This window comes from Bufo gargarizans, chromosome 2 (genome assembly GCF_014858855.1).
Source record: "Bufo gargarizans isolate SCDJY-AF-19 chromosome 2, ASM1485885v1, whole genome shotgun sequence".
In the NCBI taxonomy this organism is placed as follows: Eukaryota; Metazoa; Chordata; class Amphibia; order Anura; family Bufonidae; genus Bufo; species Bufo gargarizans.
In genome coordinates, this window is record NC_058081.1 from 633,796,915 (window position 1) to 633,869,003 (window position 72,089).

Below are 72,089 nucleotides of genomic sequence, written 5' to 3' on the forward strand. Positions count from 1 at the left end.
GGGTTCGGTGTTCGTCGCTTTCTTGGCGCTTTTGTGACGCTTTCTTGGCGCTTTTTGAAAGGCTGCAAAGCAGCCAATCAACAAGCGTCATACTACTTGCCCCAAGAGGCCATCACAGCCATGCCTACTATTGGCATGGCTGTGATTGGCCAGAGCACCATGTGACCCAGCCTCTATTTAAGCTGGAGTCACATAGCGCCGCCCGTCACTCTGCTCTGATTAGCGTAGGGAGAGGTTGCGGCTGCGACAGTAGGGCGAGATTAGGCAGATTAACTCCTCCAAAGGACTTGATTAACTGATCGATCTGCAGCTGTGGATCATTGAGCTGCTGATCCTCAATTGCTCACTGTTTTTAGGCTGCACAGACCGTTTGTCAGTCTCATTTTTCTGGGGTGATCGGCGGCCATTTTGTGTCTTGTGGTGCGCCAGCACAAGCTGCGACCAAGTGCATTTAACCCTCAATGGTGTGGTTGTTTTTTGGCTAAAGCCTACATCAGGGTGAAGCTGTCACACCAAGTGCATTTAACCAGCAATAGTCTGTTCATTTTTTGGCCATATACAAAATCAGGGGCAAGCTGCGCCTGTCACCAAGTGCATTTAACCCTCAATGGTGTGGTTGTTTTTTGGCTAAAGCCTACATCAGGGTGAAGCTGTGACACCAAGTGCATTTAACCAGCAATAGTCTGTTCATTTTTTGGCCATATACAAAATCAGGGGCAAGCTGCGCCTGTCACCAAGTGCATTTAACCCTCAATGGTGTAGTTGTTTTTTGGCTAAAGCCTACATCAGGGTGAAGCTGTCACACCAAGTGCATTTAACCAGCAATAGTCTGTTCATTTTTTGGCCATATACAAAATCAGGGGCAAGCTGCGCCTGTCACCAAGTGCATTTAACCCTCAATGGTGTGGTTGTTTTTTGGCTAAAGCCTACATCAGGGTGAAGCTGTCACACCAAGTGCATTTAACCAGCAATAGTCTGTTTATTTTTTGGCCATATCCCAGTCTAATTCTGTCACTAAATCCATACCGGTCACCCAGCGCCTAAATACTAGGCCTCAAATTTATATCCAGCTAAATCTGTCCCTAGTGCTGTAGCTGGGCGAGTTATTTAGTGTCCGTTCAAGCACATTTCTTGTTCTGGGTTGAAATACAATTCCCAATTTAGCAATTTCATAATTTAGTGGTTCCTGCTATATCAGAGCTATTTGAAATCTATCCCAAAAAGGGTATATAATATTGAAGGTGCACATTGGGTCATTCAGAATAACTTCACACACACCCGCTACTGTGTATTTCCAAGTCTAATTCTGTCACTAAACCCATACCTGTCACCCAGCGCCTAAATACTAGGCCTCAAATTTAAATCCCTCTAAATCTCTCGTTACCGCTGTACTGTTGTTGCTGGGCAAGATATTTAGTGTCCGTCAAAGCACATTTTTTGTTCTGGGTTGAAGTACAATTCCCAATTTAGCAATTTCATAATTTAGTGGTTTCTGCTATATCAGAGCTATTTGAAATCTATCCCTAAAAGGGTATATAATATTGAAGGTGCACATAGGGTCATTCAGAATAACTTCACACACACGCTTCTGTGCATTTCCAAGTCTAATTCTGTCACTAAATTCATACCGGTGACCCAGCGCCTAAATACTAGGCCTCAAATTTAAATCCCTCTAAATCTCTCGTTACCCACCGCTGTACTGTTGTTGCTGGGCAAGATATTTAGTGTCCGTCAAAGCACATTTTTTGTTCTGGGTTGAAGTACAATTCCCAATTTAGCAATTTCATAATTTAGTGGTTTCTGCTATATCAGAGCTATTTGAAATCTATCCCTAAAAGGGTATATAATATTGAAGGTGCACATAGGGTCATTCAGAATAACTTCACACACACGCTTCTGTGCATTTCCAAGTCTAATTCTGTCACTAAATCCATACCGGTCACCCAGCGCCTAAATACTAGGCCTCAAATTTAAATCCCTCTAAATCTCTCGTTACCCACCGCTGTACTGTTGTTGCTGGGCAAGATATTTAGTGTCCGTCAAAGCACATTTTTTGTTCTGGGTTGAAGTACAATTCCCAATTTAGCAATTTCATAATTTAGTGGTTTCTGCTATATCAGAGCTATTTGAAATCTATCCCTAAAAGGGTATATAATATTGAAGGTGCACATAGGGTCATTCAGAATAACTTCACACACACGCTTCTGTGCATTTCCAAGTCTAATTCTGTCACTAAATCCATACCGGTCACCCAGCGCCTAAATACTAGGCCTCAAATTTAAATCCCTCTAAATCTCTCGTTACCCACCGCTGTACTGTTGTTGCTGGGCAAGATATTTAGTGTCCGTCAAAGCACATTTTTTGTTCTGGGTTGAAGTACAATTCCCAATTTAGCAATTTCATAATTTAGTGGTTTCTGCTATATCAGAGCTATTTGAAATCTATCCCTAAAAGGGTATATAATATTGAAGGTGCACATAGGGTCATTCAGAATAACTTCACACACACGCTTCTGTGCATTTCCAAGTCTAATTCTGTCACTAAATCCATACCGGTCACCCAGCGCCTAAATACTAGGCCTCAAATTTAAATCCCTCTAAATCTCTCGTTACCCACCGCTGTACTGTTGTTGCTGGGCAAGATATTTAGTGTCCGTCAAAGCACATTTTTTGTTCTGGGTTGAAGTACAATTCCCAATTTAGCAATTTCATAATTTAGTGGTTTCTGCTATATCAGAGCTATTTGAAATCTATCCCTAAAAGGGTATATAATATTGAAGGTGCACATAGGGTCATTCAGAATAACTTCACACACACGCTTCTGTGCATTTCCAAGTCTAATTCTGTCACTAAATCCATACCGGTGACCCAGCGCCTAAATACTAGGCCTCAAATTTAAATCCCTCTAAATCTCTCGTTACCCACCGCTGTACTGTTGTTGCTGGGCAAGATATTTAGTGTCCGTCAAAGCACATTTTTTGTTCTGGGTTGAAGTACAATTCCCAATTTAGCAATTTCATAATTTAGTGGTTTCTGCTATATCAGAGCTATTTGAAATCTATCCCTAAAAGGGTATATAATATTGAAGGTGCACATAGGGTCATTCAGAATAACTTCACACACACGCTTCTGTGCATTTCCAAGTCTAATTCTGTCACTAAATCCATACCGGTCACCCAGCGCCTAAATACTAGGCCTCAAATTTAAATCCCTCTAAATCTCTCGTTACCCACCGCTGTACTGTTGTTGCTGGGCAAGATATTTAGTGTCCGTCAAAGCACATTTTTTGTTCTGGGTTGAAGTACAATTCCCAATTTAGCAATTTCATAATTTAGTGGTTTCTGCTATATCAGAGCTATTTGAAATCTATCCCTAAAAGGGTATATAATATTGAAGGTGCACATAGGGTCATTCAGAATAACTTCACACACACGCTTCTGTGCATTTCCAAGTCTAATTCTGTCACTAAATCCATACCGGTCACCCAGCGCCTAAATACTAGGCCTCAAATTTAAATCCCTCTAAATCTCTCGTTACCCACCGCTGTACTGTTGTTGCTGGGCAAGATATTTAGTGTCCGTCAAAGCACATTTTTTGTTCTGGGTTGAAGTACAATTCCCAATTTAGCAATTTCATAATTTAGTGGTTTCTGCTATATCAGAGCTATTTGAAATCTATCCCTAAAAGGGTATATAATATTGAAGGTGCACATAGGGTCATTCAGAATAACTTCACACACACGCTTCTGTGCATTTCCAAGTCTAATTCTGTCACTAAATCCATACCGGTGACCCAGCGCCTAAATACTAGGCCTCAAATTTAAATCCCTCTAAATCTCTCGTTACCCACCGCTGTACTGTTGTTGCTGGGCAAGATATTTAGTGTCCGTCAAAGCACATTTTTTGTTCTGGGTTGAAGTACAATTCCCAATTTAGCAATTTCATAATTTAGTGGTTTCTGCTATATCAGAGCTATTTGAAATCTATCCCTAAAAGGGTATATAATATTGAAGGTGCACATAGGGTCATTCAGAATAACTTCACACACACGCTTCTGTGCATTTCCAAGTCTAATTCTGTCACTAAATCCATACCGGTGACCCAGCGCCTAAATACTAGGCCTCAAATTTAAATCCCTCTAAATCTCTCGTTACCCACCGCTGTACTGTTGTTGCTGGGCAAGATATTTAGTGTCCGTCAAAGCACATTTTTTGTTCTGGGTTGAAGTACAATTCCCAATTTAGCAATTTCATAATTTAGTGGTTTCTGCTATATCAGAGCTATTTGAAATCTATCCCTAAAAGGGTATATAATATTGAAGGTGCACATAGGGTCATTCAGAATAACTTCACACACACGCTTCTGTGCATTTCCAAGTCTAATTCTGTCACTAAATCCATACCGGTGACCCAGCGCCTAAATACTAGGCCTCAAATTTATATCCCGCTGAATTTGAATACAATACATTGGGCCAAATAATATATTTGTTGTTGTGGTGAACCATAACAATGAGAAAAACATCTAGTAAGGGACGCGGACGTGGACATGGTCGTGGTGGTGTTAGTGGACCCTCTGGTGCTGGGAGAGGACGTGGCCGTTCTGCCACATCCACACGTCCTAGTGTACCAACTACCTCAGGTCCCAGTAGCCGCCAGAATTTACAGCGATATATGGTGGGGCCCAATGCCGTTCTAAGGATGGTAAGGCCTGAGCAGGTACAGGCATTAGTCAATTGGGTGGCCGACAGTGGATCCAGCACGTTCACATTATCTCCCACCCAGTCTTCTGCAGAAAGCGCACAGATGGCGCCTGAAAACCAACCCCATCAGTCTGTCACATCACCCCCATGCATACCAGGGAAACTGTCTCAGCCTCAAGTTATGCAGCAGTCTCTTATGCTGTTTGAAGACTCCGCTGGCAGGGTTTCCCAAGGGCATCCACCTAGCCCTTCCCCAGCGGTGAAAGACATAGAATGCACTGACGCACAACCACTTATGTTTCCTGATGATGAGGACATGGGAATACCACCTCAGCATGTCTCTGATGATGACGAAACACAGGTGCCAACTGCTGCGTCTTTCTGCAGTGTGCAGACTGAACAGGAGGTCAGGGATCAAGACTGGGTGGAAGACGATGCAGGGGACGATGAGGTCCTAGACCCCACATGGAATGAAGGTCGTGCCACTGACTTTCACAGTTCGGAGGAAGAGGCAGTGGTGAGACCGAGCCAACAGCGTAGCAAAAGAGGGAGCAGTGGGCAAAAGCAGAACACCCGCCGCCAAGAGACTCCGCCTGCTACTGACCGCCGCCATCTGGGACCGAGCACCCCAAAGGCAGCTTCAAGGAGTTCCCTGGCATGGCACTTCTTCAAACAATGTGCTGACGACAAGACCCGAGTGGTTTGCACGCTGTGCCATCAGAGCCTGAAGCGAGGCATTAACGTTCTGAACCTGAGCACAACCTGCATGACCAGGCACCTGCATGCAAAGCATGAACTGCAGTGGAGTAAACACCTTAAAACCAAGGAAGTCACTCAGGCTCCCCCTGCTACCTCTTCTGCTGCTGCCGCCTCGGCCTATTCTGCTGCTGCCGCCTCGGCCTCTTCCTCCGCCTCTGGAGGAACGTTGGCACCTGCCGCCCAGCAAACAGGGGATGTACCACCAACACCACCACCACCACCTCCGTCACCAAGCGTCTCAACCATGTCACACGCCAGCGTTCAGCTCTCCATCTCACAAACATTTGATAGAAAGCGTAAATTCCCACCTAGCCACCCTCGATCCCTGGCCCTGAATGCCAGCATTTCTAAACTACTGGCCTATGAAATGCTGTCATTTAGGCTGGTGGACACAGACAGCTTCAAACAGCTCATGTCGCTTGCTGTCCCACAGTATGTTGTTCCCAGCCGGCACTACTTCTCCAAGAGAGCCGTGCCTTCCCTGCACAACCAAGTATCCCATAAAATCAAGTGTGCACTGCGCAACGCCATCTGTAGCAAGGTCCACCTAACCACAGATACGTGGACCAGTAAGCACGGCCAGGGACGCTATATCTCCCTAACTGCACACTGGGTAAATGTAGTGGCAGCTGGGCCCCAGGCGGAGAGCTGTTTGGCGCACGTCCTGCCGCCGCCAAGGATCGCAGGGCAACATTCTTTGCCTCCTGTTGCCACCTCCTCCTTCTCGGCTTCCTCCTCCTCTTCTTCCACCTGCTCATCCAGTCAGCCACACACCTTCACCACCAACTTCAGCACAGCCCGGGGTAAACGTCAGCAGGCCATTCTGAAACTCATATGTTTGGGGGACAGGCCCCACACCGCACAGGAGTTGTGGCGGGGTATTGAACAACAGACCGACGAGTGGTTGCTGCCGGTGAGCCTCAAGCCCGGCCTGGTGGTGTGTGATAATGGGCGAAATCTCGTTGCAGCTCTGGGACTAGCCAATTTGACGCACATCCCTTGCTTGGCGCATGTGCTGAATTTGGTGGTGCAGAAGTTCATTCACAACTACCCCGACATGTCAGAGCTGCTGCATAAAGTGCGGGCCGTCTGTTCACGCTTCCGGCGTTCACATCCTGCCGCTGCTCGCCTGTCTGCGCTACAGCGTAACTTCGGCCTTCCCGCTCACCGCCTCATATGCGACGTGCCCACCAGGTGGAACTCCACCTTGCACATGCTGGACAGACTGTGCGAGCAGCAGCAGGCCATAGTGGAGTTTCAGCTGCAGCACGCACGGGTCAGTCGCACTACAGAACAGCACCACTTCACCACCAATGACTGGGCCTCCATGCGAGACCTGTGTGCCCTGTTGCGCTGTTTCGAGTACTCCACCAACATGGCCAGTGGCGATGACACCGTTATCAGCGTTACAATACCACTTCTATGTCTCCTTGAGAAAACACTTAGGGCGATGATGGAACAGGAGGTGGCCCAGGAGGAGGAGGAGGAGGATGAGGAAGAGGGGTCATTTTTAGCACTTTCAGGCCAGTCTCTTCGAAGTGACTCAGAGGGAGGTTTTTGGCAACAGCAGAGGCCAGGTACAAATGTGGCCAGCCAGGGCCCACTACTGGAGGACGAGGAGGACGAGGATGAGGAGGAGGTGGAGGAGGATGAGGATGAAGCATGGTCACAGCGGGGTGGCACCCAACGCAGCTCGGGTCCATCACTGGTGCGTGGCTGGGGGGAAAGGCAGGACGATGACGATACGCCTCCCACAGAGGACAGCTTGTCCTTACCCCTGGGCAGCCTGGCACACATGAGCGACTACATGCTGCAGTGCCTGCGCAACGACAGCAGAGTTGCCCACATTTTAACCTGTGCGGACTACTGGGTTGCCACCCTGCTGGATCCACGCTACAAAGACAATGTGCCCACCTTACTTCCTGCACTGGAGCGTGATAGGAAGATGCGCGAGTACAAGCGCACGTTGGTAGACGCGCTACTGAGAGCATTCCCAAATGTCACAGGGGAACAAGTGGAAGCCCAAGGCCAAGGCAGAGGAGGAGCAAGAGGTCGCCAAGGCAGCTGTGTCACGGCCAGCTCCTCTGAGGGCAGGGTTAGCATGGCAGAGATGTGGAAAACTTTTGTCAACACGCCACAGCTAACTGCACCACCACCTGATACGCAACGTGTTAGCAGGAGGCAACATTTCACTAACATGGTGGAACAGTACGTGTGCACACCCCTCCACGTACTGACTGATGGTTCGGCCCCATTCAACTTCTGGGTCTCTAAATTGTCCACGTGGCCAGAGCTAGCCTTTTATGCCTTGGAGGTGCTGGCCTGCCCGGCAGCCAGCGTTTTGTCTGAACGTGTATTCAGCACGGCAGGGGGCGTCATTACAGACAAACGCAGCCGCCTGTCTACAGCCAATGTGGACAAGCTGACGTTCATAAAAATGAACCAGGCATGGATCCCACAGGACCTGTCCGTCCCTTGTCCAGATTAGACATTAACTACCTCCCCATAACCATATATTATTGGACTCCAGGGCACTTCCTCATTCAATCCTATTTTTATTTTCATTTTACCATTATATTGCGATGCTACCCAAAGTTGAATGAACCTCTCCTCTGCCTGTGTGCTAGGCCTAAATATATGCCAATGGACTGTTGCAGTGGTGGCTGACATGAAGCCTGATTCTCTGCTATGACATGCAGACTAATTCTCTGCTGACATGAAGCCAGATTGTCTGTTACGGGACCTCTCTCCTCTGCCTGGGTGCTGGGCCTAAATTTATGACAATGGACTGTTGCAGTGGTGGCTGACGTGAAGCCTGATTCTCTGCTATGACATGCAGACTGATTCTCTGCTGACATGAAGCCAGATCCTCTGTTACGGGACCTCTCTCCTCTGCCTGGGTGCTGGGCCTAAATTTATGACAATGGACTGTTGCAGTGGTGGCTGACGTGAAGCCTGATTCTCTGCTATGACATGCAGACTGATTCTCTGCTGACATGAAGCCAGATCCTCTTTTACGGGACCTCTCTCCTCTGCCTGGGTGCTGGGCCTAAATTTATGACAATGGACTGTTGCAGTGGTGGCTGACGTGAAGCCTGATTCTCTGCTATGACATGCAGACTGATTCTCTGCTGACATGAAGCCAGATCCTCTTTTACGGGACCTCTCTCCTCTGCCTGGGTGCTGGGCCTAAATTTATGACAATGGACTGTTGCAGTGGTGGCTGACGTGAAGCCTCATTCTCTGCTATGACATGCAGACTGATTCTCTGCTGACATGAAGCCAGATCCTCTGTTACGGGACCTCCCTCCTCTGCCTGGGTGCTGGGCCTGAATATATGCCAATGGACTGTTGCAGTGGTGGGTGACGTGAAGCCTCATTCTCTGCTATGACATGCAGACTAATTCTCTGCTGACATGAAGCCAGATTGTCTGTTACGGGACCTCTCTCCTCTGCCTGTGTGTGTGCTGGGCCTAAATATATGCCAATGGACTGTTGCAGTGGTGGCTGACGTGAAGCCTCATTCTCTGCTATTACATGCAGACTGATTCTCTGCTGACATGAAGCCAGATCCTCTGTTACGGGACCTCTCTCCTCTGCCTGGGTGCTGGGCCTAAATTTATGACAATGGACTGTTGCAGTGGTGGCTGACGTGAAGCCTGATTCTCTGCTATGACATGCAGACTGATTCTCTGCTGTCATGAAGCCAGATTGTCTGTTACGGGACCTTTCTCCTCTACCTGGGTTCTGGGCCTAAATTTATGAAAATTGACTCTTACAGTGGTGGGTGACGTGAAGCCTGATTCTCTGCTATGATATGAAGACTGATTCTCTGCTGACATGAAGCCAGATTGTCTGTTACGGGACCTTTCTCCTCTGCCTGGGTTCTGGGCCTAAATTTATGAAAATTGACTCTTACAGTGGTGGGTGACGTGAAGCCTGATTCTCTGCTATGATATGAAGACTGATTCTCTGCTGACATGAAGCCAGATTGTCTGTTACGGGACCTTTCTCCTCTGCCTGGGTTCTGGGCCTAAATTTATGAAAATTGACTCTTACAGTGGTGGGTGACGTGAAGCCTGATTCTCTGCTATGATATGAAGACTGATTCTCTGCTGACATGAAGCCAGATTGTCTGTTACGGGACCTTTCTCCTCTGCCTGGGTTCTGGGCCTAAATTTATGAAAATTGACTCTTACAGTGGTGGGTGACGTGAAGCCTGATTCTCTGCTATGATATGAAGACTGATTCTCTGCTGACATGAAGCCAGATTGTCTGTTACGGGACCTTTCTCCTCTGCCTGGGTTCTGGGCCTAAATTTATGAAAATTGACTCTTACAGTGGTGGGTGACGTGAAGCCTGATTCTCTGCTATGATATGAAGACTGATTCTCTGCTGACATGAAGCCAGATTGTCTGTTACGGGACCTTTCTCCTCTGCCTGGGTTCTGGGCCTAAATTTATGAAAATTGACTCTTACAGTGGTGGGTGACGTGAAGCCTGATTCTCTGCTATGATATGAAGACTGATTCTCTGCTGACATGAAGCCAGATTGTCTGTTACGGGACCTTTCTCCTCTGCCTGGGTTCTGGGCCTAAATTTATGAAAATTGACTCTTACAGTGGTGGGTGACGTGAAGCCTGATTCTCTGCTATGATATGAAGACTGATTCTCTGCTGACATGAAGCCAGATTCTCTGTTACGGGACCTCTCTCCTCTGCCTGGGTGCTGGGCCTAAATTTATGACAATGGACTGTTGCAGTGGTGGCTGACGTGAAGCCTGATTCTCTGCTATGACATGCAGACTGATTCTCTGCTGACATGAAGCCAGATTCTCTGTTACGGGACCTCTCTCCTCTGCCTGTGTGTGTGCTGGGCCTAAATATATGCCAATGGACTGTTGCAGTGGTGGCTGACGTGAAGCCTCATTCTCTGCTATGACATGCAGACTAATTCTCTGCTGACATGAAGACAGATTCTCTGTTACGGGACCTCTCTCCTCTGCCTGGGTGCCGGGGCCTAAATATCTGAGAATGGACTGTTCCAGTGGTGGGTGACGGGAAGCCAGATTCTCTGCTATGGAACCTCTCTCCAATTGATTTTGGTTAATTTTTATTTATTTAATTTTTATTTTAATTCATTTCCCTATCCACATTTGTTTGCAGGGGATTTACCTACATGTTGCTGCCTTTTGCAGCCCTCTAGCTCTTTCCTGGGCTGTTTTACAGCCTTTTTAGTGCCGAAAAGTTCGGGTCCCCATTGACTTCAATGGGGTTCGGGTTCGGGACGAAGTTCGGATCGGGTTCGGATCCCGAACCCGAACATTTCCGGGATGTTCGGCCGAACTTCTCGAACCCGAACATCCAGGTGTTCGCTCAACTCTACTTATAAGTAACACTAGGCGGTGGAACATAACGTCTGTCCACTACCCACACAACTAAGGGAGAAGAGGAAGCCCTAGATGACAAAGCAGGCCCCCCCCCCCCACCATCTCCCTGCGATAGAACAAACTGACAATCAAGAAAATGCTATTCGAAAAAAGAAAAAGGAAAAACCCAGAATATAAAAATACATCCTGCTTCAAGTATGCATTATTTTAACCCTTGTTGCCCTACTGACCTCCTGTCGAGTACTCAATATGCCGCAGCGTACCCCACATAAACATAACACTGGTTCCCTCCAACATCCTGAACATTAGGAACACATTATGAGCGAACATAACAGGACAGCCTGCCAGCTGTAACCACATTTATATGGGACATAACTGAAACCCACTACAGCAGCCCTCTAATCGGCCTCTGTGAAAATTAAGTGACCCCCAAACTAAAGAGTCCAGAGTCATGGCGATTTCCTCTGTTTGGAGGCCCTTGGGGAGACCTCAGACCACCGAAACAATCGGCCACTCTGGCAATGAGACACGCGGGAGCGCCAAAGTCTCCAGAAACTTGGTAAGGTCCTCCGGATCTTTGAACACTGCCGACCTGCCATCCTTCCTGGCGTGCAGCTGAAACGGAAAACCCCATCTATATGGGATCTCCTTCTTTTTTAGCAAGGTGAGTAAGGGCCGCACCGCCCTTCTGAGTTGAAGAGTGCGCCTGGAAAGGTCCGGTAGAATCTGGACTGAAGACCCTCCAAGTTCAAGAGTGTCCGCCTGTCTGGCCGCTCTCAGAATATCTTCCTTTACTGTAAAGAAGTGCACCCTACACACAATGTCCCTCGGTCTGGAGGCATCATTAGATTTAGGACCCAAGGCCCGGTGCAGACGATCCAATTCCACCGGTAACTGTGCAGAGTCCCCTAGTAGAGAACGGAAGAAGGTCTGGATCGTCGCTTCCAACTCAGACGTGGGGACTGCTACCCCCCGGATCCGCAGGTTATTCCTGCGATGGCGGTTCTCAAGGTCGTCCACTTGGGATAACAGGTGGTTAATCGTTAATCTGCTGCGAATGCGCCGACAGTACCTCATGCTGGTCCTCCAACTGGTCGTGAAAGGCTTCCTGCACCTTCTCTGAGGCCTCCACTCTGGTGCCCAGGTGCTTAATTTCCCCCTTGAGGGTCTCCATCTCGGATCGGTAAGTCTGCTCCAGCCTCTGCACCGATTGCGCCAGGTCATCTTTAGTAGGCAGCGCTTGCAAATAGGTGCGAATATCCCACTCTCCATCTGCAACACTGGATGCCGGACTCCTGGGCTCTCTATCTGCAGACGGCGGTCTCGTGCTTCCGACAGCCGCGGGTATATTTCTCCCGGTCGCCATCTTGTGCGTCTCTGTAGGCCCTGCACCGCTCGTCTGTGATCCAAAAAACTTCTGTATTCCGGAACCCTCCGGCTGCTGTGCAGGCTCCTGAGGCCCCTTGGCAGTTTTGCGACCCATCAGGGATCTCGAAAAAGCAGGTATTCTTGTAGAAATAGCAAATAATGCGGAGATGGCGGGAGAGCTTTACTTCCCTGCGTCCTACTCCGCCATGAGCAAGCCACGCCCCCCAATGACCCGTTTTTGTACTCTGAATGGGGGGTTTTCAGTTAGGCATATAGAGTTGGAGTAGGTGCTGGCCAATTTTTGGAGATTGGACAATGTTTACTTAAATGTCTGGTGTTGTGGGTAGATCTTCCTAGGTGCATTGGGCTGCGGACCATGGTTTGATTGTGCGGAGCTGGTGTTCATTGGCTAGAGGTACCATAATTTTTATACCGGGGTTGGGCAGACCTCCTTCGGAATTTTGGGGCTCCAGTGACCTGCCCCTATTCTTAATGGTTCTCAGGGAATGTTATTTAATTAACATGGCTTCTGGGTGGGCCTCACGGAGTAGAGGCCTGAATATTACTCATATTATTTATGTTTGTTTCTTTAATAAATGGATGCTGTGGCCAATTAAATCCACTAACGGCGTTGTGTCATTATTGGGTCCTGGGAAGGGAATTATTCAGGTGAAGGGAGGTGGCTAGAATGGTGCTGGAGAACGATCCGACAATAATCTTAGTCAAGGATCATTAAAAGAGAAAATACAAGGCTGCCCACAGGGCCAGAACGATGGGTAGGCGAAGGTAGGTGCCTGCCTAGGATGCTACCTTGCTACCTGGAGGGGTGGGGGGGCGCATTCTGGTCACTGAAAAAAAAACTTTATGATCATTACTAATGAATGCTTCCATTGTGGAAGCGCGCATTAGTACAATGCAGCTGCGAGCCAGGGAGCCGTAAGTGTATCTGTTATCACTCACCTCTCCCTGCTCTTCTTCCAGCAGCCACGCTGTATTCTAACTTCCTACAGAGTCAAGTCAGATGTAGACGTGCCCTCTGACCTGAAGCTATGCAGATTTCAGGTCCCAGTGCAGAGCGGTAGAGAAGAGACAAGCTGCAGAGTGGAAGAGTCTGAAGCTGGAGAGGTATTTTATTTATTTTTTTTGTCTGATCTGAGCTCTGCAGAGATCTAAGGGAGGTGGAGGGAGGGAGCCTAGGGTCTGGGGACACATGAATATTGAGGTCTGCAAAGATCTGAGGTCTTTAGAAATCTGAGGGAGGGGGGTGCACATGAATATTGGTGTCTGATCTGAGGTCTGCAGAGATCTGAGTGAGGGAGGGGGAACGTGAATATTGGGGTCTGATCTGAGGTCTGCAAGCATCTGAGAGAAGGAGGGGGGACATAAATATTTGGGTTTGATCTGAGATCTGTAGAGATCTGAGGGAGGGGGAACATGGAAATTGGGGTCTAATCTGAGGTCTGCAGAGATCTGAGGGGGGCACATCTGATCTGAAGTTTGCAACCATCTGAGGAAGAGAGGGGGGCACGTGAATTTTGGGGTCTGATCTGAGCTCTGCAAGCATCAAAGGGAGGGGCAACATACATACATATTAGGGTCTGATCTGGGGTCTTCAGAGATCGAAGGGCAGGAGGGGGAGACATGAATTTAGGGTGTGATCTGAGATCAATTTTAAGGGATGGTTTGGTGAGAATTATAGGGAGCCACATTAATTTGGGGTCTGATCTGACATCTGCATTTAAAGAAGAGAGGTTATAGGCGGACATATGATCCTAGGGTCTGTATGAATTTGTGGTCTGTATAAATTTGGGGTCTTATCTGGGGTTTGTATGAATTTGTGGCTAATCTGGGGTCTGTATTATTTTTCAGGTGTGTCAGGAGGTCTGTATTAATTTTAAGGACTGGTCTGGGGTTTGATGCCTAAAGTTTGCTTTCTCATCATTTTCTAGTTCTGTAGTCAAGACAGGAAAGCGAACAAACTGAAATCTGTGGAGACATCACCTGTAAGTCACTGGAAGTACTTTTGGTATCACTGTAACTGGAGGATCCGTGTGAAACAAATAGCACGTACAGATAGCAGCAGGTAAATACAGGTGTGGCCTGGTAGTTAGTGGTGGTCCATATGTTTGATAGGGTCTGGTCAGGATTGGTGGTTCAGTGACAGAAGCAGGGACTGTCATTTCATAATGGGAAATGGTCATTACATCATTGGTGGCTAAGTGTTGGCAGCAGCTGCCAGTGTTTGATAATATGAGGTAGTTATTAGAGATGAGCGAATCATTTCATCTCATCAAGCACAGTTCTACACCTGCAAGGGGGTATCCCTGAAGCCGAGGACGCTCTCCCTGCCACTTGATGCCAATTTCATGCCAGTGCCGCACTCCTGTTTACACAGGGTGACGTGCTGCCGACAAATGAAAACGTTACATGCCACATAAACAGTGGATCACCTGACAAACAATGTTTTGCTCATTTGTCTGGTCATCAGCAACACATTTACACAGGGCAATTATCGGGAATGAGTCTTCGTATGTCTGTTCCCGATATTTTCCTCAATAATCTGCCTGTGTAACTGGTCCCTAGGTGTGCTTTCAGCATGAGGATGAAAACCACAATGATACTACATGGAAGGTTTATATCATTACTATTATATTGGTAATGGCTGGCAGTTATGGGAACGCAGATCAGCTATAGAATGATGCAACCATCACATATTTCCTTTACATGGGCCATGTTATTAGTCCAGACATGTTTGAAGCCACAATAACAAGTCAATAATAAGGCAGTTTGCAGAATGTAACCTTGCTGAAATGACTGCCTTTGTTCTGATGACTCCAGGCTATACAGAATGCAGTCCAAGGGAAAATGAAAACTTTTTATTGCTCCCAATGAAACCTACAATTGCTCAATTTATCAGTATCCACTGGATAAGAACCTATGGCACGTGGATTGTTTCTTTGTAATCACCTACACTGGCTTTTAGTGCCGGCTCAATTTCATGGTTGGAAAGAATCTCTACATCAAAGGGACTCGGCTACTTCCTTTGCTCTTAAAATGTAGCTCTGCTGTTCTAAGCAGCCAAGGAAAATAGGTTAATCTGAGAAATCGTTGCTGTCCTCTAATGTTTGCCATCCTCAGCTGTGAGGCCAGTTAAATACCATCACAATGATGAAAGCTCTGCAGGCTTATTATTGGACTGCATTGTCTGGGAGATGAACAGAAAATGGAGGATTGCAAATTAGGCTACTTTCACACCAGCGTTTTTTCTGGATCCATCATGGATCAGCACAAATGCTTCCGTTCTGATAATACAACCGCCTGCATCCGTTACGAACAGATCTGGTTCTATTATCTTTAACCACCTCAGCTCCCCTAGCTTAAACCCCCTTAATGACCAGACCACTTTTTACAATTCTGCACTACACTACTTTCACGGTTTATTGCTCGGTCATACAACTTACCACCCAAATGAATTTTACCTCCTTTTCTTCTCACTAATAGAGCTTTCATTTGGTGGTATTTCATTGTTGCTGACATTTTAACTTTTTTTGATATTAATCGAAATTGACATTTTTCACTTTCTGTTGTAAAATTTTTCAAATAAAACTACATTTCTATATAAATTTTTCTCTAAATTTATTGTTCTACATGTCTTTGATAAAAAAAAAATGCAATAAGTGTATATTTATTGGTTTGGGTAAAAGTTATGGCGTTTACAAACTATGTACAAACTATGGTGCAAAAAAATCAATTTACGCACTTTGACTTTCTGGGCACCTGTCATGTTTCCTGAGGTTCTACAATGCCCAGACCGTAGAAACACCCCACAAATGACCCCATTTCGGAAATTAGACACCCTAAGGTATTCGCTGATAAGCATAGTGAGTTCATGGAAGTTTTTATTTTTTGTCACAAGTTAGCGGAAAATAATTTTTTCTTTTTTTTCCTTACAAAGTCTCATATTCCACTAACTTGTGACAAAAAATTAAATTTTACATGAACTCACCATACCCCTCATGGAATACCTTGGGGTGTCTTCTTTCCAAAATGAGGTCACATGTGGGGTATTTATACTGTCCTTGTATTTTAGGGGCCCTAAAGCGTGAGAAGTAGTTTGGAATCCAAATGCGTAAAAATGTCCAGTGCAAGTACTCATTGGAATTTGGGCCCCTTTGCGCACCTAGGCTGCAAAAAAGTATCACACATGTGGTATCGCCGTAGAAGTAGGGCAATGTGTTTTGGGGTGTATTATTATATATATTTTTTTATTGTTATACAAAATACATATAAAATATGCAATATCGGACCATCCAAAGGGTCATTACAATAATCATTCATATATTAACATTTTACCCCAACTACCCTCCCCCCCACCCGGTTGAAGAGAGAGAGGCAGAGAATTTCTCTCCCCCTCCCTTAAAGAGAAAGAGCAAAGAGAAGGAAAAAAAAAAAACTCAAACACCGTGGCCCTGGTTCAACCATTTCCTCCATATTTTGTAAATTTTTTCATCTCTATCCCTATATCTCTCAGCCCCCTGTTCCAATTTAATCAGATTGAGCACTGCTTCCTGCCACTGTCCCACTGTAGGAGGGTCTTTATTTACCCATTTTCGCAGTATAAGCAATCTAGCCTGAAATAATACTTTACATAATACCGATTGTATCTCTCTTTTTAATTTAAGATGTACCATAGCCCCCAGGATACAAACAACGGGGTCTTCCGGAACTTGAATACCCAAATATACTGATGTTATCTCTACAATATCTTTCCAATACCTTAATAATTTAGGACATCTCCAAAAACAATGCATAAGATCGGCCTTCTCACCCCTACATTTTGGACACTTATCTGAGGCTCTAACCCCCATTTTCTTTAACGCCCAAGGAGATCGATGTAACCTGTGGACGATAAAAAACTGGGAGATTTTATGTGAGGCCCTTTCTGACACCTTAATATAACTACTAAGGGCATCAATCCATTTTTCTTCCGTGAAAGATAAAAACTCTTTTTCCCACTTTCCTCTAGCTGGTATTATAATCCGTTCTTTCTTTAGATCCATCAGAATTCTATATCTTTTTGCCGTAGTTCCGGCTTTTTCCACTCCATTAGTAAATTTATATATTCTATCTGAATGTTCTTTTCTGTATATGTTTGGATTAACTGATGATCTAACGGCATTTTTAAGCTGTAGATATTTGTAACTATCCTTTTGATGGATCCCAAACTCCCTTACTAAGGTAACTAAGTCCTTCAATTTATCTTCCTCAAATATTTCAGCTAGACATTTTGCCCCCTTTTTTTCCCAATCTATATAAGGCCTAATCCTTTGAATTTCCTTTAAGTTGATATTCTTCCAAATAGGTGTATACTGCAAGTACCCTTTGATATCCATTATTATTTTAAGTTCCACCCATATATATTCCATTAAATTAATTATCCTATTTCCTGTGTTATTTTTGCCCAGTGTTCCTGACTCCAGCACCTCTAAGTGATTCGTGTCCCCAGTCCACCCCATTTTTAATAATTCCTCCCTCCCCACTACTCCCTTTAAGCTTCCTTTTATCTGACTATATTGTGTTATTAAATAATAGAAAAACCAATTGGGCACTGCTAATCCACCTCCTTTTACTGGGAGCTGAAGAACTTCTCTCCTTAGCCTTGGAGTATCGCCTTTCCAAACAAATTCCCCCATTAAACTGTCCAGCAACCTAAAAGTTTTCTTAGGCAACCACATTGGGGCATTTTGTACCACATACAATATTTTTGGGAGAAAAATAATTTTTATTAAATTCACCCGGCCCTAAATTGACATTGGTAATTTTTTCCAGATATGTATTTTGGTTCTAAGTTCTTTTATTAAAGGGAGTACATGAAATTTTTCATAATCTTGTATATTTCTAGAAATCTGTATGCCTAGATATTTAAAACTCTCGTGTTGCCCAAGCACATGCACCCTTGAAGTGTTCTGTGATACCCCTTTCCCTAGTAACATCATATGGGATTTCCCCCAATTTATCTTTAAGCCCGAAAAAAAAAAAAAAAGCTATTATATCTATTACTCTATTAAACTCATCCCCAGTATTGTGCAAAAACAGTAAGATGTCATCGGCATACATTATTAATTTCAAATTTCCGTCCCTATATTGGAACCCCTTACACTCCCTACTATTTCTTATCATACATGCCAAGGGTTCTATTGCATCAGCAAATAATAATGGGGAGAGAGGGCATCCCTGCCTAGTGCCCCTATAAAGGGCAAAAGGCAGGGACAAACTCCCATCCGCCATCACCCGGGACGTTGGTTTGGAATATATAAGTCGGATCCATCTTATAAATCCCTCCCCTATACCAACCCTTTTTAGAACTGCCCATAAATACTCCTACTCGATACAATCAAACGCCTTTTGCGCATCCAATGAGAGTATAGCTTTTTCACCAACTTCTGTTTTATTAGCTTCAATGTTAAGGTACAGTCTTCTGATATTTGAGTATATTGTTCTTCCGGGTATAAAACCTGTCTGATCTTCTTGAATTATACCTTTAATCACTTTAGAGAGCCTGCCTGCCAAAACCTTTGCCAGAATCTTTACATCCGTATTCAAGGATATTGGTCTATATGAGGCAGGATCTAGTTGATCTTTACCCTTTTTTGGAATCAAAGTAATAATTGCCTCTTTCATTGACTCTGGTAGATCGCCTATTTTTTGAGCCTCATCACAATGGCGCTCTTAATTCTGGTATTAAAACCTGCGAAAAGCTCTTATATATTTCAAAGGGGAGTCCATCGCTGATTTTGCTGGTTTCACCTGACCCAAAACCTCTAATATTTCTGAGCTGGATATTTCTTTATCCAAATAATCCTTTTGTGCTTTAGTTATCTCTGAAAACACAATATGATCTAAAAAATAATCAAGGTCTTTTTTTGTGTATTGCACCCTGGACTTGTAGAGTTCCTCAAAATAGTCCCCGAAGACCTTTTTAATTTCATCAGGTGAACTAATTATTTTGCCTCTATTATCCCTAATTGCCCCTATCCATGATTTCCCTCTCTGATTTTTCACTATACCTGCTAGAATTTTTCCAACCTTTTCTCCCTCTGAAACCCTTGGAAAAATAGTTCCTTCCTTGTTTTATCCATATAGTGTGTTTTTAACTTTTCGTGTTCCTCCTCCCATTTCTTCTTATTAATCCCAGTGGGATTCATTATACATTTTAATCTTGCTTCTTCTAACTTCTTTTCCAATAGTTCCCCTTTTCCTTTAGTAATTTTTTTTACAGTAGTTCACCTTTTTAAACAAGCATCCTCTTAAATATGCCTTAGCAGTGTCCCACACTATACGTCTATTGGCAGAGCCATTATTCTCCTCAAAAAAGTTTTTTTACTTCAACACTATGCTCTCTTTATCAGGAATAAGCGATAACCAATAGGGATTAAATTTGAACAATGGCGGATGTTGCTTCTTATTCAGGTCCAGATCTATTACGACGGCACTGTGATCGGATAGGGCCATGGGCATATACTTTATCTTAATCCTACTCTGGATCATTAAGTTTTTATTTCCAAAAAACATATCTATTCTGTCTATTCGCTCCGCTGCTCTGGTCTCTGCTCAGTCGCTTGCCTGACTGGCTGCGTACAGCGCGCACTTTGACCTGACGCGCTGTATGCAGTCAGGTCACACGTGCGCCCTCTGGAGACCAGGAGCAGCACAGGAAGCAGCAGGCAGCAGCACAGCACTGTGTCACGACCCAGCCCAGGCCCCAGCAGGCGTGAGAGTCTGCCCTGAAGTGAAGTAAGATAGTTTTTAAATAAAGATAGTATTATTTTCCGTCTGATCTGAGGTCTGATGGGGTTCTGGATGGGGTAAAATTGCAAGGAACGCCCCGGGAAAGGGGGGGGGGGGGATTTTGGGTGGGTTGGGGTGGATGATGATTAATAACAAACATACATATCTAAATGGTGGGGGGGGGATTGACTTGAGTCATCTACTGATCAGTGATCATCAGAGCATTAGAGCTGCAGGAATAAATAACATCTAAATGTCTGGTGGGGTAGATGGGGGGGGGAGTCGAGGGCTGATGGGGGAGGGGGGTTAGATGATATAACCCAGCCCCCCTTTCCCCATCAGCTCTTGTCCTACCACCCCATCTACCTGTACCCGCTGCAAAACTTGCTAGTTTTTATGCTGTCTTGTTGACAGGATTATGTTTATTTATATTAAGATTATGTGGTTATTGTCTTATATGACTTGTTTTTTCTATCTTTATATGGATCTAAAGAGGTTGTGCATTTGTTTACAGCTATAGTTAATTGGTACATTAAACTGTGCATATTTATGTGTGATTACAACAGTAAGTATTTAGTAAAGACTCCACAAGTTGGGGGGGGGGGGGGGATGCGCACTTGGGCAGCTCAGCCTCTGTTGGTGGTGGACCTTGTCCCAGCCCTGGCTTTATGCATTGGATAATGGCTGTGTTTGGTATTGCCACTCAGACCCATTCACTTGAATGGGACTGAGCTGCGCCTAGACCATGTGACCAATGAATGTAACGTCACCGGTCTAGGAAGGGGTTGCGGCACTCACAGGGTGTCACAGTTGCTTCAAACAGCGGATTGGCGGAGGCTGTTGGGAGATGAACTGATCAGACACTGATGACCAATACTGTGAATAGGGCATCAGTATTAAACACCTGGGCAACGACCTAAACAGAGTAAACGTTTCTGGCTGCCATTGTCACCACTAGGGGGTGTTCACTTTATTTGAATTTATATTTTCACCATTATACTCAGTGCTCTACGCACTTGGCTTTCCCTATTGAGAGCTCAGCAGACATTTCAATGAGTTATCTCAGGGAATAATGAGGTTTTGCATAATTTTGAAACGGCCAGTTGTGACAGGGACATTTTTGGCTAAACACAAGCGCCTAAGGACATGCTGGTATTTTATTGGCCCCAAACCTAGTGACAGAATTTTATCATATACATTTTTTAGAAGGAATTTATCAAGACCTGAAGTCCAGAACTCTGGCTTGAAAAAAAATTATGTATTAGGGTATGTGCACATGGTGCATATGACAAACTGATTTTCGTACTGAAAATCAGCAGCAAAATAGAGTACCAGCTAACTAGATAAAATTTTCAAAATGTTGGCGGTGGTGAATTTTTTTGAATGGAAATTGACCTGAGGTATGGATTTTGAAATCTGCAGCATATCAATTGTTAGTACAGAGTTTCAGCACAGTTTTCAAAGGGTGATATCTGGGGTAGAGTTTAGAAAAATTTGATTCGGCGACTTAGCCAGACTTCGTCAAGAAATTAAATTCATTATGAATTACTTTGTCATCAATCGCCTTCCATTGTATGGTGCAGGCACAATGATTGGGAACAGCGATTGCGCCGCTGCCGTCATTTAACCTCTCAGATGTCGCGTTCAGCGCTGATCACGGCATATGAGATTCATATTCAGGTGCTCAGGTTAATCCGAGGTTAAAATAAAATAAAAAAATTATAATCACCTCATCCACTTGATCGCGGAGAGACAGTCTGCTCCTTTCTTGGTTGAAGAAAACCCTTGCGGAAAGCGTGATGACGGCACCACGTGATCACGCTCGCCATACGTGATGACGCATTTTAGGAAAAATAGATACGTTACCATGAAGCGCAAGGAGATTCTGCGTCAAGGCAAATCAAATTTTTCCTGAAATTTGGATCGAAGTTCACTTTGGATGTTTTGGTTTGCTGAACGCTAATCTGGGGAAAATATGTGTCAGAATCCGTGACAAAATCTGCAGGTAACACATACGGATTAGGGTGCGGAAACCACACAAACACTTGTGTGAAAAGCCAGCATAAACTACACTGCTGTCACTGTGTACATATACCCTTGAATTTGTTTTAAGGGAAAATGATCACCAAAAATTGAATTAAACTGACTTTCAAATGTATGAAAATCCAGAAAACTTTATTATAAATACATATGAATAGAGTTGAGCGAACACCTGGATGTTCGGGTTCGAGAAGTTCGGCCGAACATCCCGGAAATGTTCGGGTTCGGGATCCGAACCCGATCCGAACTTCGTCCCGAACCCGAACCCCATTGAAGTCAATGGGGACCCGAACTTTTCGGCACTAAAAAGGCTGTAAAACAGCCCAGGAAAGAGCTAGAGGGCTACAAAAGGCAGCAACATGTAGGTAAATCCCCTGCAAACAAATGTGGATAGGGAAATGAATTAAAATAAAAATTAAATAAATAAAAATTAACCAAAATCAATTGGAGAGAGGTTCCATAGCAGAGAATCTGGCTTCCCGTCACCCACCACTGGAACAGTCCATTCTCAGATATTTAGGCCCCGGCACCCAGGCAGAGGAGAGAGGTCCCGTAACAGAGAATCTGTCTTCATGTCAGCAGAGAATTAGTCTGCATGTCATAGCAGAGAATGAGGCTTCACGTCAGCCACCACTGCAACAGTCCATTGGCATATATTTAGGCCCAGCACCCAGGCAGAGGAGGGAGGTCCCGTAACAGAGAATCTGTCTTCATGTCAGCAGAGAATTAGTCTGCATGTCATAGCAGAGAATGAGGCTTCACGTCAGCCACCACTGCAACAGTCCATTGGCATATATTTAGGCCCAGCACACACACAGGCAGAGGAGAGAGGTCCCGTAACAGAGAATCTGGCTTCATGTCAGCAGAGAATCAGTCTGCATGTCATAGCAGAGAATGAGGCTTCACGTCAGCCACCACTGCAACAGTCCATTGGCATATATTTAGGCCCAGCACCCAGGCAGAGGAGGGAGGTCCCGTAACAGAGAATCTGTCTTCATGTCAGCAGAGAATTAGTCTGCATGTCATAGCAGAGAATGAGGCTTCACGTCAGCCACCACTGCAACAGTCCATTGGCATATATTTAGGCCCAGCACCCAGGCAGAGGAGGGAGGTCCCGTAACAGAGAATCTGTCTTCATGTCAGCAGAGAATCAGTCTGCATGTCATAGCAGAGAATGAGGCTTCACGTCAGCCACCACTGCAACAGTCCATTGGCATATATTTAGGCCTAGCACACAGGCAGAGGAGAGAGGTCCCGTAACAGACAATCTGGCTTCATGTCAGCAGAGAATCAGTCTGCATGTCATAGCAGAGAATCAGGCTTCACGTCACCCACCACTGCAACAGTCCATTGGCATATATTTAGGCCTAGCACACAGGCAGAGCAGAGAGGTCCCGTAACAGACGATCTGGCTTCATGTCAGCAGAGAATCAGTCTGCATGTCATAGCAGAGAATCAGGCTTCACGTCAGCCACCACTGCAACAGTCCATTGTCATAAATTTAGGCCCAGCACCCAGGCAGAGGAGAGAGGTCCCGTAACAGACAATCTGGCTTCATGTCAGCAGAGAATTAGTCTGCATGTCATAGCAGAGAATCAGGCTTCATGTCAGCCACCACTGCAACAGTCCATTGGCATATATTTAGGCCTAGCACACAGGCAGAGGAGAGGTTCATTCAACTTTGGGTAGCCTCGCAATATAATGGTAAAATGAAAATAAAAATAGGATTGAATGAGGAAGTGCCCTGGAGTCCAATAATATATGGTTATGGGGAGGTAGTTAATGTCTAATCTGGACAAGGGACGGACAGGTCCTGTGGGATCCATGCCTGGTTCATTTTTATGAACGTCAGCTTGTCCACATTGGCTGTAGACAGGCGGCTGCGTTTGTCTGTAATGACGCCCCCTGCCGTGCTGAATACACGTTCAGACAAAACGCTGGCTGCCGGGCAGGCCAGCACCTCCAAGGCATAAAAGGCTAGCTCTGGCCACGTGGACAATTTAGAGACCCAGAAGTTGAATGGGGCCGAACCATCAGTCAGTACGTGGAGGGGTGTGCACACGTACTGTTCCACCATGTTAGTGAAATGTTGCCTCCTGCTAACACGTTGCGTATCAGGTGGTGGTGCAGTTAGCTGTGGCGTGTTGACAAAAGTTTTCCACATCTCTGCCATGCTAACCCTGCCCTCAGAGGAGCTGGCCGTGACACAGCTGCCTTGGCGACCTCTTGCTCCTCCTCTGCCTTGGCCTTGGGCTTCCACTTGTTCCCCTGTGACATTTGGGAATGCTCTCAGTAGCGCGTCTACCAACGTGCGCTTGTACTCGCGCATCTTCCTATCACGCTCCAGTGCAGGAAGTAAGGTGGGCACATTGTCTTTGTAGCGTGGATCCAGCAGGGTGGCAACCCAGTAGTCCGCACAGGTTAAAATGTGGGCAACTCTGCTGTCGTTGCGCAGGCACTGCAGCATGTAGTCGCTCATGTGTGCCAGGCTGCCCAGGGGTAAGGACAAGCTGTCCTCTGTGGGAGGCGTATCGTCATCGTCCTGCCTTTCCCCCCAGCCACGCACCAGTGATGGACCCGAGCTGCGTTGGGTGCCACCCCGCTGTGACCATGCTTCATCCTCATCCTCCTCCACCTCCTCCTCATCCTCGTCCTCCTCGTCCTCCAGTAGTGGGCCCTGGCTGGCCACATTTGTACCTGGCCTCTGCTGTTGCCAAAAACCTCCCTCTGAGTCACTTCGAAGAGACTGGCCTGAAAGTGCTAAAAATGACCCCTCTTCCTCCTCCTCCTCCTCCTCCTGGGCCACCTCCTCTTCCATCATCGCCCTAAGTGTTTTCTCAAGGAGACATAGAAGTGGTATTGTAACGCTGATAACGGTGTCATCGCCACTGGCCATGTTGGTGGAGTACTCGAAACAGCGCAACAGGGCACACAGGTCTCGCATGGAGGCCCAGTCATTGGTGGTGAAGTGGTGCTGTTCTGTAGTGCGACTGACCCGTGCGTGCTGCAGCTGAAACTCCACTATGGCCTGCTGCTGCTCGCACAGTCTGTCCAGCATGTGCAAGGTGGAGTTCCACCTGGTGGGCACGTCGCATATGAGGCGGTGAGCGGGAAGGCCGAAGTTACGCTGTAGCGCAGACAGGCGAGCAGCAGCAGGATGTGAACGCCGGAAGCGCGAACAGACGGCCCGCACTTTATGCAGCAGCTCTGACATGTCGGGGTAGTTGTGAATGAACTTCTGCACCACCAAATTCAGCACATGCGCCAAGCAAGGGATGTGCGTCAAATTGGCTAGTCCCAGAGCTGCAACGAGATTTCGCCCATTATCACACACCACCAGGCCGGGCTTGAGGCTCACCGGCAGCAACCACTCGTCGGTCTGTTGTTCAATACCCCGCCACAACTCCTGTGCGGTGTGGGGCCTGTCCCCCAAACATATGAGTTTCAGAATGGCCTGCTGACGTTTACCCCGGGCTGTGCTGAAGTTGGTGGTGAAGGTGTGTGGCTGACTGGATGAGCAGGTGGAAGAAGAGGAGGAGGAAGCCGAGAAGGAGGAGGTGGCAACAGGAGGCAAAGAATGTTGCCCTGCGATCCTTGGCGGCGGAAGGACGTGCGCCAAACAGCTCTCCGCCTGGGGCCCAGCTGCCACTACATTTACCCAGTGTGCAGTTAGGGAGATATAGCGTCCCTGGCCGTGCTTACTGGTCCACGTATCTGTGGTTAGGTGGACCTTGCTACAGATGGCGTTGCGCAGTGCACACTTGATTTTATCGGATACTTGGTTGTGCAGGGAAGGCACGGCTCTCTTGGAGAAGTAGTGCCGGCTGGGAACAACATACTGTGGGACAGCAAGCGACATGAGCTGTTTGAAGCTGTCTGTGTCCACCAGCCTAAATGACAGCATTTCATAGGCCAGTAGTTTAGAAATGCTGGCATTCAGGGCCAGGGATCGAGGGTGGCTAGGTGGGAATTTACGCTTTCTATCAAATGTTTGTGAGATGGAGAGCTGAACGCTGGCGTGTGACATGGTTGAGACGCTTGGTGACGGAGGTGGTGGTGGTGGTGTTGGTGGTACATCCCCTGTTTGCTGGGCGGCAGGTGCCAACGTTCCTCCAGAGGCGGAGGAAGAGGCCGAGGCGGCAGCAGCAGAATAGGCCGAGGCGGCAGCAGCAGAAGAGGTAGCAGGGGGAGCCTGAGTGACTTCCTTGGTTTTAAGGTGTTTACTCCACTGCAGTTCATGCTTTGCATGCAGGTGCCTGGTCATGCAGGTTGTGCTCAGGTTCAGAACGTTAATGCCTCGCTTCAGGCTCTGATGGCACAGCGTGCAAACCACTCGGGTCTTGTCGTCAGCACATTGTTTGAAGAAGTGCCATGCCAGGGAACTCCTTGAAGCTGCCTTTGGGGTGCTCGGTCCCAGATGGCGGCGGTCAGTAGCAGGCGGAGTCTCTTGGCGGCGGGTGTTCTGCTTTTGCCCACTGCTCCCTCTTTTGCTACGCTGTTGGCTCGGTCTCACCACTGCCTCTTCCTCCGAACTGTGAAAGTCAGTGGCACGACCTTCATTCCATGTGGGGTCTAGGACCTCATCGTCCCCTGCATCGTCTTCCACCCAGTCTTGATCCCTGACCTCCTGTTCAGTCTGCACACTGCAGAAAGACGCAGCAGTTGGCACCTGTGTTTCGTCATCATCAGAGACATGCTGAGGTGGTATTCCCATGTCCTCATCATCAGGAAACATAAGTGGTTGTGCGTCAGTGCATTCTATGTCTTTCACCGCTGGGGAAGGGCTAGGTGGATGCCCTTGGGAAACCCTGCCAGCGGAGTCTTCAAACAGCATAAGAGACTGCTGCATAACTTGAGGCTGAGACAGTTTCCCTGGTATGCATGGGGGTGATGTGACAGACTGATGGGGTTGGTTTTCAGGCGCCATCTGTGCGCTTTCTGCAGAAGACTGGGTGGGAGATAATGTGAACGTGCTGGATCCACTGTCGGCCACCCAATTGACTAATGCCTGTACCTGCTCAGGCCTTACCATCCTTAGAACGGCATTGGGCCCCACCATATATCGCTGTAAATTCTGGCGGCTACTGGGACCTGAGGTAGTTGGTACACTAGGACGTGTGGATGTGGCAGAACGGCCACGTCCTCTCCCAGCACCAGAGGGTCCACTAACACCACCACGACCATGTCCACGTCCGCGTCCCTTACTAGATGTTTTTCTCATTGTTATGGTTCACCACAACAACAAATATATTATTTGGCCCAATGTATTGTATTCAAATTCAGCGGGATATAAATTTGAGGCCTAGTATTTAGGCGCTGGGTGACCGGTATGGATTTAGTGACAGAATTAGACTTGGAAATGCACAGAAGCGTGTGTGTGAAGTTATTCTGAATGACCCAATGTGCACCTTGAATATTATATACCCTTTTAGGGATAGATTTCAAATAGCTCTGATATAGCAGAAACCACTAAATTATGAAATTGCTAAATTGGGAATTGTATTTCAACCCAGAACAAAAAATGTGCTTTGACGGACACTAAATAACTTTCCCAGCCACAACAGGACAGCGTAACGAGAGATTTAGCAGGATATAAATTTGAGGCCTAGTATTTAGGCGCTGGGTGACAGGTATGGGTTTAGTGACAGAATTAGACTTAGAAATACACAGTAGCGGGTGTGTGTGAAGTTATTCTGAATGACCCAATGTGCACCTTGAATATTATATACCCTTTTAGGGATAGATTTCAAATAGCTCTGATATAGCAGAAACCACTAAATTATGAAATTGCTAAATTGGGAATTGTATTTCAACCCAGAACAAGAAATGTGCTTGAACGGACACTAAATAACTCGCCCAGCTACAGCACTAAGGACAGATTTAGCTGGATATAAATTTGAGGCCTAGTATTTAGGCGCTGGGTGACAGGTATGGGTTTAGTGACAGAATTAGACTTGGAAATACACAGTAGCGGGTGTGTGTGAAGTTATTCTGAATGACCCAATGTGCACCTTGAATATTATATACCCTTTTAGGGATAGATTTCAAATAGCTCTGATATAGCAGAAACCACTAAATTATGAAATTGCTAAATTGGGAATTGTATTTCAACCCAGAACAAGAAATGTGCTTGAACGGACACTAAATAACTCGCCCAGCTACAGCACTAAGGACAGATTTAGCTGGATATAAATTTGAGGCCTAGTATTTAGGCGCTGGGTGACAGGTATGGGTTTAGTGACAGAATTAGACTTGGAAATAGCACAGTAGCGGGTGTGTGTGAAGTTATTCTGAATGACCCTATGTGCACCTTCAATATGATATACCCTTTTAGGGATAGATTTCAAATAGCTCTGATATAGCAGAAACCACTAAATTATGAAATTGCTAAATTGGGAATTGTATTTCAACCCAGAACAAGAAATGTGCTTGAACGGACACTAAATAACTCGCCCAGCTACAGCACTAAGGACAGATTTAGCTGGATATAAATTTGAGGCCTAGTATTTAGGCGCTGGGTGACAGGTATGGGTTTAGTGACAGAATTAGACTTGGAAATACACAGTAGCGGGTGTGTGTGAAGTTATTCTGAATGACCCAATGTGCACCTTGAATATTATATACCCTTTTAGGGATAGATTTCAAATAGCTCTGATATAGCAGAAACCACTAAATTATGAAATTGCTAAATTGGGAATTGTATTTCAACCCAGAACAAGAAATGTGCTTGAACGGACACTAAATAACTCGCCCAGCTACAGCACTAAGGACAGATTTAGCTGGATATAATTTGAGGCCTAGTATTTAGGCGCTGGGTGACAGGTATGGGTTTAGTGACAGAATTAGACTTGGAAATACACAGTAGCGGGTGTGTGTGAAGTTATTCTGAATGACCCAATGTGCACCTTGAATATTATATACCCTTTTAGGGATAGATTTCAAATAGCTCTGATATAGCAGAAACCACTAAATTATGAAATTGCTAAATTGGGAATTGTATTTCAACCCAGAACAAGAAATGTGCTTGAACGGACACTAAATAACTCGCCCAGCTACAGCACTAACGACAGATTTAGCTGGATATGAATTTGAGGCCTAGTATTTAGGCGCTGGGTGACAGGTATGGGTTTAGTGACAGAATTAGACTTGGAAATGCACAGTAGCGGGTGTGTGAAGTTATTCTGAATGACCCTATGTGCACCTTGAATATTATATACCCTTTTAGGGATAGATTTCAAATAGCTCTGATACAGCAGAAACCACTAAATTTTTAAATTGCTAAATTGGGAATTGTATTTCAACCCAGAACAAAAAATGTGCTTTGACGGACACTAAATAACTTTCCCAGCCACAACAGGACAGCGGTAACGAGAGATTTAGCGGGATATAAATTTGAGGCCTAGTATTTAGGCGCTGGGTGACCGGTATGGATTTAGTGACAGAATTAGACTGGGATATGGCCAAAAAATAACCACACTATTGCTGGTTAAATGCACTTGGTGATGGGCGCAGCTTGCCCCTGATGTAGTATATGGCCAAAAAATGAACAGACTATTGCTGGTTAAATGCACTTGGTGTCACAGCTTGACCAACCACACTACTGAGGGTTAAATGCACTTGGTGACGGGCGCAGCTTGCCCCTGATTTAGTATATGGCCAAAAAATGAACAGACTATTGCTGGTTAAATGCACTTGGTGTGATAGCTTGACCAACCACACTACTGAGGGTTAAATGCACTTGGTGTGACAGCTTCACCCTGATGTAGGCTTTAGCCAAAAAACAACCACACCATTGAGGGTTAAATGCACTTGGTCGCAGCTTGTGCTGGCGCACCACAAGACACAAAATGGCCGCCGATCACCCCAGAAAAATGTGACTGACAAACGGTCTGGGCAGCCTAAAAACAGTGAGCAATTGAGGATCAGCAGCTCAATGATCCACAGCTGCAGATCGATCAGTTAATCAAGTCCTTTGGAGGAGTTAATCTGCCTAATCTCGCCCTACTGTCGCAGCCGCAACCTCTCCCTACGCTAATCAGAGCAGAGTGACGGGCGGCGCTATGTGACTCCAGCTTAAATAGAGGCTGGGTCACATGGTGCTCTGGCCAATCACAGCCATGCCAATAGTAGGCATGGCTGTGATGGCCTCTTGGGGCAAGTAGTATGACGCTTGTTGATTGGCTGCTTTGCAGCCTTTCAAAAAGCGCCAAGAAAGCGTCACAAAAGCGCGAAGAAAGCGACGAACACCGAACCCGAACCCGGACTTTTACGAAAATGTCCGGGTTCGGGTCCGTGTCACGGACACCCCAAAATTCGGTACGAACCCGAACTATACAGTTCGAGTTCGCTCATCCCTACATATGAACAATACATACATGCATGATAAAAACGCAGCACAAGGCGGGACACACAGATGAGGAGCAGGACCCAAGGAGAGGCCGGGAGATCAGTGCACCAAAAGACAGGGAAAAAAGAGTACTAGCTAAAAAAGCATACCACAAGACCTCATAACAGCAACGCCCCAAACAAAGTACAAAGGAGGCGATTATGAAAATTGAGGTTTGGGTGAGAGAACAGAAATAGACATACCCTGAATGGTGCACCGATCTCTCGGCCGACTCCTGACCCAACGCCGTTTCGCCAGTGAACCTGGCTTCTTCCGGGGATATGGAAACATGTAAAAACATCTCCCCTATATAGTGCCCACACAGATGTGTGGAAGATAATTAAGATAGCAGGACCTGACGATGCCAGCACCAATGGAGTTGAAGCTCCAGTACCTGGAAGCCAATCAGCAGAGGCAAAAGCACCTTGTGGGGGCGGGACTGTGCTGCCAGGGCGATCATGTGGACAAACACATGACCGCAGTGTCAGAGAACACGCCCAGACTACGCCAAGAGCCAATTAGAAGCCCATATGCTCCTGTAAAGGAAGGACCGGGGGCGGAACAGTAGGTGCGGCCAGGCGTCTGAGTGGCAGCCAGGGAACACAAGGCCAAAGACTCCAAGAGGCGGAGGGGTAGTGAAGCAGCGAGCACGTGACGAGGCACGTGACCGTGACGTCACACAGGCCGACATGTTTCCATATCCCCGGAAGAAGCCAGGTTCACTGGCGAAACGGCGTTGGGTCAGGAGGGCCGAGAGATCGCTGCACCATTCACCCAAACCTCAATTTTCATAATCGCCTCCTTTGCACTTTGTTTGGGGCGTTGCTGTTATGAGGTCTTGTGGTATGCTTTTTTAGCTAGTACTCTTTTTTCCCTGTCTTTTGGTGCACTGATCTCCCGGCCTCTCCTTGGGTCCTGCTCCTCATCTGTGTGTCCCGCCTTGTGCTGCCTTTTTATCATGCATGTATGTATTGTTCATATGTATTTATAATAAAGTTTTCTGGATTTTCATATATTTGAAAGTCAGTTTCATTCATTTTTTGGTGATTATTATGGCTCCTTGGGGGTCCGTTTTTTTATATTTACTCTGTCCAGTTAACATTGGTTGACCATTAAAGGAAAATGAGCATGGTTAGCCAGTTGAGCTGATTAAATCGAGATTTATCATACGAGTCATTTTTTTTTAAATCTCCAAAATTGCATCAGTCTTACTTCAGTAAAGGAATGGTTTAGAAAGTAAAGTAAGGGTACTTTCACACTTGCGGCAGAGTGATCTAGCAAGCAGTTCCGTTGCCGGAACTGCCCGCCGGATAAGGCAACCTGCATGCAACCGGACAGCATTTGTAGACTGATCCGGATCCGTCTCACAAATGCATTGCAAGAATGGATCCGTCTGTCCGTTTGTCATACGGACAAACTGATCCGTTTCTATTTTTTCCCACATTTTTACCGGTCTGCGCATGAGCAGACCAGAAGGACGGTTCAGGCATTGCGGTATTTTGAATGCTGGATCCGGCACTAATACATTCCTATGGAAAAAAATGCTGGATACGGCATTCAGGCAAGTGTTCAGTTTTTTTGGCCGGAGATAAAACCGTAGCATGCTGCGGTATTATCTCCGTCCTGAACAGTCAAAAAGACTGAACTGAAGACATCCTGATGCATCCTGAACGGATTGCTCTCCATTCAGAATGCATGGGGATAAAACTGATCAGTTATTTTCCGGTATAGAGCCCCTAGGACGGAACTCTATGCCGGAAAAGAAAAACGCTAGTGTGAAAGTACCCTAACATCTTACTTCAATGGAAGCAGTGATGCAGTAACCAGCTTTGTCCACTGCACGATGGATGGCGCTGTTTAGTTCTGGTGCCTTCTTCTGAATAGCTAATCGGTTGTGGGTTGGGGGGGATTCTTAGGTGTCAGTCGCCTTCCGATCTTATATTGAGGACTTGTGTTGAGCCAAGTTATGAAAACTTTGATTTGGCTGCTCTACCGAATTTTAACAAAAAAGTTTGCTTCATGAAGCGCATTTCTTTGTAATTAGTGGGCACAATGACAGGGGAATGGCGATTGTGGTTCTTCCCATCATTGAACACCTCAGATGCCACGTTCATCACTGATCGTTTTATCTGAGAATAATAGTGAGGCTTTCAGGGGTTAAGTAAAAAATACTCGCCTTATGGATTTGAGCACGAAGAGGCGGCTGAGGGCATCTTGATTGAAGATCCCGCACAAAATCTTGCGTTGTGCGTGATGGCCATTAAGGTTTTGTGCTGAATCTTCAATCAAGATGGAAACGGCGGCCTGTTCGCGCTCAAATGAATAGGGTGAGTTTGTATATATATTTTTTTCCCAATTTCAGGGAAAATTGATTTGTTACCACAAAGCATGAGGAAATTTCCCTTCACAGCAAAATTCGGATCGAAGTCCACTTTGGATACTTCGATTCGCTCAACCGTACTGAGGACAAATGTACTGAAAACCCTTTGAGGCTTTCTTATTTAATCAGTATCCTAATAAATTCTTTAAACCGGGTCTTTAAATGCAGCCTTAACTCTGAGAAACTCTATGTAAAATGTTTTCGTATTTTCTCTCTATACACAAATTGCATTCATTCATAGCACTGCACAAGTATTCTCAGTATGGGGCATTTTATAGCATGTAATTACTGGGGCTAGCGGGATAAAGTATTACATATTTCATATTTTCCATATGGTAAATGGTGGCTGATTCTTAACCTGCTCCCGTACATATATTTTTAAAGTAACAGAACATTAAGTAAAAATTGGATAAGAAAAGCTTGCTCGTGTCTGAGTCACAGTCATCTCCTGCTGCTTGATCAACCACTTAAGAGATGGCTCCAGGAAATAACAAATGGCATGGTTGCTAATGTTTTTACCAGTCAATACGGCTTGTTCACTGTAGTGCTGAGTATTGTAAATGGACCATAAAATCTGAGACCGTTCACATACAGCATCATTTTACATTTATATTACCTTGTGTAGTTCCTAGTCAAAGTCAAAGAAAATAACCTATTTTTTCATCACATTTTTATGTTAAACATATCTTTTTAGACGTTTTGGTGATTTTTTTTTAAAGACTTTTCCATGTTACTATCTATATTTAAAAGAAATTCCTAAAATGGTGCAGTTTTTGTAGTGGCCGCAATACCTAATAATATGTCTACACTTCCTGATCTCGGCGTGTACCATTTCAGTAGCCATCTCATTACAATCACCGGGAAGATTACAATTACAGATAACACCTCTGTATAGAAAACACAGGTTGCACCATTCACAATAGATTACATCGCAGCATATCCGCTCCCTCCTGACCTCTGTACAAGCCACAGAGCATGCCTAGAAAACTCTCCCATAGAAGCCATTTAGGCCAGCTCCAGTCTATCGTGTCTATGGCCCAGATGACTGCCTGCAAAGAAAAGGAAGGCTTTACATATTTTAGGCCTAGAGGTCAGTGTGTAAACTGCAAAAAATGTTACAAAAAATGTGTATAAAATACAGTTGCAAGAAAAAGTATGTGTCACGACTGTGACTGATCCAGACAGGTCTGGGAGGAGAAGGTCGCAGCGACTTGCTACTCGCGATAGCTTGTGAGTTTGCTCCGTGGTTCAGGGTATGTCATCCGGGTTTTGCCTTGTGAACCTTTTTGTCCTGACTGGGATTTTGTAGGCATCCTTCTCAGGTGAGTCCTGTCTGCCACTCCCAGCTACTATATTAGTTTCAGTTTCACTTGCAGTCATTGCCAGATATAGTCCTTACTTCCAGTGCTATTCTGACCTTTGAAGGAGATCGTTTGACGGTATTGCTGTGGAGCTCTTGTCTGGCGTGGACTGTCGTTTTTGGGATCACCTTCTCTGCTCGTGACTGGATAAGTCTATCTATGTTATAGATTGTTTGTTTGTTTGTTGCTGTCTTCCCCTGTTGTTCTCCTAGACATGAGTGATGGTGACTAGTGCTCCCATCTGCCTTTCCCCAGTCTAGTCTTGTTAGGGTGACTGAGGGTTTAGGCATCCTGCTCGCCGCACGGGTTCACACCCCGTCTAGGGTATCAGGGCAGACAGGTGCCAGCTTAGGGTTAGTCAGGGGTGACCGTCCTATTTCCCATCCGTAGATAAGGGTCCCCCTTCCCCTCTGTCTGGTGCGACACGACTGCTGCTGGGATAGCGGTCGTGACAGTATGTGAACCCTTTGGAATGATATGGATTTCTGCACAAACTGGTCATAAAATGAGATCTGATCTTTATCTAAGTCACAGCAATAGACAATCACAGTCTGCTTAAACTAATAACACACAAAGAATTAAATGTTACCATGTTTTTATTGAACACACCATGTAAACATTTGCAGTGCAGGTGGAAAAAGTATGTGAACCCTTGGATTTAATAACTGGTTGAACTTCCTTTGGCAGCAATAACTTCAACCAAATGTTTCCTGTAGTTGCAGATCAGATGTGCACAACGGTCAGGAGTAATTCTTGACCATTTCTCTTTACAGAGCTGTTTCAGTTAAGCAATATTCTTGGAATGTCTGGTGTGAATCGCTTTCTTGAGGTCATGCCACAGCATCTCAATCGGGTTGAGGTCAGGACTCTGACTGGGCCACTCCAGAAGGTGTATTTTCTTCTGTTTAAGCCATTCTGTTGTTGATTTACTTCTATGCTTTGGGTTGTTGTCCTGTTGCAGCACCAATCTTCTGATGAGCTTCAGCTGGTGGACAGATGGCATTAAGTTCTCCTGCAAAATGTCTTGATAAACTTAGGAATTCATTTTTCCTTTGATGATAGCAATCCGTCCAGGCCCTGACACAGCAAAGCAGCCCCAAACCATGATGCCACCACCACCATACTTCACAGTTGGGATTAGGTTTTGATGTTGGTGTGCTGTGCCTCTTTTTCTCCACACAAAGTGTTGTGTGTTTCTTCCAGACAACTCAACTTTGGTTTCATCTGTCCACAGAATATTTTGCCAGTACTGCTGTGGAACATCCAGGTGCTCTTGTGCAAACTGTAAACATGCAGCAATGTTTTTTTTGGAGAGCAGTGGCTTCCTCTGTGGTATCCTCCCATGAAATCCATTCTTGCTTAGTGTTTTACGTATCGTAGATTCGCTAACAGGAATGTTAGCATATGCCAGAGACTTTTGTAAGTCTTTAGCTGACACTCTAGGATTCTTCTTCACCTCATTGAGCAGTCTGCGCTGTGCTCTTGCAGTCATCTTTACAGGAGTCAACAATTCTTAATCGTAGGTCTTCTCAGAGCTCTTTTGTGCGAGGCATCATTCACATCAGGCAATGCTTCTTGTGAAAAGCAAACCCAGAACTGGTGTATGTTTTTTATAGGGCAGAGCAGCTGTAACCAACACCTCCAATCTCATCTCATTGATTGGACTCCAGTTGGTTGACACCTCACTTCAATTAGCTCTTGGAGATGTCATTAGTCTAGGGGTTCACATACTTTTTTCCCCTGCACTGTGAATGTTTACATGGTGTGTTCAATAAAAACATGGTAACATTTAATTCTTTGTGTGTTATTAGTTTAAGCAGACTGTGATTGTCAATTGTTGTGACTTAGATGAAGATCAGATCACATTTTATGACCAATTTGTGCAGAAATCCATATAATTCCAAAGGGTTCACATACTTTTTCTTGCGACTGTATGTTTAAATTTAGCTATGGTCATTTTACTGATGCTCTACCTTTCCCTGTATCGCACAGGGCAAGGGCTTTTTTGTTTACATTTTTACCGCAGCCTTTCGCCTAGCAGTGTTACCGGTGACATCACCGACATTGATGGGTGGGCTTTAGTGCTGCCCTAGCAGTTTTACAGGCTGGGCCAGCACTAAATCCTGCCCATTATTCCCGGTTACGTCATGGCACTCACTGCTTAGGAAGAAGTCTCCACCTAGCTTACCCATGGATTGCCCGGTACGTCACCGGATCTCCAGAAAAAGCCCTTGCCTTGCGCGATGCTGCACAGGGCAAGGGACTGAGTGGGGGGAGAACAACCCCTTGAAATGAATACTACATTGTTCAGTTCCACTACCCAACAAGAGCAAAGCAGATATCACCCTGGAGAGATTTGAACTGGAAGTACGGTAAATGGGGCACAGCGTCAATACTAGACACAATCTATGGACTGTAATGGCACTGCACTATATAGAAAGGTTATAATGTCATCAAATATAGAATGTAATGTTCAATAAGAACATGAAATGTAATGGGCGACTTAGCGCATAGCTGAGCTCATACGTGCTGTTAAAACAAACATGATTAGTTTCCTAGTTTTTCACAGTAAAGATTTTCTTTGTGTCATATGGAAACAAGAGCGGAGATATAGATGGCACATTAATGTTCCATTTCTTCACAAACTTCCAGTGTACTGTACTGACACCATATTGGGATTCTCTAAGACTCCTTCAGGCTGTTTTGACTAAGCTTTAGCTGCCCTAGGAGGTTACCGAGCCTTGATGTCAGCCTTCTGCTAGAGCTGTGTGATCAGAAAGAAAGCTTGATGAAACTGGGTCATAAGAACACAATCTGTACGGGAGAAAAGCCTAAACTGTTCTTACTGATGAGAATTCGATAAATGCACATAGGATGTTGGAAATATACAATGTATCTCAGCATAGAGGGGATGCTATATTGTATTTCCATTTGTTGCTTATCTGAATGCATTCTACTGTTCCTTGTTATCAGCCATTTCAGGCTGACTGTAGACTTACAGACATAAAATTCTGAAACTTGCCTCCTATCATGGGTGTGATGGTTACATAGGTGTATATGGTTTTAGAAACCCTTTTTAAAGGATTTACTTTTATAGGCTCTGTCAGCAGATTTGTACCTATGATACTGGCTGACCTGTTACATGTGCACTTGGCAGCTGAAGGCATCTGTGTTGGTCCCATGTTCATATGTGCCCGCATTGCTGAGAAAAATGAAGTTTTAATATATCCAAATTGTAAAGGGGGAATATTAATCACCAATATTATGCGAATATCGATAGTTAATATTCCTAAATAGGAGGAGCCGTCTAGTGAAGACTCCGCCTATTTATACCTTTATATAACAATAACAACAATATTTTCGCTATACTTTGCACTAATCACTATATCAGCTGCAAGCGCCTTACTCACTACCGCTAACAAGTATACACTACACAAAGGGTACAAATATAACGGTATTTAATACACCAAGCACGCAATACAGTAATTACACAACACTAAATACACAGTACTCCACTACACTACACGTTCCCAAATTCCACCCACAAACGAACTATACAATACACACATACAGGTATAACAATAACCCACCAGTCTGCACTGTCCCTACGGGGTTACAAGAGGTTACCAGTGGCGCTGCAGGGGCGAGTGCAGGCCACAGACACTATAGATTCAGCACTGCAAGGGTTATTTGCCAGTGAGTGCTGAGGTTAATACCAGCAGGAGAGCTGGGGTTCTGGCAGGGAAGGGGTTAATGGATTAGGGATATCAGGGGCACAGAATCAGGGCCACCAGGGTCCTGGCAGGGAAGAGGTTAAACAGTAGGTTAAACAGTAGGGTTAATCAGGGGTAACAAGGGGCAGCATGGGGTCTGGGATACAAAGGGTTAAATTGTTGGTGGGATAGTGGTAGGGAAATAAGGGGGGTGAATATGGTTGGCACTGCAAGGGAGGTAACAATGCCATGCCAGCGTATACTCAGCCATCTCCAGGGCCAAATGGGCCTCTCTTCCTTCAGGCAGCAGTCCTCATGTGTCTCGGAATCTAGTCTGGTTGCAAGGGAAGGCCCACCTCTGTTCGGTTTGGGTTATTATAGCCCCAAAACAGCCCCCTCCTCCTTCCTCAGGCATGTGACATCATAGTGTGGTTTTTGATGTCTCTAGTTAGAAGGTCCCCTCACAAATGGTGCCAAAGAGTCTGATTGCTTTGGGCCTGAACAAAAGGGGACTAGATGCTAATCAGCTGTTATCCTACAGGCTATCAGCACAAGTTTTTCTCTAAACAACTCTGTTGATAACAGTTGGAATTGAACCGGGGGTATGAATGGGCAGCAATAAGCCCACATACATACTGTCATGCTGACATAAGTGTATATACATAGACACGTGTGCAAATACATACACACATATCTATATATACACACACCCTCGCATATATCTGGGGCATCACATACAGGGGACATGCATATGTCCCCACTTGCCATACAGGGCCAATATATACACGGTCATACAGGAAATATATACTAACTATAAGGGGGCACATATATACTAATATAAGGGGGATTATAAGGGGGCACAGCTTCCAGGGACCACATATTTCCCACAGGGGCCACCATGAGCCCTTGGGGATCACCATGGGCAGACGTGCGCAGATGCTGGGCACATCTGCGCACATCACCCCATGATGCGGTGGTTAATGTATGCATATATATACCATACATGCCCGCACGTGTTTGCAGGCATGCATGGATATATATGCATACGTTTCAACCCTTCCTCAACACAAATGAGCCTCTAGGAGCAACGGGGGCGTTCCTATTACTCCTAGAGGCTCAGCTCTCTCTGTAATTGGTGCGCCTTCTGCACATTGACTGACTGGTCCAGGTCTGATGATGTTTTAATTGCCTGGTCCTGTCAATCAAAGTGCAGGAGACATGGCACTTGCAGAGAGAGAAGAGACTCTAGGTGTAACAGCAACGCCCCCGTTGCTCCTAGAGGCGCATTTGCATATATTAAAACTTAATTTTTCTCAGTAATGCGGGCACATACGAACATGGGACTAATACAGGGGTGTACCTAGCCTTTCTGCTGCCTGAGGCGAAAACTGTAACGGCGCCCCCACTTTCAGCCCATGGCCCTTCGCCTTCCCCCCTCTTGCCCCTACCTGGTGCTGCCTGAGGAGATAGCCTCATTGGTGGTGCCCCCCTGAACCAATACAGATGCCTTCAGCTGCCAAGCACACTTGCAACAGGTCAGCCAGTGTCATAGATACAAATCTGGTGACAGATGCCCTTTAATTGTGTGGATGGATATGTCTAGTTGGAATGCTTTAGCCTAGAAATAACACAAAGGTAAACTCATTGATAAATTAATTGAACACCACGTCTGTCACATTGCATGCAATTTCATTCTTTTAGCTGTTCAAGCCCACATAGATTATACACTGTAGATAGATAATTAGATGGACAGATAGAAAAACAAATGGAAAGGCTACGGACACCTTTGGGATTCATTCTGCAACGCACGTATGTGCGACTAGGGTCCTTTTAGTATGTGGTAAATGTAATTTTTCTTTATGCCAGCAACAGGAAACGGAGTCCCCTTAAGTAGATGGTGTTGGTGATAGGTGGTACCCAGGTGTAGGAATTCCAAAGTGGTATAAGGGTTGCCTATAGTGTTCCTGGGGTGTGGCTTTTACACTTGCCACGGTGCTCCTACCTGGATATCTGGAACCCCAGGCGTCGCCGGACAAAGCACAGCAAATTGGGTGAATAGGTGGTAGGGAGGATGATGTTAGAGATTGAGTCCAGACTTTGTATATAGTTCAACTGCAGCTTTACTTTGCAGAAACGTTTATTCAAACAGTTTACACACCATGTCTTAGTTTCAAGCAAGTTTTAGCATGAAAATGTCAGGCAAACACATTCAGCTATGCTACATCTGTCAGGAATTAAATAGGGACTTTTCCTTTTGCTTTCTGCTGCAACTTCTCTTTTTCTGTTTGACTTTATGGCAAGACCCAGGGCAACTTCTTCCTGGCTAATGAGACTTCTAGAAGTGATCTCTCTGCTCCAGCAGAACTGGAGGTGTTCTGGCTAGTGTGGGCAGCACACGTCCAGGAGGGACGGAACACTGCAGAAATGCTACCTTAGCAGGGGTTAGCTATCACCCACTAACTGGAACTTACTGGTCTCCACCCTTCCTGTAGGAACTGGGCCTCGCCCACTCCTCCACAGTGTGGGGGGGGGGGGGTAGAAATTACAGGAAGGCTGCATTATATTCTACAGTCGTGGCCAAAAGTTTTGAGAATGACATAAATATTGAAAATTGGAAAAGTTGCTGCTTAAGTTTTTATAATAGCAATTTGCATATACTCCAGAATGTTATAAAGAGTGATCAGATGAATTGCATAGTCCTTCTTTGCCATGAAAATTAACTTAATCCCAAAAAATCCTTTCCACTGCATTTCATTGCTGTCATTAAAGGACCTGCTGAGATCATTTCAGTAATCGTCTTGTTAACTCAGGTAAGAATGTTGACGAGCACAAGGCTGGAGATCATTATGTCAGGCTGATTGGGTTAAAATGGCAGACTTGACCTGTTAAAAGGAGGGTGATGCTTGAAATGATTGTTCTTCCATTGTTAACCATGGTAACCTGCAAAGAAACGCGTGCAGCTATCATTGCGTTGCATAAAAATGGCTTCACAGGCAAGGATATTGTGGCTACTAAGATTGCACCTCAATCAACAATTTATAGGATCATCAAGAACTTCAAGGAAAGAGGTTCAATTCATATTAAGAAGGCTTCAGGGCGTCCAAGAAAGTCCAGCAAGCGCCAGGATCATCTCCTAAAGAGGATTCAGCTGCGGGATCGGAGTGCCACCAGTGCAGAGCTTGCTCAGGAATGGCAGCAGGCAGGTGTAAGCACATCTACACGCACAGTGAGGCGAAGACTTTTGGAAGATGGCCTGGTGTCAAGAAGGGCAGCAAAGAAGCCACTTCTTCCCAAAAAAAAACATCAGGGACAGATTGATCTTCTGCAGAAAATATGGTGAATGGACTGCTGAGGACTGGGGCAAAGTCATATTCTCCGATGAAGCCTCTTTCCGATTGTTTGGGGCATCACGAAAAAGGCTTGTCCGGAGAAGAAAAGGTGAGCGCTACCATCAGTCCTGTGTCATGCCAACAGTAAATTCATGTGTGGGGTTGCTTCTCATCCAAGGGATTGGGCTCACTCACAATTTTGCCCAAAAACACAGCCATGAATAAAGAATGGTACCTCGAACAGCAACTTCTTCCAACAATCCAACAACAGTTTGGTGAAGAGCAATGCATTTTTCAGCACGATGGAGCACCGTGCCATAAGGCAAAAGTGATAGCTAAGTGGCTCGGGGACCAAAACGTTGACATTTTGGGTCCATGGTCTGGAAATTTCCCAGATCTTAATCCCATTGAGAACTTGTGGTCAATCATCAAGAGGTGGGTGGACAAACAAAAACCCACTAATTCTGACAAACTCCAAGAAGTGATTATGAAAGAATGGGTTGCTATCAGTCAGGAATTGGCCCAGAAGTTGATTGAGAGCATGCCCAGTCGAATTGCAGAGGTCCTGAAAAAGAAGGGCCAACACTGCAAATACTGACTCTTTGCATAAATGTCATGCAATTGTCGATAAAAGCCTTTTGAAACGTTGAAGTGCGTGTAATTATATTTCACTACATCACAGAAACAACTGAAACAAAGATCTAAAAGCAGTTTAGCAGCAAACTTTGTGAAAACTAATATTTGTGTCATTCTCAAAACTTTTGGCCACGACTGTACATACTGCTCTGCCATATTCGCTGCCACCTGCTGGTGAACCCGGCACATTATATTGTAAAATAAACAGATACATAACAGGAAACGCACAATATATGGGATCTGGAATAAATGTATAAAATGACATTAAGATTGCATATCCAGATAGAAACAGGGCGTAAGTGTAGTAATGCCACTCTGAGCATTACAATTCCACTGTAGGTGAGAGTCTGATAGTATGTTATAGAGATGATATCTGGACCAGAGAGGTAAATTTGCATGTTGTCAGCATAAAAGTGATACTGAAATCCATGGGACTCTATGAGCTGTTCCGGGCTAAAGGTGTAGATTGAGAAGAGCAGGGGTCCTAGGACAAAGCCGTGAGAGACACCAACAGAGAAAGGATGTGACAAGGAGGTGGTGTGCGAGACTAAATGTTCGGTTTGTGAGGTATGAAGTGATCCAGGAGAGAATGAAGGTGGACATGTTGTTTAAGTAGTTTTGAGGCCTATAGGCGAAGTGATGTGGGGCGATAATTAGACAAAAGAAGGCTTTTTGAGGACGGGTGCAAGTATAGCATGTTTAACTCTTTCATGACCGGGCCTAAAAAAGGCCTGAATATCTAGGCAACTTTTTTAGATTTTGTGCACATGGTGGTTTAGTGACCCTAACTTTTTTATTTATTTGACTACCAAAATAATTTTTGCTATTTATTTTTACTTGACACAGGGATTTTTGTAGGTTTAATTTGGAAGAAAACTGCTAATTCTTATTTAAAAAAGTAATTATTTTTAATTATAGATTTTTATTTCTTAAATCTTAAAACTGACATAAAAATTAAGCATTGTAATGGGTTCCCTATTTTGTGATGATCGTTTTGATATATGACATGTATAGGTTTCTGTTGGCGACGGCATTTTTATTTACTTATTTATTTATTTGTATTATTTTTACTTAAATTAAAATTATTTTTGGCACATAATATATCCCCCAGGAGGTCATTAAAACTACTTCTTGTTTTACTTTTATTTTTCTGCTGTTTCCACTTTAACTGTGGCATCCACAGGAGCCCCAGTTACAAAGGAAAACAGCCCCCTTTGGGGGCATGACACACAGGGAGAGCTGATCAGGGTCTCCTTAGACACCCCAGCAGTCACATGACCGGCTCTGCCTCTTCTTGCTCTCCTGCATCGATCTTCTGCCGGCACAGGAGAAGGCAGAATCGGTAATAAACTGCTCCTGTCTTCTTCTCAGGGTCCCCACTGTGTCTGTCAGCCGGGACCCGACCTGCTTCTGCTAGATTGCAGGAGCAGGAGCTTTAATCCCAGCGCTGATCAGCGCTCGGATTAAAGTGCTGCCTGTACATGTATATACAGGCTATCTGCACGGGCATGTGCAGATAGGACATACAGTATATACACAGTGGGCAGTTGGGAAGGGGTTAAAACCAGAGGGGAAAACACCAGTGGTTATTGATAGATTAAAGAGATTAGTTAGGGTTAGGGTGGAATAAACACTGGGATGAGGTTGGAGATGAGGTGAGATGGAATCGGGTCAAGTGCACAGGTGGTGAGATGTGATCTGGAGAATAAGGGCTCATGCACACGAGCATATTTACTTTCCGCTTCCGTTCTGGACTGTATGCGGAACCATATACTTCAATGGGTCCGCAAAAACAACGGAAGGTACTCCATGTGCATTCTGTTTCCGTATTTCCGTTCTACAAAAAAGTAGTGCGTGTCCTATTATTGTCCGCAAATCACAGTCTGAGGCTCCATTCAAGTCAATGGGTCCGCAAAAAATATGGAACACATCCGTATTTCATCCGTATTTTGTGGATCCATACCGTAGAAATGCTATGCCCAGCCCATATTGCTCATCTGTTTGGTGATTAATAAATTACTGTTTCCGATCCTCAAAAAAAGGATCGTATATGGAAACCATACAGATATGTTTTGTGGAATAACGGAACGGAAGAGAAATTAAATCAGAGAAAAAAATTCAGATACGGAACAACGGATCAGTGAAAAACGGACCGCAAAACAACAATGGTCGTGTGCATGAGCCCTTAGATGGAAAAGTTTTCCTCTGTAATGGTAGAGAAGCAGGTGGGGGGAATTTGGGGGAAGAGGACTGAAGGTAGGCTGAAGCTTTCTCTGATGTTGTCAATCTTTTGTTTAAAGTATGTGGCAAAGTCCTCAGCTGAGATGAGAGGTGAGAGTGGGGGCACTAGGGGATGGAAAAGAAAGTTAAAATGTAACTGTCATTTTTTATTTTATTTTTGCAATGTGTAGGGGCAGTGATACTGAACATTTTTTATACACTTTAATTGCGGAAATTATACATTTCTATCAGAAAAATCTAATATATAAAGCTTGGGTGTATGTGAGTGTGTGCGTGTGTGTATGTCCGCTAAAGGAATCCTTACTGTCGCATTTACACTCGCAAAATTTGGCACACAGGTACATCAGGTGTCCGGGAAGGTTTTAGCCCATGTCTCAGCTCTCTAGGACGTACCATTCCTGAGAGATTCCCCCAAAATGCATTAGCCAATAGAAGCGTGGTCACATGACCCTTATCAGCCAATAGAAGCTCGCAGGTCCTCCAGCCTCCACATACAGTTTTACTCCAGGTTTCCATAACAACCCAGCCATTTATCTTCACTGCTGTAGGAGAACTTTAAAGGAAATCTGTAACCAGGATAATCGCTATTGAAGTAAAGCCATGGCCTAATAGCAATTAGTACCTTATTTCCAGATGTGCCTTTGTTCCAGCAATAGATGTTTTTATCTTCTGAAAATCCAGTTTTGTAAGCAAATGAGCCAGTAAGGTGCCCAGAGGGGTGTCACTCTTGCAGGAAGGAGCCCAGATACGCCCCCTGCCAGGCTGCCACAGTGTGTCCACCCCCAAAAGACTTAAAATCCCGCCCCCAGGTCCCACTAAGCCACACCCATGATCTGTTTAGGCTATGCCCCCTCCCACTCCTGAGCCGATGGGGATTGAAAAACTGAAGTTAAAAATCAACTTCTGTCAGCTGCAGGGTTGGAGGGGAGGGTGACTTTCTCCCTGCAGCTTACACTCAGACAGCACAGTGCTGCTGTATTAGAGTGAGCTTTTCAAAAGGACACGCCCATGATCTGGTTAGGCCATGCCCCCTCCCCATCCTTAAAAAATTAAGTTAAAAATCTACTTCTAGGTCCCGTTTAGCCACGCCCAGATCTGGTTAGGCCACACGCCTCCACTTCTCAGCCGACAGGGATTGAAAAAATGAAGGTAAAAATCAACTTCTGTCAGCTGCAGAGGTGGGAGGGAGGGTGACTTTCTCCCTGCAGCTCACACTCAGACAGTACAGTACTGTTTTTTTAGGGTCTATTCACACGTCCGCAAATCTTTTCCGAATTTTACGGAACAGAATTGCGGACCCATTTATTTCTATGGGGCCGCACGATGTGCTGTCAGGATCCGGATCCGCACTTCCGGGTCCGCATTTCCGTTCCTGAAAAAAATAGAACATGTCCTACAAGATTAGGCATATTCTATTATAGTGCCGGCGATGTGCGGTCCGCAAAATGCATTGCTGATGTTCGTGTTTTGCGGATCTGTGGATCCACAAAACACATACAGATGTGTGAATGGACCCTTAGAGTGAGCTGTTCAAAAGGACGCACCCCCGATCCAGTAAAAGCCATGGTTAAGGGGGCAGGCCCCTGTAGAGGTCACTGTCACGGGGGTGGTATGCTGTGAAAATCACTGTTAAAGGGGAAGGCTGCTGTAAAGGTCAAAGTTAAGGGGTGAGCTGCTGTGGAGGTCCAATTTTAAGGGACAGGGCACTGTGGGGGGGGGGGGGGGGTCAGTGTTAAGGGGTGGGGGCTGTGGAGGTCACTGTTATAGTGGATAGTTGATAGTGTTGATATCTTTTAACGACACACTCAAACATTAAATTAAATAGATTAAATATATCCAAGCGAAGCCGGGTACTTCAGCTAGTACTGTATAAAGCTGAGTGTATGTATGTGTGTATGTGTATGTATGACCACTAAAGGAATTCACACCGTCGCATTTACAATCACGAAATTTGGCACACAGGTACATCAGGTGTCCGGGATGGTTTTTGACCGGGTCTCAGCTCTCTAGCACGTTCTGTCCCTGAGATATTCCCAAAAAATGCAAATATGGCACATCATGACCTACATTAGCCAATTGAAGCCTGCAGGTCTTTCTCTTCATATCCCAACTGCCATACACATGGTCACATGTCCCTTATCAGCCAATAGAAGCTCGCAGATTCTTAGTCTCCACATACACACAGTTTTACACCAGGTTTCCATAACAACCCATCCATTTTTCTTTACTAATAGTGAAATTGTCAATCCTACTTTGAGTGCTGCAGTTTACGGGTGTGGTGGGTACTGTTCGCACCAAGTTTCACTTCACAACATAGAAACCGCGCTGCTCCTCAATAGGTACTCTTTTGACCATTCCAGCAGATGCAGACCTTCGATAATGCATTAATTCACTGTTTCAGTGCTTTACAATCCAATATTGCTCATTTCTCCTAGAAACCTTGTCTCTCCTATAAATGTTAGGATGAAAGGAGCAAAACAATAGTGAAGCACCACAAAGGATTTTCTTTATCAGCTTTTTATTATACTCACAGGATATACTTATTATACTCACAGGATATACTTATACTCACTTAAAAGAATCATAGGCGTAACAAATATTAAAAACCGGTTTCCCGTCTGTCATTTTTCTTCACTGCCTGAGGTCAGCTTTAAAGGGGCCGGGCGCTGTGGATGACATTGTTAAGGGAGCAGAGTGCTGTGGAGGTTACAGTTCAGGGGGAGGTAGGGTGGTCATTCAGGCCACCCTCAAAAGATGCACTCAAAAACCCTGCCCCCATGTCCCCCTAAACCACGCCCCCTTCCACTCCGCAGCCGATGGGGATTGAAAAAATTAAGGTAGAAATCAACTTCTGTCAGCTGCAGTGGTGGGAGGGAAGGTTTCTCCCTGCAGCTCACGCTCAGACAGCACTGTGCTGCTGTCTGAGAGTGAGCTGTTCAAAAGAAAATCCCTGTGTCCGTCCAGGCCCTGCGCCGGACAGAGGACAGGGAGTCTGAAAGCCGGAATGTCCAGCCTAAAACCGGACCTCTGGCCACCTAGGGGCAGGCTGCTGTGGAGGTTACAGTTAAGGGAGCGGTCCGGTATGGAGGTCAGTGTTAAGGGGCAGATTGCTGTAGAGGCCACTGTTAAGGGGACGGGGTGTTGTGGAAACCACTGTAAGACCTCATGCACACGGCCGTGGCCATATTGCGGCCTGCAAACACTTAAATGAGTCCGCATATAAATAACATAATATCTTTATAGTCTTTTTTTTTTTTTTTACGTTTTACTACTTTTGTGCAATAAATCCCAAGACCCACAACTTTTTTTTATTTTTCTTTCTATTGAGTTGTGAGTATATTAGGCTTTTTGATTGCTTGTTATTACATTTTTCCGGTTGCATTTCGGGTCCCCCGTGCAGCGCTTAGACTGTGTAAGCCGTGTACTGGGGTGGGCTCCCCAGGATACAGTGGAGTCACGAACGAGGAAAGAAACCCCAACACCAGCTTTTTCCAAAACATAATTTTACTTAAAGGGTTTGTCCGGGTTCAGAACTGAACCCAGACATACCTCCATTTTCACCCAGGCAGCCCCCCTGACTTGAGCATCGGAGCAGTTCATGCTTCGATGCTCTCCTTTGCCCTGCGCTAAATTGCTCAGGGCAAAGGCATTTTTTGGAGATCCGGTGACATACCAGGCTGTCCATAGGGCTGCCAAGAAGCCCAGTGATGTCACCGACACTGATGGGAGGCTTTAGCGCTGCCCTAGCCAGTAAAATGGCTAGGGCAGCACTAAAGCACGCCCATCAGAGCCAGTGACGTCACTGAAAACACTGTCGGGTAGAAGCTTCCACCCGGCAGTGAGTGATTGCAAACAAACAGCCCTTGCCGTGCACGATTTAGCACAGGGCAAAGGAGAGCATCGGAGCATGAACTGCTCTGATGTTCAAGTCAGGGGGCTACTGGGGTGAAATTATGGGTATGTCTGGGTTCAGCTCTGAACCCGGACGACCCCTTTAAATGTGGCAATAAACCCAACCAAAAATGCTGATAACATACAATTTACATACACCCAACCCTAAGGCTGGGACCCTTGTGGTGCAAAGCACGGTGCCCTCTGATAAAGGAGGAAAAATGCAGTAACATACCTACTGGCGTGCACAACTACACTGCCACACCTTATCTGTAATTACCCTAAAAACCAAAACCACTGTATGGGTGTGTGTTATGGGCTAGCCTGTGGTGCAGCACAACAGCTTACAATATTAACAAGTTCTATAGTATTCCACCTCCCATAACTGATCTTGTAGCACGTGCCTGAGTATTCCTTCTGAGCAAAAAAATGCCAGCCTTGCTTGAATTCGTGAGAATTCTATCAGCTCCCCAATGTGAAATGTCGCTTTAAGTTATGAAGTCCTTGAAATAAACAGGAGTAAAATTTGTGGCCTGACAAAACAGAAATCCTAACTAACTACAGGTCTGGTCTCAGTCTCTAGGTGCCAACACTGTAATGAGGTGCATGCACGATCTTACCTACCCAGGTCTGCTTTACAATAGCTGGTGACTCTGAACAGAATAAACATCTCTCCAACAAGCATGCGGTACCGCAGTGTATGTTGCTTTGTTCCTCTGCTCTCATCGTCATTCCTGGCCGCAATCTTCCTTCCTCTGGACAGGATTAGGGTCTCGGACACAATCAGCTTCACTTAGCTGCAGCTCTGGTCACTGAGGGATGCTCTCACTCCTGGATGCTGTCTGATTCTCTGCTCACACAGTTCATTAGTTTTCACCTCCCTCTAAGATGGATGCTCTGTGTTTTTCTTTGTCTCTGGCTCTGTGTGAAACTCCACCTCTCATGAATATGGAGATATATGTGCATTCCATAGCTGTGTTTAGGAAACAGTGGCATCTTGTGGCCATACAGCAGAATGTCAGTCCAGAACACTTAATTTAATCTACACAAACTGTGTTCAGACAAGAAGAGCTGATTCCCCATCTCACAACTGGACCACCATGAAAATGCGGTGGCCCTGCCTAAGGCCCCTTATTGACCGCCATAATTGGTGGTCACTAAGGGGTTAGAGGAGGACGTTTTTTTTTTTTCAGCCCTAAGCTATACCTGTTTTCTAGAAGCTAAATGACAAGCAATATGGCTGCCAATATACTTACTACAGGGATTGTCATCCAGCATTAGAAGAAAAAGAAGAAGAAAATGCCTTTATTGTCTCTCAGTGGGGAAATTTTGGCATAACAGCAGCAATCACATTCATACCAGGAGCAAAAATAAGAGTAATTAGAAATTAAAGAGTAAAATACAAGAAAAACATAGCACAGAATTTACTTAAAAAATTCACTACAGGGTTTCTGGGAACAGTGGTGGTTACAAATCCTAACCACTGCTGGGAGGAAGGACCTCCAATAACATTCCTTCGTGCACCTAGGATGCAGCAGTCTGTCACTGAAGGAGCTCTCCAACTCCACAGCAGCTTTGTGCATGGGGTGGGAGTAGTGGCGTCGCTAGAGGGGGGCGAGGGGGGGCAATTGCCCCCCCTATGTTGTCCCTTGCCCCCCCGGGTGCCCCCCCCCGCTGATTCCCCAGAGTGAATACTAATGAGCGCTTCCATTATGGAAGCGCTCATTAGTACCGAAGGACCAGGAAGTGGTGAACGCTCTGTACTCACCACTTCCTGGTCCTCGGCTGTCGGCTGTGCAGGGCTGCGCACAGCGTGAGGTCGCTCTGTGACCTCACGCTGTGCGCGCCAGTTTAGAGCACAGTCGACTGAGGAGAAAATGGCAGGCGGCGTCCGTCCAGGAACAGGAGAGGTAAGTGTTTTTATTTTTTATTTTATAAAAAATGTGGCTGCTGGGGGCATTATGGGGGCTAATAGGAGGCATATAAGGGCTAATTGGAGCCATATGGGGCATTTGGAGGCATATTTGGGGGCTAATAGGAGGCATATGGGGGCTATTTGGGGGCTAATTGGAGGCATATATGGGGGCTAATTGGAGGCATATTTGGGGCTAATTGGAGGCATATTTGGAGCTAATTGGAGGCATATTTGGGGCTAATAGGAGGCATATGGGGCTAATAGGAGGCATATGGGGCTGATAGGAGGCATATGGGGCTGATAGGAGGCATATGGGGGCTAATTGGAGGCATATGGGGGCTAATTGGAGGCATATGGGGGCCTATGGGGCGAATAGGAGGCATATGGGGGCTAATTGGAGGCATATGGGGGCTAATTGGAGGCATATGGGGGCATATGGGGCTAATTGGAGGCATATGGGGCTAATTGGAGGCATATGGGGGCTAATTGGAGGCATATGGGGGCATATGGGGGCTAATAGGAGGCATATGGGGGCTAATAGGAGGCATATGGGGGCTAATTGGAGGCATATGGGGGCTAATTGGAGGCAAATGGGGGCATATGGGGCTAATAGGAGGCATATGGGGTAATAGGAGGCATATGGGGGCTGATAGGAGGCATATGGGGGCTAATAGGAGGCATATGGGGGCTAATAGGAGGCATATGGGGGCTAATTGGAGGCATATGGGGGCTAATTGGAGGCAATGGGGGCATATGGGGCTAATAGGAGGCATATGGGGTAATAGGAGGCATAGGGGGCTGATAGGAGGCATATGGGGGGCTAATAGGAGGCATATGGGGGCTAATAGGAGGCATATGGGGGCTAATAGGAGGCATATGGGGGCTAATAGGCATATGGGGGCTAATAGGAGGCATATGGGGGCTAATTGGAGGCATATCGGGGCTAATTGGAGGCATATGGGGGCATATGGGGCTAATAGGAGGCATATGGGGGCTAATAGGAGGCATATGGGGGCTAATAGGAGGCATATAGGGGCTAATAGGAGGCATATAGGGGCTAATAGGAGGCATATGGGGGCTAATAGGAGGCATATGGGGGCTAATTGGAGGCATATGGGGGCTAATAGGCATATGGGGGCTAATTGGAGGCATATGGGGGCTAATAGGCATATGGGGGCTAATTGGAGGCATATGGGGGCTAATAGGAGGCATATGGGGGCTGATATGAGAGGCATAATGAGGGCTAATGAGAGGCATAATGTGTCATCCACAGATGCCCCCATAACAGTGTGTCTTCCACAGATCCACCATAACAGTGTGCCTGTGCACTGACGAGAGACAGAAAGAAGGGGAAAGAATACGTGGATGCAAGCAGAGGACGGCACAGCAGACGACTGAGTAGCTTCTTTTGTAAGTAAATTGCTTTATTATAACTGTATCCCTGCATATCGCAATTCACTCGTATTTTGTAATCTTATTGATATATACTTATTTTGTTTGTGCCCCCCCATTTTTGACTGTGGTATCTTTGTGCCCCCCCTATATATTGTTCCTAGAGTCGCCACTGGGTGGGAGCCATTGTCTAAGAGTGATGATAATTTTTATAGAATTCTTCTGTCACCCACCTCCTGGATCAAGGGGACAACCTAGGACAGAGCTAGCCTTCTTAATGAGCTGATCTAATCTCTGTCTCCCAGCCACAGATAAGCTGCCAAAGAAGTCAAAGAAGGTCTTTAGGGGCGTCCCCTGCACTCCAAAGGACCTCAGTCTCCTCAACAGATAGAGTCTGCTCTGACCCTTTTTGAAAAGAGCATCAGTGTTATGGCTCCAGTCCAGTTTGTTGTTCAGATGAACACCCAGTTACTTATAAGTGTCCACCACCTCAATGTCCGTTCCCTATATGTTCACCGGAATCAAAGCAGAGGGCCTGTGTCTGCAGAAATCCACCACCAGCTCCTTAGTTGATCTGGAGCTAGTTCCGCTGACACCAGTCCACAAAATAGTCCTCACCTGTGATAAGGCCAACTATGGCAGAGTCATCACAGAACTTCTGTAGGTGGCAGCCTGTGGAGTTGATGGAGAAGTCTGCAGTGTAGAGGGTGAAGAGGAATGGTGCAAGCACAGTTCCCTGTGGTGCCCCCGTACTGCAGATCAGCTTGTCAGAGACACAACCCTGAGATTTAACAAACTGTGGGCGTTCTGTGAGGTAGTCAAGTATCCAATGTGACATGTGGTGGTCCACTCCTGCCATCTCCAGCTTGTCCCTCAGAAATCCAGGTTGGATGGTGTTAAAAGCACTGGAGAAATAAAAAAAACATGATCCTCACAGTGCTTCCAGGCCTCTCCAGGTAAGTTAGAGCTCGGTGTAGGAGGTAGTTGATGGCATCATCCACACGATGCCAAGCTGGTCGGCAAACTGCAGTGGATCCGATGAAGACCTCACCTGGGGGCAAATATGGTTGAGAACCAGCCTCTCGAGGGTCTTCATCAAGTGTGAGGTCAGTGCTACTGGTCTGTAGCTGCTGAGGTCTTTCGGGTGTGAGGTCTTTGGCACTGGTACCACACAGAAGGTCTTCCACAGCTGTGGAACCTTCCCCAGCCTCAGGTTCATGTTGAACATGTGACCCATGATGTCACACAGTTGGTCTGAGCAGCACTTTAGGAGTCTGGAGCTGATGCCATCTGGTCCTGCAGCATTACGCACCTTGATTTTCTGTAGTTCCTTCCTCACCTGGAGTGTGGTGAAGGACAAGGTGGGCATGTGGGGAGGGGGGTGAACGATGGAGTCCTCTGGTGTAAAGGGAGAGAGTGGTGGTAGGTTTCTAGGAGGTAAGAAGTAAACAGGCAGTGATGGTAGTGGGGGGGGAAGAAGATGGGGGGGTGTTTGTAGCAGCATGGGGGATTGGGTCAGGAAAGGGGTCGGTATCTGGTCAAACCTATTTAAGAACTTGTTCAACTCATTAACCCACCCCAAGTCACCTGCAGTCTGGATTTGACCTGGTTTGTGACCTGAGATGGTTTTCTGGCTTTATCAGACCCCATGTGTGTTATTCTGCTGCAGCTGGTCCTCCATCTTCTTCCTGTAGATAGTTTACCCCTCTCTGATCTTCCTTCTCAGCTCCTTCTGCACAGTTTTAAGCTCCTCCTTGTTTCCAGATTTAAAGGCTCTTTTTTTTTTTAAGGGAAAGTATAATTAAACTATCAAATGTTTAGACATTCTGGTATTTAAACTGTTTTGTCAATTATAACCTATATCTCAAAGAGAAAAACAGTGATCCAACTCTCACCATAAGGACATCAATTATCTATTAAGGCTTGAATGTAGTTATTAGAACTTTAATGTAATATCTAATTTTCAACTTCGTATAATCGTTAATAAAACATCAACTCTAGGTTGATCGGTTCTTGTCAATAACCTCACTACTTTTCAACCTAGGGTAATGTTTTAACCAAGTATCCCATTTTCGTTTGATAATAGCGCTTTTACCTAAGCATATCCCATGTATTTTTTCATTAATGTAATCTTTTCCTTGAGGAGAGGCTTTATTTCTCTGTTAATCCAAGGCTTATTATTAGAAAAACACCGTACCTTCATGACTGGCACGTTGTTCTCCACACAGAAGTTGATGTAGTCTGTGATGTAGTCTGAGTACTGAGTCAATTTATCCAATGATATATTGTAGTTCTGTCACTTCATTTCTTTGTTTTCTCCCCAATTTGCCTATTTCTCTCCTTCATTTCCCACCTCCTCTTTCTTATTTTCCTTTCATGTCTTTTATTCTAATTTCTATTTCACTTAAATGGGACTGATCTGTTCCTCCGCCATGTAACATGGCCTAGGGAAAGCTGATTATCAAACAGCGGATTGTCGGAGGTCCCAGGTGTTGGACCTCCACCGATCAGATACTGATGACCTATCCAGAGGATACAGTAGGTCATCAGTATAAAAAAGTCGGAGTCGTGGTCAGAAGAAATCATCAGATGTTAGATGTTATCCTTTTCTTTTGGCTTCGTCACATTCTATACTGTTTATGTTTTAAGATTATTTTTAATAGTATGTTTAATATATAAAGCAGCTTATTAGTAAGCAAAAGTAATACTGTGCAATTAAAGTACCACAACTTTATTCCGTATTTTTCTCTTATAAACAGGATGTTTATGGAGCAATCTTCATTTCCGCCTTCAGCAGCGATGAGAGACAGCAATCAGCTGAGCACTTACTTTTCATTTCAGTGATCAGAGGGGGTCCCAGCTCTAAAATCATTTTAACATATGAAACTATTGTTAATATGTAGTCTTATTATTTATAAGAGTTTAGAATTATTGATTCATTGAACTTATTCTATTTAAATCTACTCAATGAGAAGTTTGCATCAAGAGAGGTGAGATGATGTGATTAATGTTAATAAGTGTTTTCCAAATTTTACAAAAATAACAGAGTTTTTGAGGCAGTGATGTGAAGAGACATCAAAAACAAACAAAAAACCTAAAAGCCAGTCGTCCTTCCGCAGAAGGACAAAAACAACTCACTAAACAGGGCTGGGTAGAAGCGGCTGAGTTAAGGCAGAAATTCTCCAAAGTGATGATGAGGCACAATTGTGCAAAATAAGCAAAGGATGCAATTTCCCAGCAGTCGTAGGTAATTTAGAAGCATGGGCTGGTGAATGACAAGAGATGTAATAAGTCTCCTTCCTTGGATTTAATGGAATAATACTGGGTCATTTTAGTTTCAGAATATATGAGAGTGACTGAAGATTGTATGTTAGCAACTGTGTCTGGTTCACTACGAAAATTGGGATATGATTACACACTCCACAGTCTACATTTTAGGCTATTTTGAACGTACTACAACCCCCAGAGTGAACCAGTAACAGAGAAGAATAAAACTAAAAGTACAAGGTCTTTAATATATGCTGAAGAACAGATTTGCGGTGCTGCATGCATATTAGGACTTGGAGTGTAGAAAGGAAGTGTAACGGGACGCCGAAGGCGCACTCGGTCTCCCATCAGCCGCAGACCTGCTGCTTAGCTTCGGGAGCGTGGATTTGTGTTCAGCCTCGTTCCCAGGGCGGCTTTTGCTAGCTGGGAGGCTCCCTGCTCCTAGGTCTGCCTTAAGCGCCGAGCTGATCACTCGGTGCTCGACTTGTTTGTCTGTCCGTCATGTGACGCTGGCCACGTCACATGACCCTAACTCCCCACTATAAATACAGGCAACCTGCTGGCTACAGGTTCCCTGTGATTTTGGTCCCTTAGGCTCTGTATAATTATTGTTATTTAGCTTACCTTTAGATTTGACACCTCTTCTGCCTGCTCCCTGAACCTTGACGCTACCTCTCGGATTTTGACCTCGGCTTGATTTTGGATTTTGTCTTTGCCTCTTCTCTTGTACTGACGTGACCTCCTGGTCTGACCCCTGCTATTTGACCCACCTTTTTTGGTGGTACCTTGCTTGTTCCACCTCTGTCCGCTCTAGTGCTACCTCTCATTGGCTGTCTGCTTCCCTGCTGTCTCTATCTCTCTGCTTGCACTTACTCAGGTCAGGGACTGTTGCCCAGTTGCGCCCCGTCACCTAGGGCGGGTGGTGCAAGTAGGCAGGGAAAGGGGACCGGGTGGCAGCTCAGGGGGTGCACCTCCGCTCTATCTTTATACCCGCGACTCTACCCCGTGACAGGAAGATGGTTTTTGAGAGGAACCACTGGACTTCATTTATAAAAAAGGATAGATAAATAGAAATGCAGTACCCCAGACCAGACCTATGGGTACCTGCAGTGGTTTGTAATGTAATACTTTTGTAATATTCTTGTTATGTCACACTTCATTCTATATATTTACACTAGCAGATGGGGTATGGTTGGAGAGGTTGGCAACATGAATTGGACTTACCATCCCATTCATCCCCTCTTGGTAGGAGTGGGCTGGTCCAAATTCCTACCGAGGGAGGAGCAGATCTAAATAAAGGAGAGTGTGGTAGAGAGTGAAGAGTGTGGGTGCATGAGATCCAGGTCCTACTTCTCTGGACCATGAGAACCACAGAATCAGGTCATCTGTGGGGCCCACTATTCCAGGGAGCCTGCAGGGTCACAGGCTACAGAACTCTTGTAAACCAAAGTGTATTATAGTCAGCAGAGTGATCAAGCAATCAAGCTATACAGACTCCACTGCAAGGTAGGAGGGAACACATTAAGACACCACCACTGCACTTCAGAACAGGCATAGCTAGAAGCCTGAGTACAACCGCAGGTAAGGGAGGCATTGTCAGCTAGAAACTTCTGAGCGTCATCTTCTGCTGCATTGCCAGCCACCATACCTCATTATCAGGGAGGAGAAATTGTACTTTGTATGAGCTGTTGCCAGATGTGCTGCTATTTATTTTTGTACTCGCTAAAGAAACATTTTTGTTCTATAACCTCTGCATGGTTCATTCACATCACTTATTCACTGAACCAAATCCCACGGAGTGATGGCTTGAGGGAGTACACCGTGACACAACACAACATCATCTCATCAAGGCCACTGCTACTCCCATCCTCTGCATTGGCTCCTCCGGGGTTCACTGCAGAAGCAAACATTGGATTGACCATAATAGGAATTAGCAATAATTTAATAACACTTGAAATTACAGGACAAGCTCCAGCCCTACTACAATGGCCACCTTAAAGTTTTTTTCCAGGACCCACTGAGTATGGCAAACCTTCCTTAATTACATATGACACCCCTGTAGAAGTATGTTTTGTAATGTACTAACTCTTCTGAAGCTGCAAGGATTGGGCTCTCAGGAACCTAATCATCTGCTCTTCTAAAAAGCAAGCACTGAACATATGAAATAATGATGTATTCACTATATAAAGGAGTACAATGTATTTAGTAAACATATTTTGATCAAAATCATTTGTGTCCAACCAGTATGGCAAGTTAACCTTGTACCAACAGGCCTATGCTTCAGCTATATAATGCAGTAATTAAAAACAGTTTTTAATTAGTGCAGTATGTAGATGGGGCTTGCTCGCCCTTGCAGGTGGGCACATATCATTATGGCATTATTACTTCCGGGGCACAGTATGGATTTTATTACTGTTGGGGGCACTGTAGAGAATTATTACTATTGGTGGAACTTCTGGGAGCACTATTACTGCGGGGAGAACTGGCACAGTGTTAGCTTAAAGGGTTTCTGTGATGAGAAATAATGTTATGTAGCTGACTGACATGAGCGATGTGCTAATGTCAGCAGTACATAACAGTATGCTTTATAACTCCCTGCCTGCCGCTGTTCTCTTAAAATAAAGACTTTTAAAATATGCCAATGAGCCTCTAGGTGCTATTAGGACGTTGCTTCAGCACCTAGAGGATCAGTCTATGCACCCTTTGGCATGCTGGTTGATTGACTTACGAGTTCTCTTCATCGCCCCGTAAATCCTGCGCCTGCGCCGTCCGGTTTAGTATTCGGCGCAGGCGCAGTGAGTGAAGGACGCGCTCCTGCTGCCTGTTTCCTCACTGCGCCTGCGCCAAAGGAAGGAAGCCTGTTACGTGTGCGTTTGGCAGCTGAAGGCATCTGTGTTGGTCCCGTGTTCATATATGCCTGCATTGATGAGAGAAATTATGTTTTATTATATGCAAACGGGGTTGTTGCCTTTACACCTAGAGGCTCCGCTCTCTCTGTAACTGCCACGCCCTCTGTACTTTAACATGGCCCGGTGGGATGACATTTTCACTGCCAGGCCCTGTCAAAGTAGACAGGGAGCGGCAGTTGCAGAGACAGCAGAGCCTCTAGGTCAGGCATGTCCAAACTGCGGCCCTCCAGCTGTTGCAAAACTACAACTCCCAGCATGCTCTAATAGCTGTAAGCTATCCAGGCATGCTGGGAGTTGTAGTTTGGGAACAGCTGGAGGGCCGCAGTTTGGACATGCCTGCTCTAGGTATAATGGTAACGCCCCCGTTGCTCCTAGAGTATCATTTGCATATATTCAAATATTAATTTTTTTCTATCAATAATGCAGGCATATATGAACATGGGGCCAACACAGACCGGCACTGATGGGTGGCTTTAGCGCTGCCCTAGTCATTTTACAGGCTAAGGCAGCGCTAAAGCATGTCCATTAGTGCCAGTAACATCACCGGGCTCACTGCCAGGCGGAAGCCACCTCCAAATAGTATCCCCAGTGGTAATAAGGCTCCCTACAGTGCACTCAGTACTAATAAGGCCTCCCTATAGGGCACCTCTTATAATCTATAAGGCACTTCTATAGAGCCCTCAGTAGTAGTAGTGCCCTCCACCACTGCCCACAGTATTTATAATCACCTCTGTAGTGCCCCCATAAATTATGCCTGTCCTCTCCGTCCAGTCTTCTATACCATGCTGTCACATTTAAATAACACCAGTCGTCTACCACCAGTCTTCTATATGATACAGTCCCATGTAAATAACCTCTCTTCCTTACAGTCTTCTATACATGCAGTCCCATGTAAATAACTTCACTCCTCTCCCTTCAGTCTCATTTAAATAACACCAGTCCTATCCCTCCAGTCCCATGTAAATAACTTCTCTTCCTTACAGTTCTCTATAACATACAGTCCCATGTAAATAACTTAAATCCCCTCCTTCACCCCCTCCAACACATAGTCCCATATAAATAACATCACTCCTTACCCTCCAGTTCCATGTAATATCCAGTTCCATGTAAATAACACCAATCATCTCCCTCAAATCTTCTATAACATACAGTCCCATGTAAAAAAACATATCTTTCCTCCAATCTTCTATAACATACAGTCCTAAGTAACTGACCCCCCTCCCCTCCCTTCAGCCACTCTAACATACAGTACCAGTTAAGTACCATATTTCCCTCCCACTAAGGGAGAAAGTATAATGGGGAAAACCACATCTCCCAGCATTTCTCTGACACTTACATTCATTCCATGGCATCAGAGATCTCCACTGCTGAGCGCTGCCTCTTTCTGCACTGGTCACATGACGCTGACCTCATCACAGGTCCTACCTCCTCTTCCACTGCTGAAAAGATCACATGACTATGATGTAATCAACAGGGCCGTTTCTAGGTGAAATGGGGCCCTGGGGCGGAAAACAATAAGGGCCCCCCCCCCACATGACACTTGGCACGGGTGAGATGGTGCCCGGGATGGATCCCGATCCAGTTTAATCAATCAACCAGCTACTGGTAGGTTGGTTGATTAAACTGAATCGGATCCATCACAGGCACCATCTCACCCGTGCCAGTGCCAGTATACTAGCCTCGTTCTGTTTGGACAGTTGGACTGGAGAAATGTGCATTTGGGGGGGCAGTTATTGGTAGTACCAGTAACTGCCCCCCCCCCCCAAAAAAAAAATGCACATATCTCCAGTCCAACTGACTCCAAACACAAACAGAACCAGGGCCGCAGCCCACAGGGCGGGCTAGTAGTACACTGGGATGGCCCGGACGAGTGAGATGGTGCCGGACTAAGTAAGTAATTGAGTGGGAAACACTGGGAATGGTATGGATGGATCATGGATCCGATCCAGTTTAATTAACAACAAAACAATATAACCAATGAATTATGAACCTACCAGACAGTCAGTGGAAGTTTGGAACTTGGCTGTGGGCTGCCTGCCTTCTGTCTGTGGGCGGCGGGCCTTCCCTGGCGCTGCTGGCAGAGTCAGACTGGGCTCTGGGCTGTGGCTGGCTGGCTGCCAAATGCCAATGGCGCTTGCTTGCTTGTTGCTTAATTGCTGCTTGCCCCTTGCCTCAATGCCTCCTGCCCTCCTTAAGTTCAATCCAGGGCGGGGGGGCGAAGCCTGTGGCAACGTATGTCAGCCAGACGCTAGACGTGTCTGCCTGTGCCGTGCATGCCTCTGCTCCAGTCTCGAATCTCTTAAAGCGCAGGCACAGTCAGGTGACTCAGTGGCCGCCGGCGCCTGGCGGGGGGGCCCCTCCCGAGGCTCCACTTGACTCCGGACCAGCCCAGTTAGTTTTAATTTATTAATTACATTACTGCCGCGGCGCAGTGGCTCTTCAGACATAGAATTATTCAATTAGTAGTTGCGGCCGGGCCGGCGCTGGGGGCCCCTAAGGAGTAAGGGGCCTGGGGGCAATTGCCCCCCTTGCCTCTATGGTAGCGCCGGCCCTGGTAATCAAAGGTCCTTCAGCTATGGAGTGTAGACACAAACGGGCAGCAGATTCACAATAACTGCTAATCAGGCCCCCCCCCATCCCCCCACCCCAAAACTCCAGCCCCTCCCAACCTCCACACCAAGGTGCTCAGGTTACCCTGTTGGCAGAGGTAGGGAATAAAAAATATGATAAAATAAAAAAGTAAACGCCTCTGCTGGCACTGGGATGGGCCTCCTCACTTGCTTGGCCCCTGTGCAGCTGAACTAGCTGCACAGACGGTATGTCTGCCCCTGGGTAGTAGTACTCCCTGAGTTTCTTTCTATAAGTACTTTCAATATTCCCAAATCGACCATAGGCACGCAATCACTCTGAATATACTTTCTACAGAACCAAGTTGCAGGGTGCAGTCCTAGATCAGTTGGCTAGTCCGAACACCAGAGGCAATTAACCCTTTCTATATGCAGCAAAGTCTATTGCCATAAACATTCATTTACCTTACTATTGCAGTCCAACACAGCCTTAAATTGGTCTTCAACCTTCTGTAAATATTGTAGCTCGTATTTGAGACGCCAAGACAATTTTTTTTTATACTGTGCCATCATGTTTATTATGGATCCACGATGAGAGCAGAATTGCTCTTTTCTTCTGTTGGCCTGCCACCCAGTGTATCGAAACCAATTACTGGCATCCTCACTAGCCACAGAAGATGCCGGTAATAAGTCCGGAAGGACGCGCTTCTGGGTTTTTGAGCTTTTAGATGCCGTGATCACATTTAATCACGACATCTAACTGCTTTAATAACCGCGATTGCCATTATTGCCAGTCGCGGTTATTAGCCTCAGGTCTCAGCCTGCCTATGATGATCCCCTCTGCACGCGCGAGCGGGAGCCATGTTTACCCATTGCTCCAGTGCTATACATGTACGGAGCTGGTAGCGAAAGGGTTAACAACCTTTAAAGTGTAAACTATAACCTTAACCTTTTAGAATTTAGTATTAACTCTGGGACCAAGAGAGATTGAGCAAGTGAGTGTATTGTGAGCACACTGTTAGCACTGTGCATGTCATGCATTGGCTCATACACCATGCAAACGTAAAAAAAATGAAGATATTTGGACACTATGGATGACAGAAAAAACACCTTATTGCAGCCTGTCCATAAACTTATGGAAGGTTGGCAACCGTGCCGTGCAGTGTCCATATATAGACTAAACTCAGATACTGAGATTAATACCCAGGATATACAACATGACTTTTGAATAAAAAATGGAACTTCACTCCACCTTAGAACAACTCAAGTACAGTACAGGTAAATGGGGGGGAATTATAAAAAAAAAACTAAATTTTTTATGGGCTTTGTTTTTACAGCGCTTCCTATGCAGTAAAACTGACCTTTTATTCTCTGGGTTAGTAGGATTACAATGATACCACATATGTATGGTTTTTGCATTTAATACTGGAAAAAAAAAAAAAAAAAAAAAAAATCTGAATTTTTCTTCTTTGCATATTCTTACTCCCATAACTTTTTTATTTTTATGTGTACGGAGCTGAGTGAGGGCTCATTTTTTGCAGAGAGATCTGTACTTTTCATTGATACTATGGGGTATGTATGACGTTTTGATCACCTTTCATTACATTTTTTGGGAGGTGATCCCCAGTTTCCGGATTTGCTTTATGGAATAAATATAAAATTGTACGATGCCCATGGTGTGTTTTTTTATTGTTTATGTACTTTTGTTTTAATTTGGGGGAATGGGGGTGATTTGAATTTTTATCTTTTTACATTTTTAAAAAAAATTTTTTTTACACTGTTTTATAGTTCACTTGGGAATCTATAACAAGCAATCATTAGATTGCTTTTCTCATAGACGCCAATGCACTAGCATTGGAGTCTATTAGAATTACACTAACTTCCTATGGAGCCTTGCCACAGGCGGGATCTCCGTAGGCACTAATGTGCGGCTGCTCCTGTAATTCAGGCAGTGAAGAATGAGTTAAAGGGTTTCTGTCACCTAAAAATGGGTATTAAGCTGGCTGACATTAGCGATGTGCTAATGTCAGCTGAACATAACTATATTAGTGCCATCTCACTGCCTGAAGCCATTACTGAGAAAAATGAACTTTTATAATATGCTAGTTAGCCTCTAGGAGCAGGGGGGGGGGGGGGGGGGGGGGTGTTGCACGTGCTCCTAGAGGTTCAGTTTGCCCACCTATTTTCATGCCCTTCTTCTCTTGATTGACAGGGCCAGGGCAGCGCTGCTCTCCTCCCACCGGCCGTGTCTACTTCGAAAATCCCGCTCCTGCGCCGTCCCGTTCAGTATTTGGTGCAAGCGCAGTGAGGGAAAGACGCTCGGCGGCTGCTGGCTTCCTCACTGTGCCTGCGCTGATTATGTCAGAGTGCTCCCGGGAGAGAAGACATCCGGCATCGCCACCAATGATCAAGGGGGAAAAATAATAAACTACAGTATATTTTAGAAAAAAAATTAAAATACTAATAATTCATATATTTATAAACACCAACGAATCAAATTAATTTGGCCACCAGATTATATATATATATATATATATACACACACATACATAAATATATTTACACAAATATAGACTGTTGGTATTCAGGAAAAACCGGGGTTAGGATAAGACATACCTTCAGGCCCACCCCTTTTATTAACTTATCTTATGACAAAGGACGCGGACACCGTTCAACTTTAAAACTCTCTTTTACTGGGTGATTATCGGCCACAGCTCAAATTATACAGGCAATTTTAAACTCCTCCTCCAACCACTCCTTCTGTGCGTGTGCCAACCCCTGAACACCAGAGGGCACGTGCGCCAAATCAGCTCCCATCATGCTCCTGTTCTCTACATTGCCGCCAGCTGTGACTTCCGAATTCCACACCAACCAGGAACCTTGAAGAAAGGAAATACAACATGACCATCTAGACACAAAATAATCACAACCAATACCAGGGAGGGCGGGCGGGACCAGCTTGCCTTCACCGAACAGAGGAAGGGCAGACGCCAGGGGGGGGCGTATATATCCCCCTGAATTGCCTCCTCCCCTTCCTTCTCCATGGCCACACCACTCTTTGCTTTAACCCTCTCCCTCCCATCTCACGTCATATCCATCTATTGCCCCCGGGCCCTATAACCAAGTAGCGGGCCTGTTCATAACCTGGGAAGGGGAAGGGGCACCATCAGTCCCTCATCACCCTCCCTACTCTGTCGGGTGCTCTCCAGACTGTTGGTATTCAGGAAAAACCGGGGTTAGGATAAGACATACCTTCAGGCCCACCCCTTTTATTAACTTATCTTATGACAAAGGACGCGGACACCGTTCAACTTTAAAACTCTCTTTTACTGGGTGATTATCGGCCACAGCTCAAATTATACAGGCAATTTTAAACTCCTCCTCCAACCACTCCTTCTGTGCGTGTGCCAACCCCTGAACACCAGAGGGCACGTGCGCCAAATCAGCTCCCATCATGCTCCTGTTCTCTACATTGCCGCCACGGAGGAGGCCGAATTATACAGGACTCCGACCACCACCCAGTAAAAAGAAAGCCTGTTCTATCCCGTCTTGAATGCCAGACAGAAATATATCAAGACCAATCTCCGTCAAGTGTACCCCATCCGGTCTCATCAACGCCCTGTTGTCTCCTTCCAATTGACGGTGACGGACCGTTATACCACCTCGAGATCGCACAAAGCGTGAAATACGGGCATTCAACGTTTTTTGGCACCTCTCAAGTGCCTCACCATCCCGTGCCCCATGCCAGACCACTCGGGGAACCACTTCCGACCACACGATGATCAATTCCCTAAAGAAGGCCGGGAACCTCTCCAGATCAGAGCGCATGAGCGCCATCAACTCAGTTAGCCGAAGGGCACATAAATCGTTTCCGCCCGCATGAATCACCAGTATTACCGGCCCAACTGACCGGAGACCCAAATCAACCACCTCAGGTAACAGCTGGGACCACCGAAGGCCCCTTATTCCTTTCCAAAAAACTTCCACTTCCCTGAATCCCAGGCTCCGACCTCCAGGCCTCCGCTCCGCTCTCTGCGCCGCCCAGAATATATAAGAGTGGCCCAACAACCACACCACCGGACGAACAGCACCTAAAAAAGACAATGATGAAAACATATCCACATACATACTGTAAACACCAATACACTTTAGTATAATTCAAAAAAAAAAAAAATATATATATATATATATCATTTTTTTTTTTTAACAAAATAATTCAAACTAGCAAATCCGGACAAATATACCGCGCAAAGCAGGCGGATCGCCACCTCCCAATACGCATCACTTCAGATTCAGCTAGGCCCGCCCTAGCCGCCTCAGTAGCTGCTCCTATACGAAAAGAGTGAGTACCAAACTCACCAGGAACAACCCCCGAATGCCTCAAGCAGTTGCGCAAAACTGACGAAAACTGAAATTTAGTAAACGGCAATCCATCCGCATGCGCAAGAAAATTCACCCCCCCCTTTCTAACAGCCATATATTCGCCAACCAACCTAACTGGGCAAGCTACTCCCGGGACTGGCAATATCGGCAGCCACGCACCATTCTTTAACTGATCCGTTTTTGACTTCTTTATATGGACTCTGAGAGCATTATTACCCAACACAACATCCGAATGCAACAAACCCCCAGGCTTAGCACTTGAAGGAGCAACCAGCTCACCCACCCTCAAAGCCGCAAAAAAGGCTAAGCAGAAACTAGCGGCAACCATAGAACTCTCAAAATTTGATGAACAAACATTCCTACAACAGGCAATCATCTTGCAAAGCAACGCAAAAGAAATCGGCCGCCTACTATCCCTCACCACATATTCCCTTTGCCATCCTTTCATAGCCTGTTTCACCACAAAAACCTTCGTCACATCCGTCCAGCCACTTAATTTGAAGTAAAACGCCACCCCCGCCAAGCGCCGCCGAGCAACATGGGCAGAAACCCCCCTGGACCTCATCCTCAACAGCCACTCCACAGTCACTTCCAAGCGAATATCATCCCTCTCAGCGACATTTCTTACCCCACACACCTCCAACCAATCAGCCCAGGCCTTACCATGCGCCTGCCACGTCGCTGGTGACACCGACGCACTCACGAGTGACATCAGCTGCTGGCTACTAGCTGCCACAGGAACCGTGGGCATTCCAGCCCAACCGACGCCGCCTCCGGATGCAGCTCCCGAAACACCTGCCAATTGAAGCGAGAAAGAGCATCAGCGATCCGATTGTCGACACCAGGAACATGCCTGGCCCTGAAATAGATGTTTCGCTCCAAACACCGGAGGACCAAGTGCCGCAGCAACGCCAACACTGGGAGGGAGGAAGAAGACAAACAATTAATACATTGAACAGTGCCTAAATTATCCGACCAAAAACAAACATGCCGGTTCGCTAAACGCTCCCCCCAAATTTCCACCGCCACCACTATAGGGAACAGCTCCAACAGAGTAAGATTCCTAAGAAGCCCCGAATCCCGCCAATCCTCAGGCCAGGACGACGCGCACCACTCCACACCCAGTATCGTACCAAAGCCACACGAGCCAGCCGCATCAGACCACAATTCCAACTCCGCGTTCGCCACGACTTCTGCAATAAAACAAGTATGACCATTATAAGAGCCCAGAAAGGACCTCCACACCCTCAAGTCAGCCTTTAACGACTTCGTAAGCCGAATGCGATGCCGAGGAGACCGGCTCCCCCGCGTAGCCAAAGATAGGCGCCGCGAAAAAACCCGACCCATAGGCATGACTCGACACGCAAAGCAAAGCAAACCCAGGAGGGACTGGAGTTGACGCAAGGTCACCCTCTTCGCTACCAGAAAACCATCAATCAAGCCCAGCAGGGCATCCAATTTATCCGTAGGGAGACGAAACACCATAGCGACCGAATCAATCTCAATCCCCAAGAAGGAAAGACAAGTGTTAAAGATGGGTGAATTTTATTCTATATTTTGTATATCTAGGATTGTAATGAGTTAACTTTTTCTACTTCCGAGTGCCCACCCACCCCCCTCTTTGTTTCAAGACTGGAGAGGAGAGAGAGGGGGGCAAAGAGCTGTGCTGTGAGAAGTGTCTGATTTCTCATCTGCCTACAGGTGTTCAATAGAGTGTCAGGCATTGTCTTATGCATGAACAGGTGGAATGCGTAGGCCAATCATATGGCTTGATGATATGTATATATTATTCACTGCCTATAGAGAAGCACCTCTTTTAAGTGTCACATATGACGTAGGCAGTATTCTTGTTAGAATAAACTCCATTACAAAATGGCGATGGTAACCAGATGTTTACATTAGTTCACATTCCAAAGTGGTACTCACTGCGCAGATGTTGAAGTGTTATCTCTGTTTCTCTTATCACTTTTTCCTTTTTGACCAATGAAACAATGTTTTAGCCTCAGAGAGGACTGCCCTCTTCTGAAGATTCAAATACGCTTAGCCCATGTAATAAAGTTAGAGATTGCTTTGACCAACTTCTGTGTCAGTGTCCAGTCTCTCAGCCAAGCGTGGATATTAACCCCTGGGGGGGGTACATTGATCTGGAACACCAGAGTGTATCTAAAATGCCCTAATTTAGGGTGGTTTTAACACAAGTCACAGGACCCTCAGTCTTCTCTGCCGAAATAGGGACTCCAAAACGTGCCATTACCCCCAAAAATGTGGACAGCAGGAATCGGCAACCGTCACCCTCCTGAGAACCCACAAACAGGAAGTCGTCAAGATAGTGAATCACCGACGCCAACCCAGACTCCACCCGAACAACCCATTCCAGAAATGAGCTGAACATCTCGAAATAATGGCACGAAATGGAGCACCCCATAGGCAAACACATGTCGTAGTAAAACAGGCCCCTAAAACAACCGCCAAGTAAATTAAAACAGTCAGGGTGAATGGGCAGAAGCCTGAACGCAGACTCAATATCCGATTTTGCCATAAGTGCACCCTGACCTGCTGTTCGCACCAAAGCCACCGCTCTATCAAACGATACATATGTCACCGAAGCTTCCTCATGAAGGATCGCATCATTCACAGACGTACCCCGGGGATGAGACAAATGATGGATAAGGCGAAATGTACCCTGTCCTTTTTTGGGAACCACACCCCACGGCGAAACCCTCAAATTAGAGAAAGGTGGGGAGATAAAAGGTCCCGCCATCCTACCGGCAGACACTTCCTTCCGCAACTTCGTCTCTAAAACCTCCGGATTCTCCCTAACAGACTTAAGATTATCTGAGTAAACCGGGAACCGACTAAGAATAAACGGTATGAAAAAACCTTCAGAAAAACCATTGTAAAGGGTAACCGCAGCCTCCCTATTGGGATACCTGTCTAGCCACGGCGCCATCTCTACCACGCTAACTGGCGTCCTTTGGTTCAAAAGCCGGGAGGTTTCTTCCGGGCCTAACCTGGGACCTGTTACATCTACCTGCCGCGTGAGGGCCCCCACAGGATGAGCATTCATGCTTGTATTTGCACAAACCGGCATACTTGCAGAAACCCTCATTGAACAACCAGCACGCTCCTGGTCGACGAACGGCCACTGGCCCCTGGGCCGTGGAAGCCCCAGCACCAGCGGCCGCCCCTGGAAAGGAAGGGGGACGCTGCGACACCATCAGTCGAAGCCATACATCCGTGGCCTTCACCCCCCACCCCAATCCTGGCTGAATCGCCAGACGTCTCCTAAATTCTTCATCATACCTCCACCATGCACTGCCGCCGTGAGCCTTATAAGCACTATAAATAGTGTCCAAATATATGAACAATTCGGAACAGCGCTCTGGGTGACGCTGACCCATAATGCAACCCAAAACTGCGAACGCCTGCAACCAATTGTTCATAGTCCTGGACACCTTCATCCTCCTATCGTACGGCTTATCCAAAAAACTTTTTTTCTTTATCCACCGTGTGCTGATCCACCGATATCAGGGACCAAATGTCCACATATTGATTGGACCAAATCTTCTCCCTCACAGCCTCCTCTAAATGCGAACCCAAGGGACTAACCCCACAGAAAAAGGAATCCTTGTGCACACCTGCTAACACCGGAGGAGGCCGCTCAGAGGGGGACAAGGCCTCCCGTGAATCCGGCCCCGCTACCGGCGCCGTAGCCACGGAAACCGCAGGGGTGGACGAGGACGGCAATTTTTCCAATAAGGACTTCAATAACACCTCAAGTCCGGCACATGACCCACCAGCCCCCCATGCCCCCGCATATTGGTACTCACCAGCAGAAGAAGGCAAAGGCGCCGCCATCGCAGGTACAGGCATGACCTCCCTGTGATCTGCCAAAGTTCTCAGGCTAGAGGCCCTGGACATCTCCACCGGCGCCAGTCGGTCACGTCGGGAACGCGGTGTACGAACAGACTCCCCTGAAGCGCCCGAGGACCCATCTGACGATGACGGAGAGCGCCAACGAGAGGATCTGGACCGCCTACTACGCCTAGAAGAACGGGAATGCCGCCGCAAACGACGACTACGGCGGCCCCCGCCGGCCCCTGCTCCTGCCGTCCACTGACGAGGAAGGGGACAACGACACCTCCCTGCGCCTGCGTGACCGAATAGGAAGGGGGGGAGGGACCACAAGTGGCTGTGAAGATGGAGCAGTAATGGGCAATTGAGGATTGTCTAGAACAGGCACATTCCCAATAAGAGGAACCGCCATAAGTGAAGCTGAATGCCCCAAACCCGGATCCCCAGGCAAAGGAGGGAAAGCAGCCCCCTGCACTGACACTAAAGGAAGGGGTTGAGGGAGATGGGCCTGCTGTGAATACGGAGGGGTTAATGGGCGATCCCCAGAATCCAAAGCACTATTCCCAGAACCCATGTTAAAACTACCTCCTTGCCGCCAAACTAAATCACCCAGGGGCTGAAGCGGGGAAACCGGAACCGGAAGGGGCGGAGCTACACTCTGACGGCGTGAAACCAACTCCGGCTGACGCGCAGAGGTCTCGCGCCTGCGCACAGCCCTAGCAGCCACAGCGGTACCCGAGGAGCCAGGAGGCGAGTGCCCCAGCCGCACCGGAGGACGGTGAGTCCGGGCAGAACGCCGCTCAGCCGGCACAGCAAACAGGGCAGGGGGAGGTACAACAGCCACTTGCGGTGTCCCCACCGCATCACTTACCACCGGCGCAGGAGGGAGAAAGGAAGCGGGAGCGCTCAGGCTGCCTAAGAATGATCGCAGCCAGCCCTCCCCTTCCTCACTAAACCGTGCCAGGAGCGCATCGCGGAGATGAGCGTCCCCTGCAGCCATAACTCTTGTGGGGACAGGCAGGCCAGCAGAACCTACCAGCTTGCCTTCACCGAACAGAGGAAGGGCAGACGCCAGGGGGGGGCGTATATATCCCCCTGAATTGCCTCCTCCCCTTCCTTCTCCATGGCCACACCACTCTTTGCTTTAACCCTCTCCCTCCCATCTCACGTCATATCCATCTATTGCCCCCGGGCCCTATAACCAAGTAGCGGGCCTGTTCATAACCTGGGAAGGGGAAGGGGCACCATCAGTCCCTCATCACCCTCCCTACTCTGTCGGGTGCTCTCCATAAAAAATATATATATATATACAGTGGGATGCGAAAGTTTGGACAACCTTGTTATTAGTCATGATTTTCCTGTATAAATCGTTGGTTGTTACAATAAAAAATGTCAGTTAAATATATCATATAGGAGACACACACAGTGATATTTGAGAAGTGAAATGAAGTTTATTGGATTATATGTCTATGTGTATATATATATATATATATATATATATATATATACATACAGTACAGACCAAAAGTTTGGACACACCTTCTCATTCAAAGAGTTTTCTTTATTTTCATGACTATGAAAATTGTAGATTCACACTGAAGGCATCAAAACTATGAATTAACACATGTGGAATTATATACATAACAAAAAAGTGTGAAACAACTGAAAATATGTCATATTCTAGGTTCTTCAAAGTAGCCACCTTTTGCTTTGATTACTGCTTTGCACACTCTTGGCATTCTCTTGATGAGCTTCAAGAGGTAGTCACCTGAAATGGTTTTCACTTCACAGGTGTGCCCTGTCAGGTTTAATAAGTGGGATTTCTTGCCTTATAAATGGGGTTGGGACCATCAGTTGCGTTGTGGAGAAGTCAGATGGATATACAGCTGATAGTCCTACTGAATAGACCGTTAGAATTTGTATTATAGCAAGAAAAAAGCAGCTAAGGGCTCTTTCACATCTGCGTTATTGTCTTCCGGCATAGAGTTCCGTCGTCGGGGCTCTATGCAGGAAGAATCCTGATCAGGATTATCCTAATGCATTCTGAATGGAGTGAAATCCGTTCAGGATGCATCAGGATGTCTTCAGTTCCGGACCGGAACGTTTTTTGGCCGGAGAAAATACCGCAGCATGCTGCGCTTTTTGCTCCGGCCCAAAAAACTGAAGACTTGCCGCAAGGCCGGATCCGGAATGAATGCCCATTGAAAGGCATTGATCCGGATCCGGCCTTAAGCTAAACGTCGTTTCGGCGCATTGCCGGATCCGACGTTTAGCTTTTTTAGAGTGGTTACCATGGCTGCCGGGACGCTAAAGTCCTGGCAGCCATGGTAAAGGGGAGCGGGGGAGCAGCATACTTACCATCCGTGCGGCTCCCGGGGCGCTCCAGAGTGACGTCAGTCAGTCTGAAAAATTGGGAAAACTTTGAAAGTGTCCCCAAGTACAGTCACAAAAACCATCAAACGCTACAAAGAAACTGGCTCACATGCGGACCGCCCCAGGAAAGGAAGACCAAGAGTCACCTCTGCTGCGGAGGATAAGTTCATCCGAGTCACCAGCCTCAGAAATCGCAGGTTAACAGCAGCTCAGATTAGAGACCAAGTCAATGCCACACAGAGTTCTATCAGCAGACACATCTCTAGAACAACTGTTAAGAGGAGACGCTGTGTGAATCAAGCCTTCATGGTAGAATATCTGCTAGGAAACCACTGCTAAGGACAGGCAACAAGCAGAAGAGACTTGTTTGGGCTAAAGAACACAAAGAATGGACATTAAAGCAGTGGAAATCTGTGCTTTGGTCTGAGGAGTTCAAATTGGAGTTCTTTGGTTCCAACCACCGTGTCTTTGTGCGACGCAGAAAAGGTGAACGGATGGACTCTACATGCCTGGTTCCCACCGTGAAGCATGGAGGAGGAGGTGTGATGGTGATTTGCTGGTGACACTGTTGGGGATTTATTCAAAATTGAAGGCATACTGAACCAGCATGGCTACCACAGCATCTTGCAGCGGGATGCTATTCCATCCGCTTTGCGTTTAGTTGGACCATCATTTATTTTTCAACAGGACAATGACCCCAAACACACCTCCAGGCTGTGTAAGGGCTATTTGACCATGAAGGAGAGTGATGGGTTGCTGCGCCAGATGACCTGGCCTCCACAGTCACCGGACTTGAACCCATTCGAGATGCTTTGGGGTGAGCTGGACTGCAGAGTGAAGGCAAAAGGGCCAACAAGTGCTAAGCATCTCTGGGAACTCCTTCAAGACTGTTGGAAGACCATTTCAGGTGACTACCTCTTGAAGCTCATCAAGAGAATGCCAAGAGTGTGCAAAGCAGTAATCAAAGCAAAAGGTGGCTACTTTGAAGAACCTAGAATATGACATATTTTCAGTTGTTTCACACTTTTTTGTTATGTATATAATTCCACATGTGTTAATTCATAGTTTTGATGCCTTCAGTGTAAATCTACAATTTTCATAGTCATGAAAATAAAGAAAACTCTTCGAATGAGAAGGTGTGTCCAAACTTTTGGTCTGTACTGTATATCTTGTGCAAATTAATTTGATTTGTTGGTGATATAGTGTTTATAAATATATTAGTATTTTATATTTTTTCCTAAAATATAGTTTATTATTTCCCCCCTTGATAATTGGTGGTATAAGTCTGAATAAAGCGCTGGGCAACAAGGAATATACTTACCACAGCGACGTCACTCAAATCTCCTCCTTCTTCTCGGCGATGCCGGATGTCTTCTCTTTCAGGAGCACTCTGACGTAATCAGTGCAGGCACAGTGTAAGCCAGCAGCCGCCGAGCGTCCTTCCCTCACTG